The sequence below is a fragment of the Chiroxiphia lanceolata genome, chromosome 18 (genome assembly GCF_009829145.1).
Source record: "Chiroxiphia lanceolata isolate bChiLan1 chromosome 18, bChiLan1.pri, whole genome shotgun sequence".
In the NCBI taxonomy this organism is placed as follows: Eukaryota; Metazoa; Chordata; class Aves; order Passeriformes; family Pipridae; genus Chiroxiphia; species Chiroxiphia lanceolata.
The window spans coordinates 3225517-3295925 of NC_045654.1; the positions used below are offsets into that span (position 1 = coordinate 3225517).

A 70409-nucleotide genomic window follows, 5' to 3' on the forward strand; every position below is an offset into this window, starting at 1 on the left:
CTCTTCAGCCTGCAGAATGCGACAGGGAGGCTGTTTACCCTGCGCTGACCTATTCAACTTTACCCTCCCAATAATACATTAAAAAAAAAAAAAAAAAAAAAAAAAAAAAAAAAGAAAAAAAAAAAAAAGGGAGCGAAGGAAGATGCAGATAAACCCACAGCCCCGCTCCTCGCTGACGGGTTGATTATTTGAGCTCCGGGGGGCTGCGGCCCTCGGCCGTGGCAGAGCGGTGAGGGGTGAGGAAGAGGATGGGAAAGGGCAGGGGAAGGAGCCTGGATGCGACCAGAAGCGGGGACAAGGGCCACAGCCCCACGCACACCCCCCGGGGCCGCCTCCGCTGGGTTTCGGTCCCGCTCGCCCCCGCGTTTCATCCCTTTTTTTGGGGGGGGTTATACCCCTTAGGAGAATATATTTAGGGGGGATCCCCCCCCCCCAGCCCCCCGATAAAAGGCCTCTGTGAGCACTAGCGAACATAGAGCTGGGCTTAAAACCCCACCTCTGGGCTGCCTTTGAGGGCGGGAGGGGGGAACTGGGGGTGGTGCGAGCTTAGCGGAGCCAGGGATTTATTTTAAGGGGTGGGGGGGGGAGCGGGATATTCCCAGGCGCTGAATTTTCTCTTTGGTTGGGAGAGATGGATGGAGGAGGGAGGGAGGGAGGGAGCGGAGAAGGAGGTAAAGGAGAAGGGGGAGGGTTGCTGGGGAGTTTGATGATTGTCTTTGTGCCTTGTTCTTGTTTGCCGGCCAGAAAAATAGGCTGGAAAAGGAGGTTTGGGGGGGGGGGTGGGGAGGGGGCGGGAGGGAGGGCTGTGTGAGAGGGAGTCTCTCCGGAGCAGGATCCCAGCTGGTTGGGCAGTGGGTCCCGGCACTTGGCGAACGGAGCTGGACGAGCCCACGTCACCTCCGCGCTCCTCTCCTCTCCTCCGCGCCCGGCTCCGCGCAGCCACCGCGGCAGCGCCGCGAACCTGCCCGGAGGAGCCACCCGAAACTTTTATTTTTTCTTGTCTCTTCTTTTTTCTTTTCCCGAGAAGGTGCTGTTTTCTTTTTTTTTTTTTTTCCCGCTCTTTCACCCTCTCCCTAATTTTTTTCTTTCTTCTTTTTTTTTAATTACCATTTTTAATTTTTTAATTATTTTTAGGTGGGGAGTAGAAAGAGTAGGGCTGGGGAGAACCGCGTCTTCCAGATCAGGCTGAGAAAGGGGTGGGGGTGGGGGTTTTATCTTGCTCTCAGGATCCTTTCTAGTGCGTCTGACAACCTGGAAGTGTTTGGAAAGAGCAGGAGAGAGAGAGAGAGAGAGAGAGAGGGAGAGAAGCAGGCTTGCATTGGATAGATTTTTTTCTTCCAGGCTGGGTTTTCACATGCTGATCCGCAAATAAATAAATAAAAGGAAATATGCACACGAGAAGCCTGATCCCATTGTAATTTCCATTGCAAACGGGGAAAATAGACACACACATTATTTATATGGAGATGCATTGATTGCATGGAATTCAACAAGCAAGGTAACAGCTCTTCCATTGCCATGTATGTCCGTCGGGGTCTGTAATCTGGGTGTGCGGGTGCCTGACCGAGGCAGAGCGAAAGTGGCTCGTTGGGGGCATTGTTGGCCACAAATCGCTCCTTCGCCGAGGAGCTGCGAGGCCTCGGGAGACGGGGGGGGGGTGTGCAGGGGAAGGAGGGGGGGGCCGCTCTCCCCAGAGCTCCCGCCGCGGTGTGTGGGGCTTGGGGAGGGGGGGGGGGGTGAGACGGGGCAAAGCTGGAACAAAAGCAGAGCGGGTGGTTATTTTATTTTATTTTATTTTTTATTCGCCCCCTTTTATTTTTTTTTTCCTCCCGCGAACCCACTTGGCGTTATTTTAGCAAAGCAAGATGCATTTTTTCAGCCGGCCGCCGCGGCCTGGTTCTGTCAAGCTCCATTTCTTCTCACGAGCTCTTTTAAGGGGAAAAAAAATTAGAAGCCACGGATCGCCAATTGCTCGTAGTTGTCGGGTTATTTTTTGTCGTCACGCTCGCGTATTTAAAATTATTATTATCTTTATATCTGCTTAATTATGTCTGGGAGCGGAGAGCACCGGGGAGGGCTGCGCTGCCATGGCCGAGTCCCTCTTTGTTTTAATAAACATGCTTTATTTTTTTTTATTTTTTTTTTTAGTTGTATTATTTTCCCTCACCCTCCCCGCTAGCTTCGCCAGCTCGGGGGGAATAATAGCTCCAAGCTGGAGGGAAATCGATTGAAAAATGGATAACCGGCACTTCCCAAGGAAGCAAAAAAAAAAACAAAAACAAAACAAAACAAAAAACCCAAAAGCAAACAACACACCACAACAGTCCAGGGGGAAAAAAAAAAAAAAAAAAAAAAAAAAGGAGGAGGAGGAGGGGAAGAGAAAAGCCTTAAATGGTCCCTAGAGCTGCGGCTCTGCCGCCGCGGGCTGGGCCCGGGCCCGGGGTAGCGGCTCCCGCAGCGCCCCGCGCACTTTTCCGCGCTCTCGCAGCGGTTTCGCTTCGCCCCTCGGTCGGTCGCCGGCGGGTGTGCGGTGGGAAAAGAGCCTCTGGGAAGGGAGGGAGGGAGCGCGGGCCGCGTCTGGGTATGATCTGGAGCTCCAGAGGTGCGGACCTGCGGTCCCTTCGCTTTTTGTCCTTTTAAATTATATATACGTGCATGTATATATTACCCACCACTAGCAGGGAAGATCATTTCTCCCCCCCCCCCCTTTCCACTCCCAGTTTTCTTTTGCATTTAAAGGAGAATTGAGGTTTTGTTCCTCCCCCCCTCGCTCTCTCTTATTTTTAACAGCTTTCAAATATTGTTGCAGGGCGAAAAACTCCTTTAAAAACATCCTCGTGTATTTAAACCCAATATTGCCTCCATATGCTTGGCCTTTCAAAAGTGAATCCCCTTCTTCGAAACATGCAAGAAAGATTTTTTTTTTAAAGCTACTAAAACTCTGTACTTCTTAAGAACAAAAAAAACCCCCTAACTAACAGATAATTCATTTGCTTTTATTTATTTATTTTTTTCCTGGCGCTGCTGTGAAACTTTTACCATTCCTGATAGAGCCTTTAAAGCTAAGGCAAAATAGTGCTTTTAAAATTCGCTATGGTTACTCGCATTAGATAGGAACCGTCTATTTTTAAAGCTCTTTTACTCCGCTGGTGTAGTTTTACCCTAAATGTCATGGTTTAGTTCACTGCAGCCCCAATTTCTCCACCACCAACCCCCGTTCACCAGCCGAGTGCACATTATTACCTTGCACAGTGTCTCGTCCGATTGATTTATTTTTATATGTATTTTAATTATCTCGTCCATCCTTTGCTTTTCTTGCGACTGCCCGGGGTAAGGGGAGAAAAGTCTTTTTATTTATTTATTTATTTATTTATTAATTTATTTCCATGTTTATAAGAGAGGAAAGAAGTTGCATTTTCTTTGAAAACGGGGTGATAGAAGCGGCCTCGCGTGCCGGTGGTGTTCTCCCGGTCGAAACTGGAGCGGGGTGGAAGCTCCTACTTCCCTGGGAGGAAAGTGGGGACTTTAAACCCCCCGGGGGGATTGGAGTTGGTGAAGACACGGGGGAGGCTCTGTCGCCCCCCCCCGGACCCCTCGACCTCCCGAGTCATTTGTGCGATGAGCTGGCCGGTCCCCAGCCCCTCGGGTGCCTCGTTCCCCGCGTCCTGCCGGCCGGCCCTAAAATACGCTGTTTACCTTTTCCAAAAGATGCATTCAATAATACCGCCTCCCCCTTCCCCTCCCTCTCCACCCCCCCCCCCTCCACCCCCCAACACCCCCCCAAATCCTATCATCCCTTGCGGGCTGCGATAATAAATAAAAGTCTTTATTTCTCCCTCTCCCAAAGTTAAAGGGCCTCGTTCCCTCCCCGGGCAGCTGGAAGTGAGTCGCGGGATTGCCGGGCAGCCCGGCGCGGAGCTATAGCAATATATATATATATATTTTATTAAACGTCAGCGTTGACTTATGCGTCTCTTATCTCTGCTCTCTCCCCGATGTGTGCCTGCAGTGGGGGATTCGGCGAAGGAAGCTCGTAACATGGCGGATAGCGAGGAAGGCTTCGGGCTCCCCACCACGCCGGCGGACTCGGAGGCCAAGGAGCTCCAGGCTGAAGCCAAGCAGGACACTCAGCTGGGGGCCACCAGCAAGTCCCCCACCTCCCCCCAGGCAGCCTTCACCCAGCAGGTAAGGAAGGACCGGCACTCCTCTTCCTCAACCCCCTGGTTATTTCGGTTTTTTGGTGTTATTTTCCCCTTTTCTCCGCGGTTTTTTTTGTCCCCCCCCAGCCGGGTGGTTGAGCCATTTTGGGCCCCACGGGGGCGAAAAGCTTCACCTGCTCGCGGGCCTCATCCTGCCTGAGTGTTATTTAAGGTCGTGCTCAAGCGCTAAAGCTGCGGGTGCGAATGTTGGGGCGCGTGGAGGGGCACGCGGGGAAAAGCACCCAAAATACCAGAGAGGGGAACCCGCTGAGGCAGCAGCAGACACACCCCCCACAAGCGCCCACGCGTGGGTGTCCAAATGCACGTGTGAACAGACACAGAGTGTGTCTTTGCTGTGCCCGTGCGTATTTGTGTAAGATGTAAATGTATAGTGTGAGATATAAATTGATATGTATTTATTTGTGTGTATATGCACCCCTTGTCCAGCCAGGCAGGCAGACACAGATACAGCCCATACCCACGCAACGGGCACTGAGGGCAGGCAGCTGCTGTCACGCGTGGGCACCCCCGTAGCCACCCGGGGGCCAGGCACACCTTGGGGTGCCCGACACACCTTGGGGTGCCCCTCGTGCCCTCCATCAGCCCTCGCCCCCCTGGTGCTGCGTGTTGCCGGGACACGCGTGGGATCCCACCCGGGCCCCACCCGCTGCAGCTCCCGGAGGACTCCCGAGGAGGGCAGGACGAGGGTGCAGCGGGCCAGGCCATCCCCCGGCTTCTCCTTCCCCGGGAGCTCCCGGTGCTCGGAGCCGTCCCCCGGCGCTCGGCCCCAGCCGGCTCGGGGCAGCCCTGGGAACGCGGGGAGGGAGAAAGGCGGGGAGAGGGGCTTTTCCACCGAGATTCCCTTTCCTTCGGCGGCCGTGGAGCCCTCCCGGAGAGCCCCTCTTCTCCCCTGGCAGGTAACCCCCCGGTGGAACCCCCCAGCCCGCTGTGGGTGCGGGCAGGAGGCTCGGCTGGGCCGGGGTGGGCGCAGGGACTGGTCCCACCGCTTGTTTTTGGAAACCAACCCTCGAAGCGTTTGACGGGGCGATTTGGCTCCGTTTTGAGGTGGGGTGGGGGGAATCGTGTGCTTGGCTTGGTGCAGGGATGTGTTGTCCCCCCGGTGGCATCTGCCCCAGCCGGGGGGCTCGCAGTTTTTTGGGTGGTGTGGGCCGGGGGAAAGAGAGAAAATAAGGCGGCGAGGGGAGCAGAGTAACACCCCGCGCCGCCCTGGCTTGCAGAGCGCAGCCGGCGGGTGGAAATCGCTCGTGGGAGGGTATAAATCTCCTCCGGCTGGCTCCGGGAGCAGCTGGGCCGAAGCGCTGGGGGATTGCTCCGGGAGGATGCGGTCGGAGCCGGCTCTGGGAGCTCCTTCCCATCGCCTCCCCGCCCCAGGAGCACCGAGGCCCGCAGGACCCTGTTCCAGGCCCTCCCTGAGCAGCATCCCCGCGCTCCGGCCTGAAATCCCCCTCTCTCTCCCCGGCTTTGCGGCAGGACCTTCCCGGGAATGCCCCGAGCTCCGGGGCCTTTCCCCTCCGAGCTTCCCGCCGGGGCTGTCCCCGCAGCGCTCGGGGCTGACGCTCTGTGCCTCCCCCTCCGCAGGGCATGGAGGGCATCAAGGTGTTTTTGCACGAACGGGAGCTGTGGCTGAAGTTCCACGAGGTGGGGACGGAGATGATCATAACGAAGGCCGGGAGGTAAGAGGGGAGGGGTGTCCGCGTTCCCCGGCGTGTTTGCTGGGGGGGGTGGGGGAAATCGCAGCCGCGTGGATGGGGGTGCGTGTCCACCTCCCTGACATCGCGACAGTCACGTCCCTCGTGTCCGAGACCCCCCCCTCGGACCGAGAGCACCCTCAGAGCCCTGCCCGGCCATGGAGAGCCCTCCCTGCCCGGATATGTTCAGGAGAAACTGTTTCTTCTGGCTTCTTTCTTAACCAGAACAGTTGGATCGTTAATCCCAATTTCAGGCCTTTGGAAACTTTCCAGCAGAACGCGAGTTGCAACCACTTGGCCAAAAACAAACCTTGTTTAGAGCAGCTCGGTGGGCTATAATTATTATTAATTTTATTATTATTATTATTATTATTATTATTAGCAGATAGGCCCTTCTGCATTTAAAAAAATGTTTTATGCTGTTTGACAGAGTTTCTTATTTATTTTGCTCACACTGAGGTGAATATTCCCAGCACACCCACGCACCCCATTTAAAAGTGTATGCGGTCTTTAGCTACTGTTTATATAGCGATAGCAAAGCTGTTTAGATGCAGAGATAGATCCACATGCTATTTATTTGCGGACGTAACATTTCTATATGTGTGTTTATCCGCGTGGGTGTGTAGGAAAAATATACAGCCTCGCAAATCCAACTTTATTGGGGCTATAATCGATTCCATGACCGGCTTAGTAAAGCTGATCCGCAGATATTTATATTTGTATGAGCGTGTGTTGGAGGGGGTTTAACATTATCCTTAATATTAATCTGTTAAATTGAAGAGTGGCCAGCGAGACCCAGTGAAAGAGTCTCTCTAGTCCCACCGGCAAACTGGGGGCAGCCCGAGGGAGGCTTTTTCGTTGTAATTTTAAATTAGAATACTTGAAGAAAGGGGGGGAAAAAAACCCCACCCCTCCACGCGTAGCAATAGTAGTAGTTTTAGATTGTAAGGGCAGAATAAACAAGGCAGAGTCAAACTTTCATTTTGCTCTGTCATCTGGTATTTGTTGTGGTCTTCCAAAATTTGCCTGAAGAGGGAGGGAAAAAAAAAATATGGAGCTGGTTGGATGAAGTTTTAGCGAATAGATCTGTCTCACGTCTCGCATTCCCCTTGAATCTCGCTGCTGCTGCTGGAAAAATCGGTTTTAAAGAAGGGGTTTGTGGCCAAGGGGACGTGGTATGAAGAAGAGGGGGGGGGGGAATAAGGCCGGTGCAGGGACCTCCCGAAAAAAACCCGGTTCACAGGGGAAAAAAAAAAGACAACTCTAGAAGGGAGACAGAAACCACCTTGCAGAAATTTCAAACAAATATCGCCGGGGACAGAAATCTCGTCCGGAGAGCAATAAAACAGACATTTACAGTGCAGGGGCTCGAGGGGAGAGACGGGATAGGTTTCCTTATTTCTAGAATTCCCCACGTTTATCGTTGGCGAAATCCACGGTCCTGCTGCTCAGGTGTTGGCGGCGGAGTCACAGACCGATCTTCAGGTGGAATTCGCTTTTTTCTCCCTTAAAACTTTAAAGTTCACCCCCCGTTTTCTCCGTTGATCGCTTTCCACCCCCTCTCACCTTTTTACAACCGAATTAAAGCCCGGCCCAGGTGCCTCACGGCAGCGATAAGATCCCGAGCCTCGAGCTCAGTATTTTTAGAGGTGTGGGTTTTTTCTTTTTCTTTTTTTTTTTTTTTTTTTCTGTTTATGCGTGTTTTAAGTCCAGGGCTACATTTTCATCTGCTTTATTTTTAAATATTTGGAAAGCTTCGAACTGAAATAACAGCAGTGTTTTAAGTCCCTGCCTTGCAGTAATGGAAAATATTTCGAAAAGCCCCTGTCTTGTGTGTATCCGAGGGTTTCCAAGGATTTGTCAGGTGTGTTTGCTGGTGGCTCGGGAGGCGCTCACGGCTGCACATAGGTTTGCTCTTTACACCTGAGTGCGTGGAGGGCTTTTTTTCGTCCTTATCTGCCCACAGAACCATTGATAGGCATAGAAGTGATTAATATATACGAATTTAAACGTATACATTTCTCTCTCTATAATATGTGTTTCTATAAATACATGTATTTCAAGAAATATATAAAAATATACATATTTTTCTAGAAATATCTATATTTTAACTTTTTGAAAACCTTTTTTTTTTTTTTTTTTTTTTGTTGGCAAATCTCCCCTCCTGTTCCAGCGGCTTATGGACAGAGGGAAGCAACTTGCTCCCAAAAGTTCTCACGGTCAGATTTGTTCAACGAAGGGGGAGCTGGAGCCTTGGCGAAACAAATAATTAGTCGAAACACGCACAGGCACACGAGTAGGTGGATAAATAAATCCGCCGGCGTCGAAATTGCGATTCCGCCTCGAAAAATCACCGGGCTCGCCTCGGTCGGGAGCTGGAGGGGGAATCAGCGGCACCCAAACATGAGGGGAGGGTGCACCCTCCGCTACCCGAGCCTTTCGGGAAGGTCCAGCCGAGAGGGTGGCGTTGCCCTTTGGTTAAATGACCCCCTCCTCTATGTCTCCTCCTCGCAAACACGCTCTGAAACCACCTTGGTAAACTTGCTTTTCGCTCCTTTTATACTTGTGTTTTTATTTTATTTTATTTTTTTTTTTTAACAGGCGTATGTTCCCCAGTTACAAAGTGAAGGTCACTGGACTTAATCCAAAGACGAAGTACATCCTGTTGATGGATATTGTACCAGCGGATGACCACAGATACAAATTTGCAGATAATAAATGGTATGCACGCGTGGGGGAAAGGGGGAGGGAGGAGACCTCTGTGTCGGGCTCTCGGGGCTGCCTGGTGGGGAGATATCCTTCAGTCAGCGGCTCGTCCTTCTTTTTCCCCGGGCAAAAGAGAGATGCTGGGCTACAGGAGCCTCACCTGAGCGTAACGGGATGTTCCCACAGTCCTTGGGAGAGCAATGCATCCAAAAAAAAAAAAAAAGAAAAAAAGAAGAAAAAAAAGGAGAAAAGTCTGTCGCAATTAGCGAAGGATAACTAATCCTGTTTGACGATGAGATTGTTGGCGATTGTGGAGCCGATAGTTCAGTGATATTAAGGAAGGGAAAATCTTTAAGAGTTGGTACTTTGCTCCTGGCTTGAGTGCCGGGAATTAGGGAAAGGGGGAAGGATGGGGTTAAACGGGGAAGCAGCGAGAGCCATCTCCGACGGGAAAGGTGCCAAGGAGCTCAGTAATTCCCGAGCGCTGTTTGAAATGCCTTTTCTCCCCAAGCACGGCGCGACCGTCCGGGCACCGAGCACCTGAGAGGGAGGGATCCCACCGGAGGGGGTGGATGGGGAGAGCAGGAACCCACGGGAGGGACCCCAGGAGGGAATGGATGGGGAGAACAGGAGCCCACGGGAGGGGATGGATGGGGAAAACAGGAGCTCACGGGAGGGATCCCACTGGAGGGGTTGGATGGGGAGAGCAGGAACCCACGGGAGGGATCCCATCGGAGGGGGTGGATGGGGAAAACAGGAGCTCACGGGAGGGATCCCATCAGAGGGGATGGATCGGGAAGGATCCCACCAGAAGGGCTGGATGGGGAGAGCAGGAGCCCACGGGAGGGATCCCACCGGAGGGGGTGGATGGGGAGAACAGGAGCCCACGAGAGGGATCCCATCAGAGGGAATGGATCGGGAAGGATCCCACCGGAGGGGCTGGATGGGGAGAGCAGGAGCCCACGGGAGGGATCCCACCGGAGGGAGTGGATGGGGAGAGCAGGAGCCCACGGGAGGGACCCTACGAAGGGATGGACGGGGAGAGAAGGAGCCCACGGAAGGGATCCCACCGGAGGGGCTGGATGGGGAAAACAGGAGCCCACGAGAGGGATCCCACCGGAGGGGATGGATTGGGAGGGATCCCACCGGAGAGGGTGGATGGGGAGAGCAGGACCCCCGGGAGGGATCCCAGCGGAGGGGCTGGACGGGGAGAGCAGGAGCCCACGGGAGGGGATGGATGGGGAAATCAGGAGCCCACGGGAGGGATCCCACCGGAGGGGATGAATGGAGAGAACAGGACCCCCGGGAGGGATTCCACCGGAGGGAATGGATGGAGAGAACAGGAGCCCACGGGAGGGACCCCAGGAGGGGATGGGTGGGGAACAGGAGCCCAAGGGCAGCCCCCCCGTGCCCGGAGCTCAGTCCTGTGTCCCCACGCAGGTCGGTGACGGGCAAGGCAGAGCCGGCCATGCCCGGGAGGCTGTACGTGCATCCCGACTCCCCGGCTACCGGTGCCCACTGGATGAGGCAGCTGGTTTCCTTCCAGAAGCTCAAACTCACCAACAACCACCTCGATCCCTTCGGACACGTAAGTACCAGGAGCGGGAGAAGGGCTACCGGGGCCCCGCGGTGTGTCCAGCACCCACGAGTGTCCCCCCACCCCTGCCAGTGTCACCCACCCCCAAATCCGCGGTGTTGGTGGGGTGTTATTTCCTTCCCTGGTTGGGATGAACCCCGATGAGGATCCCCGAAAACAGAAGCATAAATCTTAAAAATGGGTTATTTCACCACGCTGTGTGGGAATTGAGTACAGACCCCGTGGGCTGGAGCTCGCGAGTGGGTCAAGCTCGCCCGGTTTAATCGAATATTTGCCTACCTGGTTTTAATCTCACGGGGAGTCTCGGATCGTTAAAAATCTGCTCGCTGCCTGGGGGAATTTGCCTAACAGGTATAATCAATCGGGCATAATTATTGGAGGGAATAGGACCTAAAATCATGAGGATACCTCGATTAAAAAAAAAAAAAAAGAGAGAGAGAGAAAAAGGCAACAATAATTAAAGACAATAAAAAAAAATTGAAGTCCCGCTAGAACTTCTTGGACATAAAAAGAACTTTGCAAGACTCGTGAGGCCGTGAAAGTTTGTGTGAATTCTGCAGCCAGGAACAGCCCTCCTTCGAAGGTCTCCAAAGATGCGAGTTCCTCTGAGCAAATATACGTGTGCGTGTATGAATAATATGTATATATATCTATAAAAAGAAATATATATATAATTGAGCGGGTATGCGAATCCAGATCCCACCATCCCTTTCCAAGAGTGTATTTTTCTCCAGTCTCGTTTCAACACTTCAGTTTCGTTTTTTTTTCCAAGGTTTTTTTTTTCTTTTTTGTTCCCCTTTGCTTTTTAACGATAAATTTGGTGCTATTAAATCCTTGCCCACGTGGTCGCTAAGAAGTGAGCAGGGGGGCTGGGGAGAGCAGCCAGCCGAGCCCCCAGCCCACCCCAATGCTGAGCATCCTTTTCCTTTGCACCTCCAGCTGGGGAGTTGTTTTCCCTTTCCTTTTCATAATTTTGATTTTTAATTTTGTTTTAATTTTACCTTGGACTAGCGGCGAAGCGGTTCGCAAGAGGTGCTTTCCAGGGATCTTCCCCAACTCCACCCGCTCCGGGAAGAGGGAGGGGAGCAGCTCAGCCAGGGGGGACCCATCCCACCCCCCGGGGTGCTTTTGGGGAGCAGTCCTAGAGAAGGGGGGGGATCCGGCCCCGGCGGGACGAGGCCAGGCATCCCCGCTGGGAACAGGCGGCTGTGGGGAAAAAGTCCCTCTAAACAAACCGAAGACGCTGAGGGGACAATAAGGGACTTCAGAGGAGGAGCTGCGCCAGGAGCCTCTCAATTAGAGTCGCTGTAATGAAATTAAAAACCATTAGATCGTTCACCGTTGATGTCCACGACTTTCCTGGATGTCAAAGCAATTTGCTTAAACCCCCGGGACGGGGGAGGCGGCGGCGGGACGCGCTGCGTCTCGCTGTCGCCAGGGTCCGGCAGTCATTATCGGGACCGAGCGGCCCCCCGTCGCCGCTCCCCCCCCTCCTCGGTCCCCCCATTTTCCCCCGAGATTAACCCGGTACCGAGCAGGGACCGCTTTTTATCCCTCCCCACCTCCGCCACCCTCCTCCTCTTCCTCGCATCCTCTGCGGGTCGCTGATGGGGCGGGAGGGGGATATGTCCCTAAATCTCTCCAGTCCTCCCCTTCCCTCGCTCTTTCTGGACTCTTTGCCCCGCTGGGCTGTGGGGGGGGGGGGTTGTGATGTCCCGCGGTGGTGAGCTGGGAGGTTTTGGGGGGCTGTGAAGGGACTGGAAAGGCGAAAAGTCTCCCCCGGCCCTCCAGCAACAGGTTGAGGATGTCGAAACGTGTTGGGGGAGCAGCTCCGGACCCCTCGGGGGCGTGGGGGGAAAGAGCAGCGCAGCCTAAGGCTGGGGTTGGGGGTGCTGGGTGAGGAGCTACCTTTCACAGCATCACCCGGCCCTGACGGGCTCCTTGAGCGAGGGGGTTTGTGCACAGGTATGTCCCCCTACCCCAGCAACTAAATCAGCCCTCCTCAATGAAGGGGGTGAGGATTTTTGGGAAGGAGATCCCTCTTCTCCACTTCTTCCCCTGCCCCGGTCAGCGGGGGTTGCGCCGCTCTGTCCCAGCTCCATTCCCACGGGATGTTCTCTCCTTCTCCCTTTGCCCAGATCATCCTGAACTCCATGCACAAATACCAGCCCCGGCTTCACATCGTGAAAGCGGACGAGAACAACGGCTTCGGCTCCAAGAACACCGCCTTCTGCACCCACGTCTTCCCGGAGACCGCCTTCATCGCCGTCACCTCCTACCAAAACCACAAGGTGAGGGGCTGGGCCGGACCCCGCCCGGCAAACCGCGTCCTGCTCCTTCCCTCTTCCCGCTGCTCTTCCTGAGGGCCTCGGCTCCCCTTCCCGCCCCCCTTCTCCTTGCATCCCTTCTTCTTTCCCCTTTTCCTTGTCCCTTTCTCCCTCTCCTTTTTCTTTCCTCCTCTCTCTTCCTTCTTTCCCCTCTTCTCATTTTTCTTACCTCCTTTCCCTCACCCCTTCTCCTTTTCTCTTTCCCCTTCTTTTCTTAGTCCTCTACTCCTTTCTTTCTCCCCCCTTGTCCTTTCTTTCCCCGCCCTTGTCCCTTCTTTCCCCCCCCTTGTCCTTTCTTTCTCCCCCTTGTCCTTTCTTCCCCCTACTTATCCTTTCTTTTCCCCCCCCTTGTCCTTTCTTTCTCCCCCCTTGTCCTTTCTTTCTCCCCCCTTGTCCTTTCTTTCTCCCCCCTTGTCCTTTCTTTCTCCCCCCTTGTCCTTTCTTCCCCCTACTTGTCCTTTCTTTTCCCCCCCTTGTCCTTTCTTTCTCCCCCCTTGTCCTTTCTTTCTCCCCCCTTGTCCTTTCTTTCTCCCCCCTTGTCCTTTCTTTCTCCCCCCTTGTCCTTTCTTTCTCCCCCCTTGTCCTTTCTTTCCCCCCCTTGTCCTTTCTTTCTCCCCCCTTGTCCTTTCTTTCTTCCCCCTTGTCCTTTCTTTCTTCCCCCTTGTCCTTTCTTTCTCCCCCCTTGTCCTTTCTTTCTCCCCCCTTGTCCTTTCTTTCTCCCCCCTTGTCCTTTCTTTCTCCCCCCCTTGTCCTTTCTTTCTTCCCCCTTGTCCTTTCTTTGCTCCCCTTCTTTTTCCCCCTTCTCCTTTCTTTTGCCCCCTTCTCCTTTCTTTTGCCCCTTCTCCTTTCTTTTGCCCCCTTCTCCTTTCTTTTGCCCCCTTCTCCTTTCTTTTGCCCCCTTCTCCTTTCTTTTGCCCCCTTCTCCTTTCTTTTGCCCCCTTCTCCTTTCTTTTGCCCCCTTCTCCTTTCTTTTGCCCCCTTCTCCTTTCTTTTGCCCCCTTCTCCTTTCTTTTGCCCCCTTCTCCTTTCTTTTGCCCCCTTCTCCTTTCTTTTGCCCCCTTCTCCTTTCTTTTGCCCCCTTCTCCTTTCTTTTTTCCCCTTTCTTTCCCCCCCCTCTCCATTCTCTTTCCCCTCTTCCCTCTCTTCACACTCCCCTCCCCTTCCCTCTGTTATTCCTGGCCACACAAAGCATCCAAAATCGGGGCTCGGGGCAGAGCCGGGGGGCTCGCTGAGCTCAACAGGATGGTTTGCTCAGACGGAGACGACCAACCGAGGAAGTTGCCTTTATCTTCCCCCCCCTCCCCGTGGGTCAAAGGCTCCTAATCTGGAGGAGGGAGCCCGGCGCTCCCCTCCGCGGCCGGGGGCTGATAACCCCGCGGGGAGGGCGCGGGGGGCTGCGGGCTTGGCTGCCGGGAGGCCCGGGAAGGAAAGGGAGGCTCTGCCTGACATCAGCTCCCCGCCTGCCCAGGCAAACAAAGCCCGAAAATAATGGCAGAGCTTTGTCTTCCGGTGGAATAGAAAAGGGTTGGACGGAATAAGGGTTTTCTCGGGGTGCTGCCGCTGGGGGGGATGAACCCACTCCCCCTTTCTCCTTCCCTGCTTGGCTTTGGGCTTCCTCACCCAGCGAGGAAGGAGAAGGCTGGAGCAGTTCTCCACCACTATGGTAGTTATCCACAGGGGTATCTTTCCCCAGCTGCCTCTCACCACTGCCCACAGACACTCTCTTGGGCAGAGCCCCATGAAAAGTCAATTTTCCTTCAGCAAAAAAACCCCAATTCCTCGCTTAATCACTCAGAAAGCGCTTACTCCAAGCTTTTAGTTGTGCTCAGGGGCAGGTAGGATGGCTCCTTTGTACTAGATAGAGAGAAATAACTGTTTTGCAAATGGAGACAAGTCATTTAGCACCCCAGATAAATCCCGGATGCTTTCCTGGAGATGTAAAGTAGGAAACTCCTAAACCTGCATGAAACAATTGGGTTTCCTCCATCCATCAGTTGGCGGGAGAGATGCAGGGAGTGGAGCTGGGCTGGAGAAGAAAGAGTGTTTCACTGTAACTAGGGAGAAAAGAAAATACTTCCCTGCCCTTTAAAATAGGAGCTGTTGGCACAGCCAGGACAAGCAAACTGAATCCAAGTTGAGTCCTCGCCAAATTATGCCTTAAATTATAACTCCGCTGTGGATGCTATAAAATCAAGTTTAACTTCTACTTGATGGATTTGGAGAAAGAATATAATATTAATAGAACTGGGAGTCAATAAAACAGGACACACTGCCTGCTTTAAAGGCTTTTCCCAACGAGAAAACAGACCTGAATTTGACTGCTTTGCTTTGAAGAAAAATAGGACTGTTTTATAGGAAGAGAAATTGTCATGCAAATAAAACAAAAGCGAAGCAGAAACATGTAAGTACAGTAGTTTGGGAAAACTGCCATATTAGGAGGAGCAGGAATATTTGATTGTAAATCAGCAACATCTGTTTGATAAGAAATGACATCTGTGTATCTGTCTCTGTCAAAACATAGGCACTGACAAAGGCAGGAATCCCTACAGACACACACCCCCCCATCCCAGCAGACACATCACCCACACGCAGACACCACGACAGATTTTACACACCCCCTACACATTTGACATACTCTTACATCCCTCTTCCCTCCCCGACACGCACATTCCTCCTCTGGCTGCGCTGGATCGTTGGGGGAACAAAGAAAGAGCCGTGGCCGTAGCCCCAAGATAAAGACCCAAGTGAGAAAGACAGAGCCATAAAAATAAACCAGGGAATGAGCTACCCCAAATGGCATCTCCCTCCAGGGAAGGGAATGAGATTTGGAACCTGCCCCAGCGCAGATGGAGAGTGATACTGGGGCTGCTGCAGATGCTGCTTTGCTCAAGGAGTAACATCCTCCAGCTGAGCTGGGTGGCAAAAAACCCTGGCAGATGCCCGAGTTCAGCTCTCCCAGCTGAGATGTTGCTTGGCAAACCGTATTTTCGTGTCGCATTTTCATGACCGCGTTTCTCGCTGCCGTAAATTACCGCGGTGCCACCAGTCCGGGGAGGGTCCCCAGGGAGGCCCTGCCTGTCCCTTTTCCTGCCTGGTTTTTTCCTATTTACAGCCATTTCTCTCTCGCTCCCACCCATCACCTGCGGAGCATCCTTTGTTGCAAACTTTCCCATCCACCCAAACGTTCAGTTTGTAGATCCCGACGCGTTTTACGCGTAATTTTTATACACCCGTGCATTTCACACACACACACACACACACACATATACACCCAATGTGTTCTAGGTTTCAAGAGCTGTGCTAAGGTTGAATTATATTACAGTATTAATTGTGTGACTCGCCCACAAATGCATTTGAGCCTGTGCTAACACAGCTCACAGAAATACTCGCCTGATTCCAGATCGGTCAATTTATTTCAATAGCACAGCTGCAGTCCCAGGGTAGGGCTTGTGCTTATTTCCCCTGATATTTTAGACAGCCTGAAAAGATATTTAAGCACCCTGGGATCTCCCTCTCCCCAGCCTTACTCCCCAAAAAGAGGCTTAAGCTACGAAGAGGGTTTTGGTAAAGTTTTCAGTGCTGTTGTCAGCAGCTCTGTTGACCACCTCCCCCATCTCTGCAACCCTGAAAAACACCCCAGAAATACCGAGGTGTTAAAATAGGTCACATGCACATTTCATTTCCTTGCCATTCACACAATGGGTGCTTGCAATCAGGTTGATTCCCAAATATTAACTTCCCCTGCAGTTAAGTACCATTTTGCTGTAGCTTAAATCATTGTGTTACTAGCTCGTATTTATTAGGTACTAGCTCTCTGCTTAGGACCAGGAAATGAACCCTAATAGACAGAAATAATTAAGGTTCTGCCCTCGTGAGGGTTCTTTCAAAAGTAAGAATTCACAACAATTATTCTCATTAATTTTTACAACCTACTTTCCCCCGTTAGCTGGACTTGGGCTTTATATTGGTGTCCCCCCCTCTGGATATCCGGTTTTATGCTGATTTTTTTTCCCTCCTCCTAAGCTATTTAACATTCTTGGTAGCCAGAATTGTTTTTAGGAATTGTTAGCCCCTGCTGGGGTGCTGCAGGCACCCAGAAATGCAGCAGAGGAGCAAAGCGGAGGACCAGGGAAGGGAATGGCTGAAGACTAATGGGATGCACTCCCAGGCAGCTCAGAGGTGGGCTCTCTGAACATATAGGTTCAACCTGCCCCTAGAAAGACCCTGTGCTAAATTGGTGCTGGTAAGTTGGCCAAATCAACCTCTGCTCTATCCTGCTCAACTCTAGAGCTGTGTGTGCTGCTCATCCTCTGAGCACTGTGGCCTGCTGTTGATCTGTTGAGGTATCTTGTAGGGCTGGGTGGGTGTAGCTGCTGCAGGAGGTGGGCAGGTCCTTGGGCTTGGGGTGTTTTCTCCTGAGAGCTCAGTTCTCCTTGTCTTTGGTTGCAGGTGGCCACCTCCATCACCTCAGCAGAGGCCACCACTGTGGTGGCCTGGCTGACATCCCATCCCAATCCCCCAAGCTCTCTCTGCCCAGCCTGAGGTCATTGGCCCCATGTCTTCCCACCTCCATGGGTAGAAGGGGCAGCCCCTGTCCTTACTCAGGGCTCTTCTCAGAAGGGGGATCTCCCAGGAGAGAGATGGGGCTCCCTGGGGTTAAGAGAGGTGAGACCACATGTCTCCTCCTCGTTGCCAGAGCCAGTGGCTTCTGTGCAGCCCTTGGTCACTCCAGGATGGCAGTGAGCTGCTTATGTCTCACTGACCCTCACCAGGGCTCCTCACATCTCTGCTCCCAAATGCTTAATCCCATTCCAGGCCTTGGCAGCAGAGTGCTTCCTTTGAGAGGTCTTGTGTCCTTCCCCCCTTCCCAACCTGTGCCTGAACCAGTCTTCTCTCCCTCTGCCCCTCTGTCCTCAGCCTTGTTCCTGCCTCCCTGTCAGCCCCAGGACCCTTTTGTTTCTCAATCCAGCCCTCCTCAAGCTCAGAAAAGACACTTTCTCTCTCTCCAGCATCACTCCTGCCTGCTGACCCACCTCCTTCCCCCAAAACACTGTGCAAGGTCTGTCTCTTCTCATCCTTCGTTCTCGTCTCTCAGTTCAGCCAACAGCCTCCTCAAAGAGCCCCTCTGTCTCACACCACTACCTCTGACCAGCCACTGCCTCTCCCATTTCCTTCACTGGCTTTGGGTTCAGCATCTTCTCCCCCCTGCCAGCAACCCCCCTTCCCCTGGCCTTTACCTCGGGCTCCAAGTCCCAGCTGCCCATCCAGCTCCTGTTTGGCCCAGCCAGGTGTCCGGAGTCTCAGCAGGCACCTTGTCTTCATCTCTTTCTTTCCTTCCCACTTCCCTGGCTTGGCTTCCTGCTCCACACTGACTCGGTTTCCACCTGGGCTACGTGGAAGTGCAAAAGAAAAAGGCTCTGTGCTTTCCAGCCCCAAGCCCAGCCTCCCGTGGCTCTCAGCACAGAGAGATGCAGGGCTGGCAGGGGTGGTCCTGGCCCCTCTAGGTCACGTTGGGCAGGACCATGGTCACCTGCAGGGCAGGGACGACACATTTCCCCACAGTGTGGGGAGGTCCATGTGTGTTCTTCCCAAAGGTAACCACCTCGACCTCTTCAGCACTCAATGGGGTGACCTGAATGGTGATTTTTTTTATTTTTTTTCACCATTCAGACTTTTAAGTTCTCCAAGTGGGGCAGTTGTTGACAAAAAGAGGTCAGAAACTAAGGATTCCTATCCCTTGCAGAACATGAAGTCCCTGTTCCAGAAACGCAGCTCAGAAACTAAAGATCCCCATCCCTTGCAGAGCACGAAGTCCCTTTTCCAGAATGCCCAACAGTTTAGGACAGTTTTGGAAGAGCCCAAAGAGGTCAGGGTAGTGTGTTTTCCCTTAGCTGAAGTGCTAAAAAAACCCACATTGATAGTAAAATAATTAAATAAAATAGAACCCAGGGCATTTACCTGGTGTGGAACACATCACCCCTAACAAAGTTTTAACTTTGCCCTAACTTCTAAAACTAACAGCAATTGAGAAAGATCTTACTATGGCAAGTTCTTGACAAGAAAACCCCAATGCTCAGTGGTAGTTTTGATCCTGCCCATAATGATATTCATGAGCCCTTAGGCACAAATACCCATATAAATACGTGTCCATAAAAAACAATTAAAAAAAGTGTTTTTCCTTGATCTGAGAAGATTCAAAGCTAAATTTGATCATGCTGAGGATGCCTTTGGAGGTGTCTCAGCAGAAGTGTGTTGAGGTCAGTCAGCCCAGAGAGGGGAGCAGGGGGAGCAGCGCTGAGATTTCATTGGGAACTGTCACCTCCTGTTCAAGTGAAGGTGAACCCAAAGGGTCAGACAACCCCTAAAAAGTGTAACTCTGGGAGGCTTCACCCTGGAAAGCTCTTGTCTCAAAGGGTCTGTGGCAGCTTCAGAAATCAGTGGTCAGAGCAGACTTTGCCATCGGTTTCTCTCAGCGACAAATACATAAACAAAGCCCTACAGTTTTATTGGATCTGTGCTGTATAACTTAGCCCTGGGCACTCTGTCGTAATGACCTTGCAAGAAGTTGTTTTGGGGTTTTTTAATTTTTTATTAATTTTTCATGATGTAATTGTCATTTGACTTTCTGACAGCTTTTCTTCCCCCTCTCCGTGAGTTACAGTCAATTAAACTGAGTTTTGCTATGGCAAAGTTGATCCAGAAGGAGGTTATTTCCACCCGTGGGTTTGCTTTTCCACCTCTGAAATAGTTTGTAAGTCAGGCAAGAACTGGCCAAACAAAATATCTTCCACAGGTTGTTTTCTAAAGCAGGGATTCACTGACTTTTTCTCTGTTTTCTAATTTGTTGTGTATGGTTCTGTTAAATCTGGCTTTGCCCTAGGGCTGATGCCATGAGCTACCATCTCTGTTCTGAGAGCTCTAATCTGAGTACTCCAAAGATCTGAGAATTAATTCAAAACCTTCTGTAATCCCTGGTTGCTAGATGCCCTCAATCCAGCACATCCCCAATTTGAAGGAGGTTGAAGGCCATGATTTCACTTGGGGCTTTCTGCCACCGACACGTGTGTTAATACTTTTGCTTGTGTGTTAATACTTTTGCTTGTGTGTTAATGCTTTTGCTTGTGTGCTCCTGATGCAGGTTAGGAGACCTCTCTAGTCATAAACCAACGTATCTGCAAGTTCCAGAGTCCATTTAATATTTTGTCTGATGTTTCATGGGTGATTAAAAGCTCGATTAATCAAACAGGGCATTCATCTGAGGCCCTCAAATTAGGGGCCGGGGCACTGGTGGCTCCTTCTCCGGTGAACAGAGAGCGCTGGGGACCTGTGAAGGCAGGGCTACCCACCTCAGAGCCCCGGTGCCCTCTGGCAGTCCCCATCTCCCTCCACTGATTCCAGCTGGGAGACGAGGTTCCTGGTGCAGGCGCCTTGGTTAAAATGCCTTCGGTCAGGTTGGGATGAATCCGGCCCTTTGTACGCTCGTGTGCCGGTGCCAACCCTGTAAACCCTCGCTCAGTGAAGGGCTTCACTTATGCAGGCAAATATTGCCCGTTGGGGTCAGCAAGGGAGGACAACTTGTACATTTACTGTGCTTCAGGAACATTCAAAACGTTGAATAATGCCCATTATTCCTTATAGAAGAGTCACCACCTCGCCAGTGGAAACCGATAGGCTGGCTGCTTGCAAAGTATACAGCTGGTTGTGTAATTAGTCAGGGCTTTTAATTACAAAATGTGCCTTTGTTTTATTGCTGGAGAATGCCTCAAAGGGCCAAAGAGATTGTTTGTTTACCCTTCTCTTTGAAATCTTGAATGGAAAAAAAACCCCAAAGGCCCTGTTTATGTGCTAAATATGGTCCCAAATTAATGGGAATGTCCTGGGGACAAGCATGGGGCAGATAGGGTCCTTGTGAGAGATTTGGGGCTGAATTAGGCAAAAATGGCAAATAAACAACCGGCCTTTGGAAAAAAAATATGCCCAAAGACAAGAAAATAGCAAAATAATCTGGTGGCGCAGACACCTGGCGGGGTTTGCTATTGACAGCGGCTGAGCCAGATTTTCCTCTTTGAATTTTGGCAAAGAGGTGGGTCCGGTTGTTTGTGCTTGAGTTGGTGAACATGAGCCTCTCTCTGTTCCCCCGCCATCAATCTCCAGCTCTTTCCTTCCCGTTGGCCAACTTTCAACAGGAAGGAAGGGACGGTGTTTCCATAAAACGCGGAGAGGGAGGGATGTTCCTCCAGTGGCAAGCACAGGGTTGTGTCTCCTCCTGGGCAAGTGGCTCTCCTGACTCCTGGCTGAGGGCTCAGACTGCCAGGCAGTGATGGAGAAAGAGAAGAAGGGGAACTGTTGCCTCTTCTGTCTCTGTGTTAGGGCGTTGCAGCAACATCACCCCTGATCCAGACTCGGTCCCGCTCAGCAACGCCACCAAAGCATGAGTGTCAAATTTGAGATGGCAGGGTGGGTTTGTACATGATCCACAGGGAATTTTAGGGTGTTGCTGGTCCACAATTAATCTTTGCTTAAATGACAACCCCTGGCTTGAAAAATCCTGCTCACCTAAGCCATCGGAAGTGTGTGAAGGAGGGGATTGCACCTCTTTGAGTGTCACAGTTCCCTTGGGTAAGGGTACATGCTGTGCAGCAGCTGCTTTAAATGTTTAACTTTGATGTTGTAAAGTTGAGTCTGAGGGGGATTGATCCCAGCAAATTTTAGAAGCCGAAGACAGCCAGCCAAGTGAGCAAGCTCATCCCTCTTAATTCCTTCTGGAATTAATGGGGATACAAATAATCCTCCAGGGCTTGATTTTCACAGGTGAAGTTGCCCTCCAAGTGCTTTAGGTAGTTAGTGCATGCAGTGCTTATAGGTGTGGGGCTGACTGGGGCAGGAGGTTGGATGCAGAGCACCTGGAGCACATTTAGCTGGTCTGAAATACAGAAAGAGGGAGCTTCGGTGGTCTGAGAGGATGCAGGGTCTGAGAGGTGAGGTTTTGGTCATGGCTGCACATTGATGAAAAAATGCTTGTTGGTGTCAGTGGGATTTGTTCAGACAATATGACTCCCACCCCTGGTCCTCTAGTCGGTGCAGCTCTTCGTGTCTTGACACCAAAAAGGAAGCAAGAACTCTAAGAAAGCAGATTTCCTCCAGAAAGAAATGTGTGTGTGTGTGTGTTTGTGTGTGTGTGTTTGCAGTCCCACGTGCTAGTTATGGGACACGCCTGGGAGGAGTGAGAGGTTGTTGACAGGAGATATTTCTCCAGTGGAGTGATCTAGAGGAGGGTCCATCTGCAGTGGTCGGTGCCTGAGCTGAAGGATGACTCGAGTCCCTGAAAGCTGTGTTTTCCCTCCCGTCCCTACTGGGATTGAGTTTAATAAGCAATATCCCCTCTCTCCCAGGCCATGCCTTGGACTTGCGATGAACCCGTTGCGTTTCCTCCCTTTCAGATCACCCAGCTCAAGATCGAGAACAACCCCTTTGCCAAAGGCTTCCGCGGCAGCGACGACATGGAGCTCCACAGGATGTCCAGGATGCAGAGGTAACACCCGTCTCCATCTTGGGGACCCTCTCAGGACTGTGAGAACCACCTGGGCTTGGCTTTGCGTGTCACTTTGTGGCTCGGGATAGGCCAGGATAGAGCGGCAGTCCCTTCCCTGGGGTGTGCATTTTACATCGGGTTGTTGAAATACCACCAGGATGTGGGGCCAAAACTCAGGACCTCCCTCCCTCTCCAAGGTGAATGCCTTCGCTGCTGGGTTGCAGGGACCTGGTATTTCTTTGTGAGATGTCCCCCTCCAGAACAACCTCTAGCTTTGTGCTCAACAGGTGCCTCTGTGGCTGCAGGTGGGCTTAGACCTGTTTAAAGCAACCAGAGGCTTGGAGCAGCTCAGAGAAGCTGTGGCCATCAGGCTGCCGTGGAAGAGTTGGTTTTTTTCCCCGGGTGACAGTGCTTTAAAGACAAAGCTCACAGCCTTGTTTCGGGAGTATGTTTGGTGAGGATGCTCCACATGCTTCTGGGGATCTTGCTGCAGAGCCCTGTGTTGTGCTGTTGCTGCCTTTTGAGGCTCTTTGGCAGGAGGGGAGTGTTTGCCCCGTCGGTTCTGGATGTGCAGAGCGGGAGTGCAGATGTGGTGGTTTCGGGCTGAAGGAAGAAAGTGTTGGAAAACGTCAGGATCTCCAGGGCCAGGTGGCTGAGGAGACCTTTGCGAATCTCAGTTTTGGATGTAAGCACTTCAGCCTGAAAATCAAGCCTAAATCTTGTTTAAAAATCCTGTTTTAAGTCCTTTTCTAAATGTCAGGTCCTGCCGGTAATTAACTCCGTGCCTTTCACTTCACTTTGAACTTTGTCCATGTGTCAAGCTGCTTCCTGGCGCAAATGTTTTGCAGGAACAGTGCCATAGCCACGATTACACCTAGGACAGATGGAGATGCTCAACATAGCATTTTCCAACCAGGAGGGGAGGAGTGATTCCAATCCCTTATTCCCTGGCAGCGCTGGCTCTTGGTGCAGGGCTGTAGGGACCTGCCCTGTGACCTTCTGATGGGAGGGTTCTTCCCAGTGCCCTGCCAGGACCAGCTGTAGGTGGTCACCACAGGCTGGAATGCAGATGTCAGAGTCTCTCCTGGTTGCTGCAGCTGATGACCTGAGCATGGCTCTGCCCAGCCAGGAAAATCGTGCTGTCAGGCAGCAAATAATTCCTGCAATCCCACAAACACGCCCAGAACCCTCCTCAAATGGACTCCCGTGCACAAACATTTTCAGGCTCAGCCCCAGAGAAGCCAATACATAACGCATAAAAAAAGGCATCTATAACTCTTAATCCTCTCAATCCAAATCATCTCTGAGGTCTCCTGAATGTACCCTGTGTTCCCTGCCTGCCCTTTCCGAGGACAAGCCCAGATCCTGGCACCATGTGTCAATATTTATTTATTTATGGGCGCTCTACCACTTGAAATAGCTCCCCCCCCCCACCCCGTGCCAGCCTCCCAGCCCCTGCTGGAACTCGAGTAACGACGTTCCCCCCTCCCCTCCCCTCAGGTTTTTTTTTTGCTGCTAAACCACCCTTTCATTACGGCCGACGGAGAGATCTGAAGGTTCACATTCACGGCGGGGGTTTTTTCGGAGGAGGTAGAACAGGGAGGACTCTTAGGAAGGGCCCTGTGCCATGTGAGGAGCGTGGCATCAAGCCACGCTGAGCCCCGGGCTAAAAATTGCTTGGCATTTTCACGCAGGCCTGCGGTCGGCGGCGGCGATCCCGGCGAGCAGAAACGCTCGGAATACATAAATATTCCCCCTCAGGCCCGGCAGGGTTGAAAGGGTTAAAATCCACACAGCTTTACAGGATAATTTCTGATGTTCACTTCCTTCATAACTTATCCTCTGTCCCCGATAGCATAGAAATGGCTGTGTGCCTTTACAAAGATGTCATTTTTTTTTTTTTTTTTCTTAAGGGAGGGCAGGATAAGATTATTATGGTGAAAGAAAGACCCATTCAAGGTTGGAAATATGCGCCCACCTTTGTGGTTTTTTGTGTGTGTATATGAATATATGCAAAATGATATATAAAATATAGGAAAACATACATAAAATAAGTTATACATAAAAACAAGTCGTACGTATAAAAAATAGATTGTGTCTGTAAGATAAAGAACCATTCAGGATCGAGTATGCTAGAGAACTACGGCCTGCCTTTTGTGGATTTATGTAGGTTTAACATATAAATTCGTATTAAAATGTAATTAAAGGTATATAAAATATATTTTAATATATCAATGTATGTGCATGAAGTCGTTTCCCAGTGATGGACCCACTCCCCAGCTGGCAGGTATAAGTAAGTCTGTCTTGATTTGAGGGGAGTGATGTCTATTTATGCCCCTGGAGAATATGATGGGATGTATTTTTAGTGCTATTCCTTCATTATGAAAAAAGTACCTGGAAAAACCACACATTTGTGAGAGTGCACAGCTTTTTGCCTCAGAAACTGGTGACCTGACATTCATCAGATCACTGATCGTCTCATTAAGGGGTACAGCCATGGAGGGAAGGAGTTTTCCGTGCCGAGGAAAACTTCAGCACCTCTATGTTTTCTCTATTTAAATCTCAAATGCTTCTTAATTCCCTGCAGATTTTCCTTTGAGAGCTCACTCTATGGGTGGCAGGGTGGATGAGGAGTTCTCTGTCTGCCCATCTCACCTGCAGAGCCCAAACGATTTGCTTAGAGCGCTTCCCTGCCTTTGAATAGCTAAAATTACCCGAGATGAAGTCCTTCCTAACAGAAGGAACCACCATCCAACCAGCCCTGGTGGTCTCCTTGCCCCTTTGGCTGTCAGGGGATGGGAGGGAGACCAGTTTCTTGGGTTCAGGATGATTTCAGTCACCTCAGAGCAGACCTTGCAGTGGGAAGAAGTGAAGTAGGTTTAGGTGCTGGCGGAGACTTGGCAGGATGATTCATCCACTGAACACCTGCCCTTAGGAAATGGCAGGGACTGAGAGGAAGGAAGACAAAGCAGGGAAGAAAGACAACTTCCAGTGCCAAGGGTGAGCTCAGGGCGAGGTCTTGGGGCTCTCCCTCCATCTCTGTTTGCCTCCACGTGCTCCAGCCAAGCAAAAGCAACGTGTTTGTCCCAGGGATGTCTGGGGACAGGAGCTTTGCAGGCTGGATGGGGTTGTCTTTGAGTTTACCCCCTCTCCATGGTTTTCTCCTTTCCAAGGCCTCCCCATGTTGGTTTTTCTCCTCCTATTTCCCGGGGAAAAAAAAGTTAGTAAGTCTGTCCAGGTAGTAACCTTCCTTCAGCAGTGATGCTGAGCCTTTCAGCAGCAGATGGTTTCATTCAAAAAGAATGGCCATGAATCCAGAGAGATCCAAATTCCAGTGAACAAAGACTTCTGGTGCATGTTCATTCTGCCCCCACTGCCTTTCTTTCCTGAGGAATGCAGGGCTCCTTTATCAGCTTCTTTGGTGGGATGGGTGCTCTGGGAGAACAGGCTTTGCCCAGTTTTCCACTTTCTGAGTGTGAGATCGAGCTTGTTATTTCTTTGATTAGTGAAAAACACCCAAAAGCATTAAAAAGAAAGGAAATCACACTAGAGGAAAATGCACAGAGGGATGTGAGTTGTACTACATCTGTACCCCGTGGTCACGCTGGAGTCGAAAAACCATAAATCAAGTAAAAATGATGCAGTTGTGATGCTGGGAATTCCAGGTAAAGTATTCCTTTTGGATCTCTTGCCCCTGTGTGCCGTAAAAATCTCTTTTGCCTCCACTTAGAGCTTCTCCCTGTGCCAAGGGGGATTTGGTGTGGAGTGCAAGAGCAAAGCACGTGGCAGAAACCCACAGAGGGTGAAGTTTATGCAGAGAGATGAGATCTGCATTGCAGATGCCAGTGTAGGACTTTGCCCTGAAAATTCTCTATACATTGAGAATCAGTGGAGCTGTACTAACAAACCACAGATTTGGGTGATTTGGTGATTTGGGGGGTTGCATGCAAGTCACAGCTTTTGTTATTATTATTTTTTTCAGCCTGTGACTGCCAAAGGACAGCAGGGGGGCAGAGCTTGTGGGTCTGGGGTTGGAGCACTGTGAGGGCAATTCTGTTAAACCCTGTAACCAATTTTTGCTGGTCATCTGCAACTCCCATTGTCTTTGGTGGTTGTTATGGGTGCTGAAGAGCTTCTGGAAGTCTGAGGCCCTGGTTACTGTTCACTCAAATTAATGCAATTTAGTCCTTCAAGCTTCTTATTGGGAAAGCTTCTGACAGGAACGATGATTCCATGAAGGGTGACTCTTGGATCCCTTGTTGGGTCCTTTCAAAGTGAGACAAAGATCCAAAATGATCCACAGGACAGAGCAAAGTGATGGGTATGTTATGGGTATGTTTTCTCTGTCAAAGATCACGAGCCACAGTTTGCTGCCTTTGGCATTAATCCCCAGTGATCCTGTTGGCTCCAAAGGAATTGTTTCTGAGATTCCCGCGTGCAATCGAGAACAGAAACTGAGCCAGACACAAAAGACATAAAATCAGTTCCATGATTCAGAGCTGGTGTGACAGAGACGACAGTGCATTTTGGGGTGGCAGTAGAATAAATGGATGAGCCTCTAGGGATTGTCTACCTTGGAATGTTATCACGTTGGGCTGGGAGGCACCAGGCTGACTAATGCAAGTGGGTCTCAGCCCACTGCAAACCACCTTGTTCTTCTCGTGTCTTCTCGTGACATCTTTACATCCACATCCATTTCCCATCTTCTGCCATTGAAACCTCCCAAGAGCCACGTGCTGTCTGAAACGTTTTCAGTGTGAGGCTTAGAGTTATAACATTGGTTGGAGAGATGACGCTTTCCTCCAGCAAACATCCCCGAGGAAGTTTTCCTGGTCAAAATAGGCTTGAAATGTATCCTGTAGAATTTGATGGAATTCAGATGAAATCCAAAATAAAGCTCTGCAGATCTTGCTAGAGGGTATCCACAGTGCTTTTAAAGTGAGAAAGTCAGCTCAAGAAACACAGAGTAGCTGCAGTTTCTTCTGTTGAACCCTCTTTGGGGGATCTGCTCAGCAGGACCCGACCTGCAGAAGCTCAGCCCAGCACAAAGGGATGCTGGTGGTGTCTCTGTTGGCCAACATCCATTCTCCATCTCCTCTTGTGTTCTTCTTACTCCAGCATGAACAGTGGCATTTTTCTGCAGGAATCTACCTTTTTAGTTGCCTGATAATGATGCTCTAGATCCCTCTCTGGTTCTTGGGTTTCCTGCAGTGATCTCTCTGGGCTGCACCGCTCAGAGGAGTGGTGGAAGCACTGGTTGAAAACATACCATGGAATCATCATAGAAGATTTGAGTTGGAAAGGACCTTAAATATCATCTTATTCCAACCCCCTGCCATGGGCAGGGACACCTTCCACCAGACCAGTTTGCTCCAAGCCCCATCCAACCTGGCCTTGGACACTCCAGGGATGGGGCATCCACAACTTCTCTGGACAACTTGTTCCAGTGCCTCACCACCCTCACAGTGAAGAACTTTTTTTCTAATATCTAATCTACAGCTGCTCTCTGTTGGTGTGAAGCCATTCCCCCTGTTCTGTCACTCCAGGCCCTTGAAAACAGCCTCTCTCCATCTTTCTTGTAGGTCACCTCAAAGCTTCTCTTTTCCAGGCTGAACAATCCCAACTCTCCCAACCTTTCCTCCCAGCAGAGCTGCTCCATCCCTCTGATCATCTTGATACCTCCTCTGGACTCTCTCCAGCAGCTCCATGTCCTTCCTGTGCTGTTCCCCCAGGGCTGGAGGCAGCTCTGCAGGGGGGTCTCACCTGAGGGGGCAGAGGGGCAGAACCCCCTTTGTGGGATCAGCCCAGGGCACGGGGGGGTTCTGGATGCTGGGTCAGGTCCAGCCTCTCCCCCACCAGCACCCCCAAGTCCTTCTCTCCAGGGCTCTCCACCTGCTCATCCCAGCCTGGATTGATACCAGGGTTGGGTGCAGCACCAGCACTTGGTCTTGTTAAACCACAGGAGATTCCCACGCCTGCACCCAATCCAGGGCTGTTGGACCCCTTCCCGTTCCTGCAGGAAGGTCAGGACATTTGATGTGTTGATGGAAAAGCTGCAGTGAACAACCCCACATATTTCTCAGAGGACATTTAGACTTGTTTTACTGGACATCCAGCCTGGGTGTTATTTTCTGTGGGGCTGCTCTGCAGTCCCCACACAGACAGAGGTTGTATTTAATCAGAGGGCAAGGCTGGAGGAAGCACTCAGTAATTCCTCTCCTACCACGTCCTTTCCTGCTGTAGTTTATCCACTTCAGACTCCCCAGACAGCCTCTTGAGAGAGTGGTCCAATTTGATTTCAAGATGCTGGAAATAAGCTGAAGTGAATGTGCACTGACAATAGTTTTCTGGTTTAGTTTTTTTTCCTGGGAGATGGTATATTTATTCCAGTTACTTTTTTTCTTTTTCTTTTTTTTTTTTTTTTTAAATTTTAATTCCTTTTTCTATGTCTGTTATGGCTGACTTCCATTTCTTTCCTACTCTCGAGTCTCAGCAGGAAGGACAACAATTGGTGGCCTGGGAAATACAAGCCCCAAAGCCACTGAGTTACGTTTGCACATCTGGAATTGGGGGTTGATTCTGCACCTCTGGGCTGGGTGGGTGGAGGTGGTGGGACTGACAGGACAGCAAACATTTGTCCTTTTGTAGTGACTGACCAAGGAGGAGTTAAAATAGACCTTAGATCAGATTTTAGACTCAGATTTGATGTTGTGAGCTAGATCTGGCCAGCTCAAGGGCTTCAAAGGATGCTGTTAGAACATGGAAGCAACTAAGCACTGGGGAAATCCTTTTCCATGTCATGGCTCATCTTGACCTTGAACAGATACCAGTATGATCCTTGGGATCTGATATTTAATAAGTCTTTTGAAGCCTTGTTACCATCACCTACAGCAGCTTTGGAAAGCCTTGGTATATAATGTCACAGAAATATCAGAAACCTCTTCTAAAATAACTTGCCCAGGGCCAGTAGGGGTTGGATGCTTCAATATAGAAGCTTCCTGGTTATAAACTGTGCATTTGTAAAAGACTTTTAATAAGTTTTTTTGCCTGGCAGTTGCATTTACTACACATTGGCTGGTACATTAGGAAACTTCTAGTCTGCACATGAAAACCCTTTGAAAATCATTGCTCCCTCACAGTGTGGTAATAAGCAAGAAAGTGGACACTCTGTGAAGGTCTATGTATAATTTTTCTTCAGTTTTGATTAGTTTGCAGAGGCAAACAAGGTTTCTGGTTCTGAGACTACAGAGTCATCTTGAATTTGCTCCCTGGAATTTTTTGCTAGGTGTGAATTTGTGGCTTAGGGAGCTCTGTCACGGCGAGGGCATCATTTCACCAGGGGAAGGGGAAGAATGCCATGTGAGAAAACAAGGGTGAGCCTCCTAATTCCACCTGGCAGAGGCCTGATTTGGATGGAAGTGCTTGGGAAATGCAGGAGGGGTTCACTTGTCAGGCCCAATCTGTCGGGTTGGGGTTGTATGACGGGCTTTAGGTGGAATTCATGTGCTATTAGGAAAGTTATGCAGAGCTGGTGTCCAATCCTGTGGGTCTGGGAAACCTTTGGCCAGGTGGGAGTTAAGAACCGAGCCCAGACCTCAGGACTGAGTGCCTCCACTATGGTCTTGGACCTCATCCTTGGTTTCTTTTCCCTAAGTGTAACGAAAATTGAAGTAATATTCTCTCCTGGTGGCCTCTCACCTGGGAACTTGGTGATGCAGAGACTCTTGTGTGGCTCCCCCTTCCATCCTGTCCCCTCTGCAATTGTAATACCAACTACTGTAACCAAATATTCTTAATTAGCCTCCAACAGGCTTTAAATAGACCAGGGACAGCTTCCTTCCTTGTAAACTTTTTTTTTCCAGCCAACTTTCTTTTTTTTCCTTCTAATTTTTGCACAAATTTAATGCAAAAAAAATGTAGCCTATTAACACCCCCCTGTAAAATTAACTCACATTCTGGTCCATAAGCAGCAGCCTCTTCCTTGCTGTGTAGATCATTTTCTATATTGCCTATATTTTCCCTTCCTTCTTTGCTACAATTTTTTTTTTTTTGGACAGCAAAATTTCTGGACAAAACAGTCATTTTGTGCCAGCAATGAACAAAACCTTTCATTCCATTAGACTGTAGCCCAGGATTACAGCCACTTATTTTGGGAATAACATTTTTTAGGGGGGGAAAAAAAAGATTCTGATCCATTTTATTTTGTCCTTCAGTATTTAAAAGTGGTAGGTGTGCACACTGCATGTCAAGTGGGCTCAGGAAACATCATAAATGTTTTGAGATGACTGTTGCTTTGCCAGGTACCAAAGATACCTCTTTATTAGAGCTCAGTTTTTATAAGGAACAATATGTAGAAATACAGAGATAACTGCCCTTGTGGGTAGAAAAAAGGGCAAAGTGAAGGAAAGACTATTTTAGCTGTTTAGTTAGAAAATACTTTCCTTCGTCTCCCTCCTCAAATAGTTGATTTTTTGGCAAAAATAGCACCCAGCATGTTTTGACTGAAATGGAAATATTTCAGTCTGGAGGGAAGTTATTGCGATACCTCCTGGGAACTGCTGTTTGGAAACGTGGTGTCTCCAACCTGTTGCCTCTCCAGGGTGACTCCCAGCTCCTGCCATGTCCCACAGAACACCACTGATGGCCACGGAGGCTGTTGTGTTCCCTGGAAAAGGAATGAAAGGAATTTGGTTCCCAGTGCACAAGAGAGAGTGGGATCCTGACTCCACCTGTGCACTTGGGATAAAGATATTCCTCTTCCAGGCAGCTTCTTTATGGGAAGAAAGCAGTTGAGGTTCAGCTTGGACATGAGGAAGAATGTCTTCACTGAAAGGGTGGTCAGGCATTGGAAGGGGCTGGAAGTGGTGGAGTCTCCATCCCTGGAGGTGTTTAAGGAATGACTGGACGTGGCACTCGGTACCCTGGGCTGGTTGGGGTGGAGATCACTCACAGGTTGGACTTGATGACCTTGAAGGTCTCTTCTGACCTCAGTGATTCTGTGAAAATGTATTTTCATCAAGAAGGAAGCAGCTGGGTTGTTATTTTTTCTCCCCTCTCAACTCTCCGTTGAAAAAGTGTTGATTTAGGTGAGAAGCATCTGGTTTCTCACTGTTTGTGTGGTGCTTTGCACGGTGAGGGTCTGATGCTGACGGGGTCCCTCTGAGCTGCTGTGAGAATTTATGGTTTACCATGCAGATCTAATCCCACGTGGCAAAGAGACATCCAATTCTTCCCCCCATGAAGCAGGGAGGGACTGTGAAAGCAGTCATCTCTACATCCTCCAAAAAACCCACAGAGAACCTGATGTGGCATCATGCCATGGCATGTCCTTTCTTGTCCTCCACTGTAGCTCACTGGTGGAAAAAATGGGGCTCTGTCGTTTCTTTGAGAATTGGATGTTGGAGTGTTGGAGCTGAGGAAGAAGGAACCAGCCAATCCATGCAGCACCTTCTCATTAGGGGGTAGAGTTAAGGCCACGCTCCATGTGTCACCTCCTTGTGGGCTGTCTCCTTAGATGGGAAAGGTGGTGGGGATGCAGCTTTGGGGTGTCGTGTTGGTGCTGTTTCCTTGAGGATCACTGTGTGGAGTGTGACAGGGACAGGCAGCTCAAAGCCATAACCTGGGAGACCCCCTGGAACCCAGAAGGTTTGAGGGTCACCTGTGAGGTTTGATGGCCATGGCTGTTGACCTTCCTGAGAAGCCACCAAAGCTGCCCTCCAGCAAGAGCTCCTGGGGTGGAGATTTAAGTGCTGGGTGTCCACAGGCCCTCTGAAGCCCACCCATACCCTGGCATCCATTGTTGTCTTGTGTATCCAAGGGATAAGTCTCTGTTTCCTCCCAGTCCATCTCTCTTTTGTTCCTCATTCGCAGCCTGGACTTCAGTTTGGGGAAAAAACTGCCTGACCAGCCAGGCCAAGTGGGTGGGAAGCCACGCTCCTGCTGGGAGGAGCTGCTGGGCTTCCAGGGGATGATACCCCACCTTTGGAATAGGCTTTCCTTGGCAAACCACCAGTGCCCGGGGTTTGGAAAGCTTCCATGGCACAATGAGAGACACATTTCTTTGGTTTTGAGCTCCTGGGTGAGTTTCCCCTCCATTACAGCTCGGTTGCTGATGTTTCTGGCAGCCACCAGAGCAGTGGTTTGGATGAAAGCTCCCCGCTGTGAGTAGGTTTATATAATTGCTATTGTTAAATTTTGTAAATAAGTTCTGAACTCTACAGCCATAGGTCCTCTCTGAGGGGTGTCATCAGAAATTTGGGGCCCTTCCTCCTCGTGTAACTGGCCAGGTGAGCCAGGCGATGGGATTTAGGGATATGTCCTTGCTCCAGCATAATGGTTTTGGGCAGGTGGGTAGGGTGCCTCACAGCCAGCTTGGCCCAATGGTTACAGCCTCAAAGGAGAAACCTTGTGCTGGAATGTGGGCTCTGGTTTGTGGCTGCTCTGAGCCAGGTGACACTTTGGGATCTGCTGCTGTGCTACCTGATTTTTATGCTTTTTTGTGAGTCTTTGTGTTCAGGGAACACCCAGCTGTTTTAGAGACAGCCCAGGAGGAGGCTTGTACCTCTTCTGAAGGCTCTGAAACCCCCTACTCAGCTTCAGTTCTTCCCCCTGCAGAGCAAGAATAACCTTGTCCAGCCACATTGTTTATGTGCTTCGAGAAATGTCTCCAAAACACACTGTAGGGTCTTGTAGAAGAGAGGATTTCCAGGCAGTGTTGACAAAGCATCCCTGCTTCAAACCAGAGCTCAGAGCAAAGGAACAATCCAGACTTGCCATTAGGGCTCACCCTGCCAGCCTGGCTCTGCTGAGGCTGTGGCTCTGCTGTGCATCAAGTCTTGGTGATTTATTTATTCCTCTTTTCCAAGCACTCTGGAGTGGAGCTTGTTCTGTGGTCCAGGGATCCGCCATCCGGGACAATGAAGCTGAGAGACCCTGGGGGAAAGGAATGGGGACAACTACCATAAGGGGAAAAAAAAATAGGCCTAAATATTTAATCCATCTCCAGGTCGACTTGGCAGAAATGAGATTTTTATTTACATGCATGTGCACATCCGCATATACATTAAAAACAGTGTGGAGTTTATAAATCCTGTAATATGCAAATATAAATCTCGTGTGTTTTTGCTATAACTGCATGTATCTATTTCAAGCATGGATGTAAAATAGCAGTTGTGGTGGAAGAGGCACAAATCTAAAGGGAAAGGTACTAAAAGGGAAGGGAATAATGAGTGCTGTGTGGATAAAGTGTGATGGGGCTGCAGTCCCCTGAGAGGGATGTTTCTGTTTCCCTGAAAGCCTGAACAATCACCGTGACACTAATGTGCTGCCTTCATTTATTAATCCACTGATCTATTTATTAATTGATTGCTTTTCCTGACTTGTTTTTATTTTCCGTTTCTTTGCTTTTAGTAAAGAGTACCCGGTTGTCCCCAGGAGCACAGTGAGACAAAAAGTGTCCTCGAATCACAGCCCGTTCAGTGGCGAGACCAGGGTCCTTTCTGCCTCCTCCAACCTGGGCTCCCAGTACCAGTGTGAGAACGGGGTGTCCAGCACCTCCCAGGACCTGCTACCGCCTGCCAACCCCTACCCGATCTCCCAGGAGCACAGCCAGATCTACCACTGCACCAAGAGAAAAGGTCAGGCCTTGGCTGCTCCCTGCTCTGTGCTTTCCCCCTCCTGACGTGGCTGCCAGCCTCGTTTCCTGATCCTTGTCCCAGCCTGCGTTACAGGGACACTTGGGGATGAGTGAGGGATGAGGGTTGTGTGCTGGAGGTGGGCTGGGAGGCTCCCCTCACCCTCATTAGCCTAAAATCCACTGCTGGGCTGCCTGGAGGGGTGGCAGTGCCTTTCACCCGCGGTGAATCCACATTTTGGAAAGATAGCTGGTGCCAGAGATAAAGATGACTTATCTGCCTCCGTAGCCCCTCAGACAGGGTTAATCTCCAAGTGCAGATGCCTTGACACTTTGCATTTTGCACAGTTTTCAGCTCGGGGTCTCACAGCTGGCAGAGAGTTTTCAGTCTGCAGAAAGCAATTCCGCTCAAACGCTCGTTCTAATGAACGGTGCCTGGGATTGAAAATCATGATATCCGTGTTCCTTCCCCTCTGGTGCGACTGACCTGCTTTGACAGAGCTGGAGGGATCAAACTGTGAGGGCTTTACACTCACTGCTCAGCTCGTCCTGGCGTGAAGAGCCCCGTGATAGCGACGGGGTAATTGTCTTGGGCAGGAGCGAGTGGTTTGTGGTCTCTCCCTCCCTCTCCCAAAGCCATGGGAATGCTCAGATGCACAAACACTTGCAGGGCTCAGGTAGCAAAAGCCTCAGATCAGCTCTACTCCAGGTACTCCGAAGAAAACAGGGAATTTCCAGGGCTGAATGCAACAAGGAGTGACAGGACGTGGTTACTGCTGACCCCTATTCCCTTTTCTCAGGATTTAGTCTGCGTTGCACTGGGAAAGCTCACAGAAGGCAGCAAGTACCATGGCATTTGAGTGCACCAAGAACTTCTCCAGCCTGGTAGCCTCTCCCCACAGCAGATCCCCTCCTGCTTCCCTGCACGGTCCTATCAGTCAGACACATGTCAGTATTTTTAGTAACGTAACCCTGGGGCACGGGGATGTGCAGACACACAGTCTAAGGTAGGGGATGCTGGGAAGTGCTGGCAGAGGAGGCAGGAGGGCAGTGGAAATCTCCCTCCTGTCCTTGGTGAATCTCCTGAATGTTGTAGGGGCACGTGTGCTGTGTGCAGGTTTCTATGTAAAAGTATAGAAGTTGAGACATTCTGGGGGTTTCCTGAGTCTGAGCTAAACACTGGAAAACAGAGGTGTCATTTTCTGGCCCCTCCAGCTGACCAGGTGACACTTGTGGTCACATAGAGTGTGTTGGAGCTGGGATTGGAAATGGCGATGCTAGACTTGAGCTAGATGTAAGGTAGGGAATAAGGAGAAGCAGAACGTCCCCTAGGTCAGAGATGGGGTGTGTGACCTGTCTTACCCCTCTAGTGACGGATATGAGGTGCTGGGACACAACCGGGCTGCTGCAAAACCCCACTGCTCACGATGCAAAGTCCCACTCATCCCTGGCATCCCTCAGCCTGTGATCCATCCCCAGCGCTCCTTTGCCCTGGGAGCTGAGCTTTCACCGCCCCTCTTCCCCTCTGCAAACCCTAACCAAAACAAGCTGCCCCGAACGGCAACAAACCCTTTGGACAACCTCGGAGCGCTGCGTGTCCCCGCACCGCAGGGCAATTCATCATTCGCCTCCGCGTTGTGACGCGATAAGGAATCAGCAGAGGTTTCCTTCCAGTTTTGGGATTCCCGCTAAGTGGTGTCTCCATGGGTGGTTTCCCTCAATCCCCCAATTATCTCACTTCCTCTTATTGTCACAGAAGAGACGACTATCTGCCCCGTAATAAGCTCCCCGGCCCCTTTTGGCCCTTGCGAAAGCGCAGGAGACCGGCGAAGGGAGCCCTTGTCTGCGCGGCCGATGGCCCATCAGCCCCCTCATTATCTCCGCGATGCCTTGAGTGGCACAAGCAGTTAAGGGCCTTTTTATCAAAGCCGCCAAACGCTTTAATCAAGGAGAAGCAGCGTCCTGTCCGATACCACCGGCTTCTTCCGCGGAGCTGTTCGTCTCGGCAGCCCGAGTCTCTCCTTTCCTCCCTGCGCCTTTTTCCCCCCCCCCCGCCTCCTTCTCCCTGCCCCGTGCATCCAGTAAATCGAAAACAGCCACCAGGGCTTAAAGAAAAGAAACACAAAGTTAATGGGAAACAGAGAGTCGGAGTAAGCTGCCAAGCAGCTCTTTGCGAAGTGAAATTAATTAAAAAAAAAGAAAAAAAAAAAGTCACTCGAGATGAGCAATTCTGTTTGGATAAATCAGAACGTGATCCAAGGTTTCATCTCCGACTCTGACTGAGCGTGGCACTTCCTTCTAGCACCGAGCAAGGATCTTTGTTGGAGCTGGGGAAATAACCCTACATATAATCTTCCTCTTTTTCTCCTTTTCCAGCCTCTCGTTTCTGAGCTTTCCCACATAGTTTTCCTACAATTCTGCATAACTCCTACCAAGCCTCAACATCCAAGGAAACCTGAAAGCAAAAGAATAGTTGATCCTATTGCCCCTCTCTCCATTTTCTGGACTGGAAATCTTATTGATTTTGTTGGATTATCCATTCCCCAAACACTGACTCCTCCTCAGTCAGTTTAGGATTTAACTCAAGTGGATTATTTCCTTTTTGCAGGGCAGTGGTTATGGATAAATGCTCTCAGGGACAGAAGGCAATTCAGCTGGGTTTGAGACCAGCTGGTGTCTACATCTTCTGTAGTAAATTCCACCACTGTTTTCCAAGAGAATCTCTCCCTGGAGTTCCTTCCATCTTGGACATCTCATGAGGTTTCTCCATATCCTTTTCAGCTGGGGTCAGGCCTCAGTTTAGGCTCAGTTAGGAACAGGTCTGTGTTCAAGCAACTCAAAGGAACCCTATTCAACTTCTGCTTCCTTGGTGACCTCAGACAAGGACTGTGCTCTGTGGTTGACAGTGTTGTTTTTAGCTGTCAGGTCAAGATGGATTCACCGTGGAGATCTGATATGGGGCCACATTAGGGGAGAGCAGCAGGGCTGTGAGGGGATGTTATCTCCGAAGGCTCCTCTGGTTCAGGGAGGTGATGCTCTCCTGGGTGAGGAAGGAAGGAAGGACACATCCCAGAGCTCCAAATCTGGCGATTACTGCTGTGCAGGTGGGAGTGCAGGGTCACAACATTGGGAATGACCCCGGTGTGCTGCAACAGGGTCGCTGCTCCAGGCACAGGGAATGGGGAGAATCATCCTGTGTTGTATCCCAGCTCCACGCTGAGATTGCTTATGGCACTGGATTAACTCCAGTCCTCTATCTTACCAAGGAGTGGCCTCAGTTCTTGATGTGGATTTTCAGGCTGCAACAAAGACCAGTTAGAGCCTTGTCTTTCTCCTAGTTGTTCTCCACCTCTCCCTCTCTCATTGTTGTGCTCGGTGGAGCCCAAAAAGACTTCCCAGCAGGCAGCTTGCTTTGTGTCTTTCATTTAGCCCCACATCCCAGTTAGGGTGTTGGGGCTTGTTTTCCCTTGTATTATCCTCTCCCTCAGATTTCCTGTGGATTAAATAGTCATCCCTCTAAACCTCTGCTCCCTCCCAGCCTTACACAATCTCAACCACTTGGCAGATTTCTGGGATGCTTGTGATGCTGGACAGGAGGCAACTGGAACAGCCTCTCCCCGGGGAGGTTATAAAAGTTGTCATGTTGGCATTCTGAGGGAGAAGAGGGATGTGGCAGAATCCACCGGCTCCAACCAGCAAGGACCGTATCCTTCAGCCACCTAACCTGGACAGGACACCATGGGGAAGAACATATCTTTCCTCTCCTTCCTGCTCTGATGAGGCTGGTGGAGGTCCAGCAATGCCTTTTCTCCTCCTCCTCAAGAACAGGCACCATTAGTGTGGACAGTCCTCTTTGTTGTCTGAACTGATTTCTCCCACACCCCACCCAGCTTTTCTTTCACTCAGAGAATCTGTAGGACAAAATCCAGGTGTGAGGTGTCTTCTTGGAGGATGTGCTGCTCATCCAGGTGATGCTTGGAGATGCAATGAGTCGGCCAAGGCTTGAGCTGCTGCAGCTGGAGGTGTTTGTGGCTTGGATAGATGCAGTGGAGCCCAGAGCAAGGTGCCTGCTGGGGCAAAAGGAGCCTGTCTATGTGATGAGGGGATATTCAGGGGGCTGGTGGGCACCCAGCTTTTGCTGTGTGGCACTGCAGCTCCAGCAGCTTTGTATCCCTCTCGTGAGGAAAGGCTGAGGGAGCTGGGCCTGTTCAGTCTTGAGAGGAGATGGTTGAGAGGGACCTCATCCATGTCTGTCAGTGTCTGCAGGGAGGGGTCAGGGGATGGACCAGGCTCTGCTTGAGAGGATGGGGGTCAGTAATGGGACAAGAGGAGCAGGCAGGAACTGATACCCAGGAAGTTCCACCTGAACATGAGGAAGAAATTATTCACTGTGCAGTGACCCAGCACTGGAACAGGTTGCTCAGAGAGGACGTGGAGTGTCCCTCACTGGAGATGTTCCAGGACTGTCTGGATGCACTCCTGTGCCATTCTCCCTCACTGGAGAGCTTCCAGAACTGTCTGGATGCAGTCCTGTGCCATGTGCTCTGGGATGACCCTGCTGGAGCAGGGAGGTGGGACTAGATGACCCACTGTGGTGCCTTCCAACCTGACCCATCCTGTGACCCTGTGATCTCACCCTCCATCAGAGGTGCCTCCTGTGTCTCAGCAGGCAGTGCTGGCAACTTGCTACCTCTGGAAGAGGTTCCAGATTTTGATGTTGGATTGTCCTTGCCCTACAACCCTTTGTGTCGTGTTCCCTGCAATGCAACGCATCCGTACCACAAATGGTGTGACAGCTGGAGGGACTGGCATGTCTTAGGTTCCATGCCCTAGGATGTACATCTTGTTTGCCCCTTAGTGATGTTCATTTTGATTGAATCTACCTCTTTTTTTATTTCTTGGACACCCCTTGTCAGCCTTGCACCCTTGTATTGGCTAATCAGGCTCGTGCTAGATCCGTGCTAGAATCCAGACTGTGTGGGTGATAATCACCCATTGTGTCTCCCTCACAAAGTTGGGATGAACCTCCTGTAATGCCCTGGAAGCGTGGATAAGCTTGGAAAATTAAAACAGTCACGTCCCATTCTCCATTGTCTTCTGTCCTGGGAAAGCTGACTGTCACGAATCAGAAAGGAGCTCTCCTGATTTACACCAAGGGAAGAGGTGGGCCCAGCACATCCTGAAGTCCAGAGACTTCACATGTTTGCATTTCATTCTGGACGGCCCTAATCTTGGAATTGGGAAAATTCCATTTGAAGAGCCATTTGTGTGGTATTTACAACCCAGCTGGAAGTAGTAAATACCGGAAATCTTGGAACTGCTTATGCTCTTGCTCGAGCTCCTTCATTAGATAGATCATCAAATTCCTTGTGAGGGAGCCAGTTTCCAGCCCATTCTGCAGGCTCCGTTTTCCTTGGATCCACTTCGGAGCAGCTTCTCCTTGGCTCTGGCAGCTTCCCCTGCTTGGCAGAACCTTCTGCTTTTTGAGGTTTGTGCAGTGTCGAGGGGCTGGTCACAGGAGCTGATTGCCACCCTTGGCTTCCAAGAACACCAACAGAAGTGGAGGATGGTCAGCGTCTCCCAGGATGGTCACAGCATCTCCCAGGATGGTCACAGCACCTCACAGGATGCCCAGCACCTCCAAGGGCTCAGTGGCAACTGGAAAAGGACAATGAATTGCCATCAGGGAACCAACACTGAGAATCAAACCCAGAGCAGGCAGTTAAGCATCTCTCATGTCCTGCTTACACTGATGCAAGGAGGTGAGAGGACCTTCAGGGAGAGGATTATGGCCTTGGGACGGGCTGTCCAGGCTCCAGAACTGGTGGGGATGAATTTGAACTGCAGCCTTCAGCATTGTGTGTGAGAGATCTGTTTGCCTTGTTCTCCTTTTGCCATTCTCTCACCTGAAGATGGCCCCTTTCCACCCAAGGTCTGTTCCACACACCATGAGATGCCCTTTTGCTGCTCTGTGCTGGCTTTGGTCTCCTCTGTGAGGGGTGGGGGGATAATGCCGGGTCCCACTGGAGAGCCTGGACCAGTGTAACTCCGTCAGCTGGCACCTCTCTGGCCTGCATGATCCCACCTGATGATGCAGACAGACTCTTCTCCTCTCTGTCTAGCACTTTGAGGTTACATAGACGGGGAAAATCACCAGGAAGAGGGGCCAAAGGGCAGGCAAAAGCTGTCAGGGTAGGATGTAATCCTTTACTAGTGACTATGTCCCATTTGGAGATGGGTACAGGGTCCTTACACATCTTAAAATGTGGACTAGTGGTGCCTTTTCCACATACAACAGCAGCCAACCTGGCTCTAGAGAGATCAGCTGATAGAGGGCACCTAGAGGGTGTCCACTGAAATTCTGGCTGGTTTTGTTTTCCTCTCTTCACCTGTGGTGAATCCTGGAAGCGGCTCTGCCCGGCTGTGCCCTGGCAGGCAGAGAAATGTCTGGGCTAAATGGAAAAATCAGCAACCTCAGGTTGTAAGTCAGGCAGTTTTACACCACGGAAAAACAGAGTTTGACTGGTTTGTGTTGTATATTTAAAAAAAATACAAATAAAATAAACAGTCAAACCCCAAGCCAATGGTTTCTAGCGCCAGCAGAGGGATGCGGTTTGATGCTGAAAACTTTATTAGCAGAACAATGCTGCATTTTACAAGACATTGTTTTTCCACCCTAGTGCTCTTATTACTCAGTGGTGGGTTAGGGATCCAAAACTTTTACGCTGGAGCTCGGGTTGCTCTTCCAGATGTACCTCCTGTGAGGGAGCAGGGGAGGGGTTAGACCTGTGCTTCCAGCTTTTGTCTTTCAGGGCACTACACCCTCCCCACTGCTGCCACATCAAATGGACCTGACCAGCATTAGAGAGGGTGACACATTTCTGCATCTCCCTGCTTATTGTTTCAGCTGCTTTAAAGATGGGATTGCACTGCTCACTTATTCCATCCTGCTTTCCACCCTGATTTGAAGGGAAGGCAGAGGAGGAAGGTGACTTGGTTATCAGGGCTCTGCATTGTTGGGGTGAACGAGTCAGGTTTTGCTTTTTTTCAGGAAGGAATGAAATAGGATTGTGGTTTTGCACTGAATTTATGGGCAGTGCTGTCACAAAGCCAGAGGACACGTAGGGGAATGTCCCCACAGTGTGTACCTCAGTACCTGCTGTTTTCTGGGATTGTTGGACCGGAATGAACAGCAGCAGTTCTTCCAGCTGGACTTGGAAGACACCTGAGTGGGAATAATGGGTTATTTTACATGTAGAGTGGATGCAGCTTCCAGGAGAACACACATGGCTGTTTACAGCAATAAGGGTGTGTGCATGTGTGTGTTTACAAGACACTAAACCTGCACCTCCCGAAGGTGAGACACCTTGGAGCAGCCTGGCAGCGTCCCCTGTGCATCCTGTGGGGCAGATTCTCTTAGTCCTCCTTTTTGTGAAATCGTTGTTTTTTTGTTTTTTTTTTCCCCTTTGTGTTTTGGGGTTGAAAAAAAAAAATCGAAAAGGAGAATTTTGTGTGGCATTCTTTCAGATTTTACCCCTGTTACATGGGTGCAGCCTGGAGGGCTTTGACAAAGCGGGATGTTTTTCTGCCTGTACCAGAAATCTTGTTTTTGAAGCAGCAGCAAAGTTAATCCGTGTCAGAACAAGCTCCCCTTCCCTTGCCACGCTGTCCTTAAAATCTCTTGGTGAAGTGCTCGTCCCTGGGAACTTTGCCATCCATTCCAGCAGAGCTGGATTTCATTTGATGACCCTGCGGATGAATAAATAAGTGCACATTCATTTATTCATTTTGCTTCGCCCTGGAGATTTCACCTAAATTGTTTATCTCCTTCCTTCTCTTGGCCCTGGGATGCTGCAGGAAACAAAGGGCTCTGCAAGATGTGCCATGTTGTTTCTAGCTGTGAAATTTACTTTTCTTTTTTGTTCCCCTTGGCTCCAGCACATGGCCCTGTGTGGATTTATGTGCCCAGCTGCCTTGGCACAGCTGAAAACCGGGGCTGAAAAACTCCAAATCTGATTGTCTCAACTGTGCCATCGCTGCTGCTCTCCTGGAGGGGGTGGATTTTTATTGTCATCTCCGTTTTCGTGTCTTTTTTTTTTTTTTTTAATCATGAAAATGTGTCGCTGTAAAGGCTTTTGGTTAACAGCATCAGCTCTGAGCCTCTCGGGTGGGAGTGGGGACCTCTGTTAGGTCTGCAGGGAGATGTTACTCCTCAGGTCACAGTGCTGGCAGCAGGGAGGAGATGAGGAGCTTGTGGGGTGTGTAGGGGACATCACCAAGCAAGCTGAGCCTCAGGATCCCTCCAGCATCTTCCCTGATTTTCCTCCCAGAGCTCCTGGCTAACCTCTTCCCCAGTCCAAGCAGGCAGGGCCAAGTGGAAGACTCGGTTTCAGCAGGATTGGTTCAGATCAATCCCAGGGAAATGAGGGGGATTTACCCCGAGAGGAGTGTCTGGAGCAGGCTGTGTGAGGGGGATTTACCCCAAGAGGAGTGTCTGGAGCAGGCTGTGTGAGGGGGATTTACCCCGAGAGGAGTGTCTGGAGCAGGCTGTGTGAGGGGGATTTACCCCAAGAGGAGTGTCTGGAGCAGCCGTGTGCTGGGAAAAACGAGGGTTGTGGAGAGGGAGGTTCAGCCGAGGGCATGGCGTTGTTGGCTACCGGGACTTTTCTGTTCCCAACAGATGAGGAATGTTCCACCACCGAGCACCCCTACAAGAAGCCCTACATGGAAACATCTCCAGCAGACGAGGATCCCTTCTACAGGTCCAGTTACCCCCAGCAGCAGGGACTGAACACGTCGTACAGGACTGAGTCCGCCCAGCGCCAGGCCTGTATGTACGCCAGCTCCGCTCCCCCCACGGACCCCGTGCCCAGCCTGGAGGACATCAGCTGTAACACGTGGCCCAGCGTGCCATCCTACAGCAGTTGCACAGTGTCTGCCATGCAGCCCATGGACAGGTTACCCTACCAGCATTTCTCTGCCCACTTCACCTCGGGGCCGCTCATGCCCCGGCTGGGCAGCGTGGCCAACCACACGTCGCCCCAGATCGGAGACACCCACAGCATGTTCCAGCACCAGACCTCCGTTTCTCACCAGCCCATTGTCCGGCAGTGTGGACCTCAAACGGGCATCCAGTCCCCTCCCAGCAGCCTACAGCCGGCGGAATTCCTGTATTCCCACGGCGTGCCCCGAACCCTGTCGCCCCACCAGTACCACTCCGTGCACGGCGTGGGCATGGTGCCAGAGTGGAGCGAGAACAGCTAACAAGGGAGAAGGGCGAGAGAGCGTCGGCCGCGGGGAAAAACCCGAAGGAAACGAACGAACGAACAAAAAAAAAAAAAAAAAAAACAAAGCGGGAAAAGGAAAAAAAAAAAACCAAAAAACAAACCGACAAACCCGAACCAAAACCCCCGTTGATTAAAAAAAAAAAAAAAAAAAAAAAAAAAGCGAGAATATTTCGCGAGACTCCTTTAACTGAATGTTCGCCGCCGGCACTCGAGAGGGACGGACGCTGACTGAAAGCACGGATGAAAACAGGCATCAGCCTCGGTGTGACTTGCCCCCCCTCCTCCTTCCCTCCCCCCCCCCTTTTTTTTTTTTTTCTCTTTTGTTTCAAAAGAAAAACCAACTGATTGGCACAAAATTCTTCCCCTGCCACGGGCCCACCCAGTTTGTGTTGCTGCCACCGCCAGCCCCGTGCCCTCGTCCTCCCCCCCTGCCCTGCCCTGCTCCCGTCCTCCAGCTCTTTTTGTTCTCCAAGGGACACCAAACTCCTGCTGCCTTTCTCACCACGGTCAGAATGCTTGAAAGAAAACAAACTAGGATGTTACCTTTTTTTTTTTTTTTTTTTTTTTTTTGTGGTGTTGATGTTGACGATGTTATATAATAAATAATAATATATATATATTTTTCTTTCAATTTTCTCAGAAAAAAAAAAGAAAAGAAAAAAAAAAAAAAGAAAAAAGACACCAGCCCTTTTTACCAAGGGTGGATTTTGGAGTGGTGTTTCTTTTTTTTTTCTTTTTTTTTTTTTAATTAGTATTATCCTATCTTATTTCCAACAGAAAGAGGTACTGAGAAGCCACAAATAAAACCCAGTGCCTACCTCACCCAGGCATTGTACCAAGAGTGAAATCCCTCCTTATAAATGTCTCAAAACATGTCTCTGCAGGAACCATCCCCATAAACTCATCTCCTTTCCCACTTGTAATCCTCTCACTCTTCTTTCCTTCCCATCTCCTGGTCTTTCTCCTGGTCCATCAGCTGGTTCTGACGGAAGCACGGGGGTTATTTCCAAGCCTGAAAACATCCACGGTTTGACTCCTGCTAAATTTCTACTGGAATGTGGAAAGCAAAGCTCTGAGCCAGCTGGGGAGGGCGGGGTGGGGGGGAGAGGATGCAGGGAAAGGAAAAAGTTTGCTCATAAAAACGATGATGACGCTCGTTTGCAATCCCTGACACTTTCGTTTTGTCCCGTGTTCCTTTTCTTCCCCTCAAAAAAAAAAAAAAAAAAAAGAAAAAAAAAAAAAAAAGAAACGGGATCCCAGACCGGGCATGTGAAGTGAGATATGAATTAAATGTGTTTCAAAGGGGCAGAAAATGATCATGAGAGGCTGGGAGCGGGGGAGGCGAGAAGAGAAGAGAAGAAAAAGCAAATGTGTGTAAGTAAAAATGTCTACTGCAGAATTTTTCAGGTGTAAAATTCCCTGGTCCTATTTATTTATACGTGGGAGTTCCAATAACTCACACTGTGTCACAAAACCAGCAAAGCAGCTCACTCAAAGAGGTTAAAATTTTTATTGAAATGGAAGTTTGCTTTCTTTTCTTCTTTTTTTTTTTTTTCCCCTCTCTCCAAGCTGTGCACACTCTATCTAATTTACATATATTTTTAATTAAAAGTAATTCTAATTAACAAAAAAAAGAGCTATACCTGTGTGTCAGCCACTGGGAATGTGGGTGTGAATGTGTGGGAGTGCTGGTATGTACATGGGAGGGAATATGGACAGGTATCCCCAGCCATGTAGCTAAGGAGAAAAAAATAATGCCTACCTGGATACCATTTCCCATTTTTGTGTGCCAATTTATGTCTAATAAATACCACACACTCTCAACAGCAAGGGACCTGCCCACCTATTTTTAATAATTTTTTGGGGAGTTTGGGGGTAATTTTTCTTGGTTTTTTTTTTTCCCTACGTGATGTCCATAATTATATTGTTTTTTATAATTAATAATTACGTTTATTTATATTAATTTCTGGTGCAGCACAAGAGGTACAACATCCCAACAGGGAAGGGGGTGATAGCTTTTTTTCCCTACATGATGCCCATAATTATATTTTTTTTTTATAATCAGTAATTACATTTATTTATATTAGTTTCTGGTGCAGCACAGGAGGTACAACATCCCAGCGGGGAAGGGGGTGATGGGCTGAGCTTGAGGTTCCTGTGTTTGGGGCTGTGGGCTTGCCTGCTACAGAAATGCCTGGGTCTCCCAGGTCCTTCCCAGCCATCCTGTCTCCAAGGAATGTGCTCTCCTGGAGTCCCTTTCCCAGCAAGGTGGATTTAAAAGTGGCCTTGGGAATCCAGGTGGGTGTTGGGGTGGCACCTGGTGGAGGTGGAGCTGCCCCTGTTCCCGTGCAGGTGAGCTGGGTGGGGCATGTTTGGCCCAGGGGAGGTGTGGGGTTGTGCCCCAGCCTCAGCAGAGGAGGGGAGGATGCTGTGGGGATTGGAAACAAGGTGAGGAAAAATCAGCTCCAGAGAAATAAAGGGATGAGAAGCCCGTCAGAAAGGTCTCCTCTGTGTGGCTGGTGAGCCGTGGCCAGCTCAGGGAGAGCGTGGCCAGGTCCTGGGAGGGAAGTGAGGAGGTGTCCCCAGCCTGCCCCACTGGCAGCAGCTCTGGGCACTGTTCTTGGTGGCCTCCTGAGCACCAGAGACCCAGGGACACCTTGTGAAGGCACAGGAGGTGAGCAGGATTGGCAGAGCCCGTTCACAAGGGATGGTCCCACCTTGCTGTTCCGTGGCAGGTGGGATCTTCTGGGGCTATCCCAGCACTGGTTACAAGCCAGCTTTCTTCTTTCGGATGTCTCTGCTTTTACTGTCTTCTTCTTGCAGCAACTGGGTTCTAAAAACTTGTAGGCACAACCAGAACGTGGTGCTGTGCTACCCCAGAAGCTCGCTCTGGGTGTTGAGACCACATTTTCGGGCAGAAGGAGATGGTAGGCGCCACAAAACCCTTCTCTGGGCATGGCTGGGACCTCAAGTGCTACACAGGGGATCACCCAAATGTTGCATTGCTCAGTAAATCACATGTGGTGCCTCCAGAACGTGCAGTTGGCCGAGATTGATGGCCCAGTAAATTGCATTTTGAGTTCAGGAATAAAAATCTTACGCTGTATTTAGCTGTCAGCGACATTGTACTTCCCAGGCTTCCCTATTCCACTGCTAATCATGTAATCATCTAATCACCATATGGTAATTGCCATGTAATTAACTGGCCAGTGGTTACTCTGTAAGTAAAGAGGTCTCACCCGAAATGTGTGCCATGCACCTCAGAGAGGATTAAGGGCACTAAACTCACATGGTAAATTACTTCTCAAGCTTTGGAAGGAAAGCCTCAAGCTTTCAACTTGATTGATTTCCCTGAGCTCCTCATGTTTGTTTTTTGGCTCTGCAGGGACGTGCCATGACTCTTCTCAGGAGTCTGTGATGACACAGTGGGGTTTGGCTGCTGAAAAGCCAAGTAGATCCCTGAGGATGCAACCCTGTGGAGCCACAGTAGCATGAGGAGCAAGGAGGCCACCCGTGGCAGAAGGATGGACCTGTCACATCAACAAAGTCTGGGATGAAGGCAAAGGTGGATGGGAGGATGTGATGTGGCCTTTTCTTCCTCTTAAAGGTTTTGTTACTGCTTCCATAGGGCATTTCTGGGTTTTAGCCTTGCTGGAGCCCAGTTGTGCCACGTGAGCCCAGGCTGCTCTTCCACTTGAATGGGAGGGACTGTGAGGAGTCAGAGAGGACATGAAAGGAAAAGGCGACTCTCAGCCTGGATGTGAATGTGCCTGGTCCATGTTGAGCCTTGAGAAACGGCTTGTGCTTCTTCCCAACTGCTCCAAAAGAACCCCACCAGGAGCTGTCAATTAGAAGGGTTTCCTCTCCCTTTGGTTGTGATTTTATGTTCCAAAGCGCCCGACGTGATTTCTTTAATTTATTTTCTTATGGATTTATTTCTTAGCCAAGTATAATAATGATGTTGACAATAATAAACCAACGAACCAGCCACCAAAATCAGGGAAAAATTACACAGGAGTTACTCTCATTGGAGGAACTGGGCAAAAGAGGTTGCAAAATTCACCCTATTCAGAGCTAAACTGGCAATTCATTGCTGTGAGGGTGGTGAGGCCCTGGCACAGGTTGCCCAGAGAAGTTATGGGAAGTGTCCATGGCCAGGCTGGATGAGGCTCTGAGCAACCTGGGATAGTGGAAGGTGTCCCTGCCCATGGTAGGGGGGTTGAAATTAGATGATCTTTAAGGTCCCTTCCAACTCAGACCATTCCATGATTCTGTAATAAGAGACCTTGGAACCTGGAGCAGACCATCCCAGAGTGGGACAAGGGACCCAGCACAGCCACGAGCAGCCTTTCCAGCCTTGCCTACAAGTTCCAGGAGCCATAAAAGCCACTCAGCATTGCCTGGTGATTTCCCATAAGCCCCACTGAGGGTGTTGGGCTGGACCTGAGGTGCTCCTGCCACAGGTGTGAGGACAGGGGTGAAGGAAAAGTCCAGGAGAGCTGGACTTGTTGGGAGATGAAATGTGTCCTCAGGTGAGGGGGGAGCTGGGCTCTAAAGGGGTCTCCAGTGCAGGAGAAGGGCTGGTGAGGTGGATGGAGAAGGCAAGGGAGGCCCATCCTCCACCTCATGGGCAGGGGACTTCCTTGCCTCAGTGGTGAGGAGCCTCAGGGCAAGTCTGCGTGGAAAATGGCCATGAAACATCCCCAGGCAGGAGAAAAATGGGGGTTTATAGCTGAACTATAATAAATAAGTGCAGCCTGTACAATTCCTTCGAGCAGACAAACAGAGAGAGAGAGAGAGAAACCCAACCTCTGCTAAAAACATCTTTTAAAGAGTGAACACGAACTCCCAGGCTGTGGTCACAATGCTGTTTTCTCTGCTGCCTTCCTGGGCTAAAACACTCCCTGCAGTTCCCGTGGTTGGTACCTGGGGAGGCTCTGGATGCCCTGAGAGGCACAGAGAGCCCTTTGTGTGCCCCTATCAGCTCAGCTCCACATTTCAGATGTCGGCAGCTCCGATGCTGAGTGAGTTTGGGAGGTGGCTTCCCCCTGCCATGGCATCAGCAACCCCCAGATTTGAACTGGGAGGTTTTTCTTAGGGACAGGGATGCACGAGAGGGACAAAGTCACCCCTCTGCTGCTCCCAGGGCAGAGCCAACCTCCCAAAATCTGCCTTGAGGGCTGAGGGGAAAAAAATATCCCAAAGCCTCAGGATTCTCGTACATAAATCCAGCCCACAATATCATAGATTTTATGGTGCTGCCAACTCTGACAATTTTATGATGGGTCTCATGCGAGTTGCAAAAGTGTGGTTTATTTTTTTCTCTCAAGATTTCCAATTCCTGGAGACCTGTGATTACATGAGACTCTCAAAGGATTCAGTCTCTTTTCCCCACTGCCCTGTTTTTGATTCTTTGTTGGATTTTAGAATACACCGTGAAGCTGGAAACTTTACTGGAGGGAAAAGTGAGGCAGAGAAAAGAAATCACTTGTCTGGAGGTGGGACTAGAACTCATCATCAGCCAGAAAGTATTTTATTTATTTTATTTATTTTATTTATTTATTTATTTATTTATTTATTTATTTATTTATTTATTTATTATGTTTTCTCTGGGAAAGTGAATACCTTTGCTGCATTGGTTTTTTTTTTTTTTTTTTTGGAGTAAAAAATTAACAAAGTTTGAAGGGAATGGTAAATTTTCAGAAAGCGCCTTGAATAAATTCCCAACCCCCCCCCAAAGAGGAGAAACACCGTGTTCACATTTAGATTTCACTCTTCCAGAATTTCGCAGGAAATTTTTCAACCCGAAGTTGTTTGAGAGCGAAATGCTGACGTGTTTCCCTTGGAACCCACCACGCCCAGTGGGTCCAATATCTTCTACTTCCTTAATTTTGTTGAAACCAGACTCGGTGGACGGTTCTGACTCTGCTCTGCTGCGGGTTTTGAAGGTTTCACCCCGCACCTGGGAGGACTCAGCTACAGAAAAACAGAGTTTAAAGCCAGTGAGTGTTTGCCACAGTTCCCCCACGAGATAAATAAAGGTGATAAATAAAGGCATTTAAGTGCAAGGCTTCTACTGTCAGTCAGAAGGGCTGGTGGGGGGGGTGATGCTGCTTGTTTGAGCCCCCTGGTTCTTAACATCCTCTTTCTCCTGGGAACACCTGGGCAGAGCCCATCACTGCCCAGCAGCAGGAGGAGGGTCCTGAGGGCTCTGCAGGTGCCCTGTGTTAGGCAGCAGCAGCTGGGGACACTCTCCAAGGCTTCCCAGCAGCATCATTTCCACCTGGATGAGCCCTCCCACCACAGGGATTAAAGGCAGAGGCAAGACCAGGGCTGGGCTTTCCCACTGGGCTTTTGCCTTGGCAGTTTGTAGTGATGCTGTTGGGAGCACATGTAAGCAGGTAAGCAAGGAAAAATAACTGGAATGTGCTGAGGAGGTGGAAACTGGTTGCTGTGGAAGGGTTTCTGTGTGATGTGTGCACTGTTACATGTTCACTTGGGGTGTGTAACACCCCCCAAGTCAGGAGGGGTTCGAACTTTATTTAAGGCTGAAGAAGTGACTTGTAATCTGCCTCGAGGCAAAAGATGTTGCTTGAATTATGATCAGAAAGTGCAACCCTAAACTGGAATGGGAAAGGAACAGACACCTGCAGCAGTTCATGGTGAACCCTTTAATAGCAAGGGCTCCATGAGTACTTAAATCCATAAATGCTGGTGTGGAGATGTTTTTGTCGTGCAAGGTCAAAAAAAGTAATTATTATTTGCACCACAATTATTAAAAATAATATTCTGCTGCTCTTGCTCTGTTCTGTGTGAGCTGGCACATGGAGAATGCCTTTGCCAGTGTGTGTCTGTGTCACTGTGGTGCTCTGTGCTGCTGTGATACCCCTGTCATTGGCTCCAGGGATCCCCAGGTCATCAATATTTCACTTCAGCTTTTACTTAAATCTGGATTGCTGTGAATCAGAAATTTGCTTGCTGTCCCCTGGGGTTTCCAGGGAAACATTCTAATGAAAAGGTAATGAGGCCATCACGATGGAGTGCCAGTTCCTCTTTTCCTGATGTTGGTGTATGGATTTCTCCTCCATCCTTTACCAACACATCCCTGGACCTGCTGGCTGGGTTCCTGCTCTGGGTGCAGCAGATCTTTGCTGCATGGTTGGCTCCTGTTTAGATTGGTCACCAGGACCTTCAGGTCCTGTTCTGTGAAGCTGATTCCTGGCCCCAGCCTGTCCTGCTGTCTGTCTGTGCCAGAGGGAGGGCTTTGCCTTTGACCTTCACGAGGCTCCTGCCTTCCCACTTCTCCAGCTTGTTGGAGCAGCAGCTCTTCCCTCCAGTGTGTTGGTGGCTCCCCAGTTTGGTATCATCTGTGACCTTGGTGAGAGTGTGCTCTGTCCTATCGCCCCAGCCTTTAATATTTTAAGATATTAAAAAGCTTTGGTGCCAATACTGATCCTTGAGTACCCAGCCTCAGGTTGGATTTTTGCTGCTGCTGATCACCCTTTGCATCTCATGGTCCAGACCATTTTCTACCCATCCTGTTTGTTTATCCAGCCCATACTGAGTCACTTTGGACTGTGGGAGACTCTTAAAGGCAGTTGCAGGTCCTGATGTTCATCAGAAACTTAGCCTGGGGAGTGCCCCAATGTTTTCCATCTCAGGATGTCTGTGTGCACCTTCTTCACCAGGGCTTTTAATTAGAAGAACCGTGGCCCATTAACACACAGGGTGGTTTCTGGGGGGCACATACCTGGGGGAAGCAAGCCTAGTGGAAGCCTGGTTGGAAAGCTAAGTCAGTGTGATGTATTGGCTGCTGTTCCAGCAGTGTTGGCTGCCCTGCCTGAGCCTGGCTCTTGGCATGACTGGGCAGGGAAGGAGAGGTGATTCCAGACTTGGAGAGCTTTTAATTTAAGGCAGAGGCCCAGGGATGGTCTGTGATGCTGTGAGCAGCCTGGAGCTGGGCAGTGGTGAGCTGTACACAGACACTGGAACAGCCTGAGTGAGTGACAGGCACCAATATTGTCGTTGGGTTGGTGCCTGTCGAGGTGGTGATGACAAACCCAGCCTGGCAGCAGCTGCAGCCCTTGCCTACGTGGGGAGCAAATAATAAAACTCTGTTTTGGTTCCCTTCCAAGTGTCCTACACTGGGGCTGTGCAGCCAGGGAGGGAGGCAGCACCACCTCACAGCCAGGGTCACCAGCTACAGGTGGAGGCAGCCTTGCTCTGCTGGGTGACCCTCAAAGCCTCCAAAAACACTTTGCAAGGGAAGTTAAATACCACTGTTGGACCAATGTGGGCAACTGTGCTTTTTTGGGTGTGTTTAACCAGCACCAAAACACTGCTGAGGCTGGAATGACATCATCTGCTGAGCTTACAAAGAAGTAATTGTGCTTTTCCCTCCACTTTTAAACTAATCACCTGAAACAATAAAGCGTTTCTACGTGCAGCATCTCCTAGAATAGGAAGCATCAAAGCTGCTTTAATTTTTGGCATAAAGCATCCTACTGGGATGGGAGGTGAGGGTAGTCCTAGTTATGGTTATTGATCCTTTGGTAAGGGCAATTTGATGTAATCAGCTTTTTTTTTTTATTGCTGGAAAAAGAGAGAGTTGTCTCAGGCCACCCTGCCATCCCAAAATGTTGCTCAGCATTAATCAATATTCAAAGGAAAACCAAAACATGGACAGTCAGGGCTAGGAAACAAAAAGGTCACCTCACTCCTAGCTGTGTTAATAGCATTAAAAACAAGAAAGTCTAAAATATTTCCCTCATGTCTGTCTTCCAGACACTGGGGCTGAGTCTATGCCAATATTTGAAGATTCTTACCCATAAGAAAGTGAGCTCCTGGTCTGAGCAGGATTATCACCATCCCAGGCCATTGCTGAGCACTCTATGGGATTATTTTCCAGGTCGGTTTGCTTGGATTTTAGCTCTATTGACACAGCTGTCAATAAAGCACAGGAAAGCTGTGTGTGAGGTGTCCTTTCTCATCTGACTGTGGCAGCTTTTAGGAGTATTTTAATAATTTGATCAGATATGGGGGGGGGGGGGGGGGGCAAGAACCCTGTTGGATCATTAGCTGGATCCAGCTGCTGCTCTTTCCAGGGGGACAGAATTCCAAGGGCAGGAGAGGCAGCCCCCTCTGCCTGAGAGGTGCAGCTGGCTGAGATGTTACAGTAGCTATATATAACCTAAATTGGGGCTTAATCTGAAGCCAGATCTGGAGAGTTAGTGAACCAGGAAAAGTTTAACAGGTACTATTTAAAGAATGAACTAGCTTGGGAAACTCTCCAAGCTCAATGTCATCTTACTGAGGACCCTCAGCAATATTCAAGCTGAGATTTTTAATTCTGGATGTTTTTGGGTTTTGTTGTTGTTGTTGTTGAAGTTGGTTGAATTTTGCTCATGAGGGTGAAGAGCTCCCAGGAGACAGCTGCAGTGATTTGATAAGGCTCATTTCTTTAGCAGATGAAGCTACAACAAACTCCCTGGACCAACTAGCCCTTAACCAAAAGGTTTTATCCATCAATCTCATCCTTAGTGAGGCTGCTATTGGGGATTCCAGTAGGAATATTCCTTTAGGCAGGTTACATATGTACCCATGCAGGGCTAGGCTGGAAAAAAAGGCCCTGTGGGTTTTTTTTTTTCCTGGCTTAATCCATCCTGATGAAATTCAGTGTAGTGGAAATGTATTAATTGAGTCCTGTGCTGTTGGGAGCCTGTTCTCCTTCAGGACAGAGAAGTGGGATAACTGGGGAATAAGTTATTTGTCCATTAATGATAACAGAAAGTGCAGCCATTGCCCAGACCTGCCTTGTGCAATTTGCTGCCTGCACCGTCTGGGATTCAATCAAGGACATGATACTCGCCTGGAGGAGAGGGATTAAATGGTAGGATAAAGAGAACAAAGTGGCCAAAGAAGGAATCTCCCAGACTCCAGCAAAAGACAAGCAAACCCTGCTCTACCCTCACACTTGGCAGTGACCCTGGCAGTGCCTGCAGGGAGATGCTCCCTCGAATCCCAACCTTTCCAAAGCACTCAGTGCTGCTGCTCGTGGCAAGGGAGCAGCTCCTTGGTGACACAGGGCTGTTCTCTGCCCCCCATCCCTTGTGCTGGTGCTGAAGGGCCTCTTTATTAGTGTCAGTGATGACCATGACCTTTATGTTCAGCCTGTGCCAGAGTTCACGGCGCTGGGAGACCTGGCACTGCTTCCTCCCCACCCTGGCTTTCACTGGCATGGAACAAATCTTCAGGCCTACCTGCCTCCATTTCTTGAAGCAAAGGAGATGAGGGGGGAAATGGAAGAAAATCCCCTACATTGCTGCAATTTTTTGAGACATAAAAGCTTCTCTTTGAGAGCGAATGCTTTTTTTTTTCTTTTTTCTTTTTCTCCCCCCCTTTTTTTTTTCGTGGCATTAGGGCTCAAGAAATTCCTTGGAAAATAATTTGTCAAAGCCCCTGACTGATCAAAGACATATATAAAAGGACCCTTTTTTTTTTTTTAAAGGGGAAAAAATCCCCCTCCGAGCTCAGAATGAATTGGCAATTCATTTACCAACTGTCAGATAAAGTAGCTCAATCCCTATCACGTCTTTAGCTGGAGCTGTGGCCAGAAGGAAGCAATTCTCGGCCCACTGTGTGTACATGTTTGGGGTATGTTAGTGATTAGGGTATTCCTGCCTGGGGGATGCAGAAAGATATGACTCAGATTCACAAAAGAGCCATAAATCTCCCTCCTTTTATTCAAAATGTGTGTTTTATAGCCATTTCCTGGCCAATTTCTGCCTTGAATAAATATGTAACATATCTCTGTGCATACAGTTCTTTAAGTCTGAGTGCTGGGCTTCCTCTCAAGAGTGAACTATCTGCTCAGAACAGCAGAGAACCACATTCAAACTTTGCCTTGCATTCCCAGGAAAAGCCCTCAGTTGCTTGAGCAGTGTCCTGGTGGCACCTGCTCCTGGTCTCCTTCTTCTGCTTTGGGGTGACCTGGGAAGGGACTGGGTGGGAGATGTGATCTGAAGGACCCCGAAAGGTCACCCAGGCCCCAAGGCAGGATCAACTAGGCTGAAAACTGGAATTTTTGGTCTGGCAATCCTGGCAATTTTGGTCTGAAATCCTGCTCAGGCAGGATTTCATTGATCTCAGCCATGAGCCAGGGCTCACACAGCACTGGGTTTGAATGTCAGCAGCCAGGGAAGCTCTGGAGGGGCTCTGTTGCCATCCCATACCTGGGCTGATGCTCACCCAGGAGCTGGACTTGCACAAGTTGCCTGTTTTCCCAGCTGAAATCACGTCTAGTTCTCAATTTGTAGCTGAAAACGTCCCTCCAGCCCGTGGTACCTCTGGAACTGGCTTTTCTCATCTCAAGAGCAACATCACCCACTCAGCTCTCCTCTCCTTAGCTTCCCATCCCACATCCCTTCCAACCAGCTTGGTGTCTCCCAGTTTACTGCTCCCACTCCCTCTTTTCCACTCTGGTCTCCTGGGGGCCATTTCTGACTGGGAAATACAGAAAGGACAACACAGACCTGAAGAAAAAGGCAGGAGGAGCTGGGCAGGATGGCAGAGGGAAGTCAAGGCAGGGATATTTCTCTGTTCTTAGACCCCCCTCATGGGCTGCACAAGTAGAAATGCCCAAGGTCTTTAAACTCTGTTATCTTTTGGCACTGATGGGCTGCAATTCTTCACTGAAATCAGCTGAAGTAGCTGAGAAATGCTCACCAGGAACACGTTGAACCATCTGCTCTTCATGTTTAGCCAGAGGTGGAGTTCCAGGAAGAAGGAAGAACAACAGGAACAACTGTGCTCTTGGAGAGCAACACCACTAAGCTTTCCATCAGTGCCCTGCTCTTCCAAGTCACGCAGAATGCTGATTCCCCTCAGTAAAACAACAGGAAAGCCCATCCTCTTTGCAAGGAAAGCAGTAAATTTTGGGGTCTGGCATCGCTGGTACTTTATTTTTAGCTCTTCCTTCTAATCCTTTAAGCCTGGAGTTCCTTTCTGTTTCCTTTTCCCCTAAACCAGGAGCTGCAATCGCTCGGAACTGTTTCAAAGTCTCCAAGCCAATGACAAAGCTCCCAGATCCCATGCCAGAGCAGTCTGGTAGGGGCCCTAAGGTTTATCTCGTGGAGGGTTTGATCTGAAAGCTGCTGGAGTTGGTGGGAATCTCACCACTAACCCTCAGGAGTTGGGTTTTTTTTTTATTGTGCCCTCAAACATACCCAGCCTATCTGGGTGTCCATGTTATTTAAAAATAACACGTGTGGTTGTGAGAAACAGGTCTCAAAATGTTCCCTAAACTTTGGTCTGAGGCTGGAATTGATCTCATATACACAGTGTGACACCTCGAATAAAAGATAAAGTGAGAAAGACACAGCAGATTAATGGCCAGAGATTATAGGAATTTCTTCTAAAGGTGACTGGCAGAGGGAAAGATGATTCACTGGAGTGAAATATGTGTTCTACATGTGCTTTGGATGCTCTTCAGGGGAAAGACACTGCCAGGCTGCTCTTTCTCTGCTGCTCTTTGCTACTCCTCAGTGATCCCTCTGGAATGAACACGGGCTTCTCCTTGCAGGTTTAGACCCTTCCATGGGCCATTCCCACCATCCTGTGACTCCCAGTGCCAGGAGACATCTATTCCCTGGAATTCTTTACCTCTCCCATAGCTGCTACCTCTGCATCAGTCACTGCTGAAACTCCTGTCATTTATTAGCAGCAGAAATGGCTTCTGGGGATCTCTCAAGTGGTTGGGTCAGTAATTTTGTACCTGAGGTGACAGTTTGATATCAAATAAGGAAACAGCAGATCTGAAACCCTCCAGACAAGTGTCTTTCAGCTCTGGCTGCAGCTTTTAGCTGTAGTTTTTTTTTCTTTCCCCTCCATGGTATCTCCATTTAAGGCTCCCTCGTGTAAACATTTATAAGCACATGATGGTTTTAACAATGATTCATCCTATTAAAGTCCAAGTGGCTACTCACAGGATGGTTTCCAGAACTAGGCAATAGATATAAAAAGGGCAGGGACCATGACTTTTCTGTGCTATCTCAAGTGCTTAATACTTCAGACACAACAGGCTCAGTTTCAGAGGAGCAGCTCTCCCTTGGCTGTATATTAAAGCTGCTTAGAAACATGATTTATATATATATTTTTTTTTTTTTCTCTAGGAAATCCTTTGTGTTTAAACATCCCAAACAGGCCCAGATTGTTGGGGCAGCCCAAGGTTTTCAGGCAGCTCCAGTGCTGGTTCAGAGCAGGGCTCTCATGTAAATGGTCCTGGGAGAAGGAGAGTGGGATGTGATTTTATGCACAGCGGGATTTTTATCAGCTAGAAAAAAATAGTTAAGTTGGCACATGCCAATTTTCTAATTTTTGACCCAAAATTATTGCTTTAGGGCAGCAACAGAGGGATACAACATGGAAAAGTTGGGGTTTTCGCCGTGATTTGTGACATTACTGTGTTTTACCCAGCCCCAGAGGGATGTGGCTGGTCCCCAGCTCAGCCCAGGGATTTGGGAAGCTCCTGGCTCTGCCTGGGGACCACGTGCTGCCCTGGAGAAGGCACTTGGCTCGTGGGGTTGTGTTCAAGCACTTCAAATGCCACCGTGAAGTGGGCTGTGTACCCAGAGGGCTCCGTGGCCCTGGGCTGGGAGAGCTCAGGTGCTGCCACAGTGATGTGGAATCACAGCACATCCCAACATTGGGAGGGTTCTCCAGGAGTCTGGGAGAGATGGAGAAAAGTCAGGGAGGATGGAGAAGAGGCAGCTCTGGGCTGTATCTTGGCTTCTTTTTGCGAAAATCTGTCAAAACTACATCAGAAATGGTTTTTGGGGGGGCGGTTGGGATTTTTGTGTGTGTGTTTTGTGTTGTTTTTTTTTTTTTTTTTTTTGGTACCACTTTGTGCATTTAGGCACAGAACCTCAGAGGAATTCCAGGGATGTCCATGGGGTCTTTTCCAAGCAGCCATGACCTTCACTGCCCATACCCTCAGCTGGCTGGATGCCAGCCAGCTCTGCACTAGAAAGCCTGTGGCTTTGTCAGAGGGCTGCTAAGCCTGAGCTCTCACCAAAAATAGGCATTAGAAATGCATTCAATGCTTCTCTTAATGACTTTAAAAAAAAAAAAAAAAGAAATGTAGTTGGGTTTTACAAACAGTATGTTTTTCATGTGAAATTTAGATGAAAGCAAAAAAAAAAAAAATAATGTTCAAAACTGGACCTGTGGCAAAAGGAATCTTTTTCATTGCAAGATGATTCAGTGCAGAGAAATGTTCTACTTTTTTGATGATTTATCAACTGTCTTCAAATAAACCAGGTAATTGAAGTTAACAAATTATCATGCTGTTGAAAAATCACTTTTTTGTTTCCTGGGGAAAAAAAAAAAAAGTTTCAAGAGCAAAAGCTTTGTCTGGGTACCAGGGAAGGGCTCCTGGTGACATGTAGCTTCATGCTGTGGTGATAGGGAAAAGAAGTGGAGTGAGCTGATTATATATATATATATATGTGTGTGTGTGTATAAAAGGTATTTTAAGGTGTCTGTAAAATACTTTTAATCTGTTTGATTGATGGGCAACCAAGCCCTGAGGTAGAGATGCCAACATGGCATCTTTGGGGGAGTCACTACCTCATGAGACATTTGAAGAAGGTATCTCTGGGCCACTGAGGCTTCTGTCGAAAGAAAAGTTCAGAGCAGGATGTTACCAGGGAGAAAACACAAAATCCAAAGCCCCTGAGTGTGGCCAGGCAGTTGCTTTAGAAAAAAAAAAAAAAATAATAGAGTTTCCAGGAAAAGCCTCAAGATGATGGTGGTCAGGTTGAGTGAGGGAACACCTGGGGAAGATTGATTAAGAGACGGCCAATGTGTGCTGGTGATTTATGAGGAGTGGTCCTGGCTTTAGTAGGAGTTCTTTGGAGATATTGCTGCTATGGTGCAGGGCAAAAAAAAACTCCTGGATGCAATATAGTTACCAGACTGTCAAACATCACTTGATAAGGTTCCACAAGTGAGATTATTAACTTAGTGAGGGAGAAACGAGATACGAGGTCAAATAAGCTGTGGGGCAGAAACCTGCTCTGGGAGACTGGAATTCTCTCTGTGCATCCAAATCAATACATACATCTGTGTGTGTATATATATATATATATGTCCATCTGTCTGTCCACCTAGCTGTTTACTCACCTAACTCACTCCTGCTCCTCCTTCCTGGCAGCTGGGAGCAATTCAGGAGGAATGGCTGCTTCGGCTGGGAGAGGATTATTCCAGGGACTCACTTCCCCTTTGAACCCTTTGAGTTTTCTTGTGCAAGGAGAGGGATTGCTCCCCTGTGTGCTGGATGGTGGAGCTGGACTCAGATGATGGAGTTTGGAGATGCAGAGGCTGGTGAGTGCCCCGTGGCAGTGGGCATTTGAATGGGAATCATGAGGCAAAGCTGGGCACAACCTGGGGGGTTCCTGTATGCCAGTGACTGAGAGTCCAGTGTCTCCCTCCTCTAGTCCACTGTGGCTTTGTGGATCTTCTCAGGTGCCCATCCAGGCTGGCTCCCCTTGGAGTAAATGCAATGGAAGAAATTCCAGTGGAAATGAAACAAAATGCATCAGGGCTGTGCTCTCATCCCACCTCTTCCATCCTTTTTCTCTCCCGCTGCCATCACTTTGATCCACTGTCTGTCCAGAGTCTCTGAAAACTTTCCCAATGCAGGGGGTGAGGGTCAAGCCCTTCCAGAGCTCCCAGGGAATGATGGCCACAAATGGGAAACCACAGCTCTGATAAAGCCATCCCTTCTCTTTTATGTGCTTATAATCTGTCCAAGGCACCAAAGCCCTCATTTTAAGATGTGATGAATAACTGGACTATACCTGAAGGATGGCTAAATGAATACACAGTGTTTCCCAGCTGGATAAAGACAGGGGAGCAGATAAGAGAAGTTGATAACTTTGGCTTTTGGAGTGATCAATGGCCTCAAGATATGTCTTATTAATGTTGGCAAAATGAAGGATTTTGAACATCCCTGGAGCTTGCAATGCCTGAGAGCCTGGAATGTGCAGCCCTGTATTTACTGTCTTCCAAATGCATCAGTAGAGTTTTCTGTAATGTAATCTCTGGGTTTATTTTTTTTTTTTAATGTCATTTTGAATTCTCAAGGGAATAACAGTGACTGGGCTGTGTTCCCTCTCCTTTGATAAGGTTGTATCTTTTGGAATTTTGTGTTTGGAGGTGAAGCTTTGAAAGATGTGTCCGAAAGGGAGTGAGGCAGAGAGACAGGCAGCTTTATAGACTCTGCTTCTGCTCTTACTCAAGACAAGGTACCAATCTGCTGCTTTCTGTTCTGCTCTCCAGACCCTAAGCAACAAGATCTCTTCCATTCCTGGTCAATAATAACTCTTGGCACAAAAATGTGCACTTCTGAAACCATACAATGAGACATCAGGATGTTTTTTTAGGTCTTATTGAGAAGCCAGGCTATTAAAACAAAAGAGAAAGGAGGAAGGCTTTAAGCCTTCTCATAAATCCCAGAAATCTTTCGATGCCTTCAGCTCTAAAGCTACAATGGGGTAAAAACTACAGCTAGAAAAAGAATATGAGACACTCCTTCCCTGAAGCAAGGAATCAGTTGGAGACTTAGACCAGATACAGTTATGGCATCACCTTGGGATGCCAAAACAATGATGGCCTTCATTTGGGGTTGTGTGCAAGGATATTCCTGTCCTATGGACTGGGGTAATCAGGATAAATCCCCTTCCAGAGCATTCTCATTGAGGGGGTACCTAAACCCCTAAACTGAGAGTTTTCAAATTAGGAAGGGTCAATGGCTCATCCTGGTACTGGGGAGGTTCAGAGTCAGTGGGACCATCAGCCAAAAGGGAATTCCAGACAAAGCCCTTCCCTGACAGGACTGTCAGATGATAGATGCAGCTGCCAAGAGGGCCACAAAGGCCTCATGTGCTTTTAAGACCCAGTTAGATGTTTTTATAGGAAAAGAACTGGGGGGGGAAGTTCAGAGGGAAAGGAGTGGAAGTGGGGAGGGCATTGAGATGCAAGAACTGGGAACAGGGACGTGTTTTGGGGCTCCCAGCCCTTTTTGAGAACTGTCTGTAGGGCTGTCTCCTGTGATTTGTGTCCTGACCTCCCTAATGCTGACCTGAAAGGGGTTTGTCCAGCAAACTCCTGCTCTGGTTTGTTGTGTGTGAGGCTGCCTTGAATCAGCTCCTGGGAAGAACAGGTCCAAATGGAGCAGAGCCCACCAGCTTTTCTGGAGGAATGGGCCTGTGAACTGCATCTGTGCTTGCATCCAGCTGATCCATGTTCCTATAAGCACTGCAATCATCAGCCTGAAAAAGATGATAAACCACAAAAATATCCTTGGGAGCCCTTACCTTGCATAGAATGTACCAGAATTTGCAGCACTCTTCCAAGGCAGAATGGGATGGCTGGCAGTGTGACCCCCTTCCCCACACATGCTTCCCTTGAAAATTAACTCCATCCAAGCCAAAACCAGCCCAGGGAGAAAACTCTACCTCTTGGAGAGATCGTGTGTTCTTGCAGTCAGGGCTGTGGGAGTCCTTGTCATCTAATTTTAGCTATTTTAAATGTAGGCATCGAATTTAAACAACCCATCCAGGCTTTTCTTGAAGCAGCATTCATGTCCTTTGGCTCCTAGAGATGCTGCAGGTCAGCAAAAAGTCCAGATAAAGCGTGTGGTTGTAGGGATGCCCCAACAGTGCAAGACAATGCTCTGGCTTTGGGTGAGGACAGGGAGTTGGCACAGAGTCAGAGTTCTGTTCTGAGCCCCTGGTAAGCCTAGACAGAAAGATAAACAGAAATGGGAAACAGGGGCTGGATCAACAGAAACACAGCTTCTATTCTGATGTTTGCTCTTGGTGGTGCTTACATTCCTTTAAAGCAGAGAGCAAGTCATCGACAAGACAATAATAATCACAGCAACAATAAAAAAAACACCTCCACCAGGCCTGTTTCCTAACTCCTGCTTTGGCATGGGCTGTCTGCTGCCTACTCCTCGTGTTATAGCTCTGCTGGGAAGTGATAAGGAGCTCACAACCTCCTGTACTTTAAAGTGCACTAGAAATAGAAAAGGAGATACAGAGCTCCAAAAGGAACCCGCCTGGCCTCAGGCTTCCCCCTGCTCCAACACCCTGTAGCCTTGCAAGTCAAGAACAAATTCCCTGTTCTCTCTGCTGGACAGTGGGTCAGTCTGCTGCTCAAAACTGAAACATCTCTGCTTTAACTGAATTTGCTGTGATTGAGGTAAACGACACCCCTTGGTATGGAACCTCCTCTCCATTTTAGGCATAAGGTGGTGGTGGAATCACCAGTGTTAGAAAAATGATGGATTATATATGGAATATATGGATTATATACAGGAGAAGTTCTTCCCTGGGAGGGTGAGGAGACCCTGGCACAGGTTGCCCAGAGAAGCTGTGGCTGCCCCATCCCTGGAAGTGTCCAAGGCCAAGTTGGACAGGGCTTGGAGCAACCTGGGCTAGTGGAAGGTGTCCCTGCCCACGGCAGAAGAGTTGGAATGAGATGAGCTTTAAGGTCCCTTCCAACCCAAACCATTCTGTCATTCTATTGATTCTTTAGCAGAATGTTCCCTGGATCATCCAGGTGTAATGATAAAAAAGAAGACAAACTCCTCCTCCTGTTTGGAAGGGAGGAGCTTTGGGTGGTTTGTGGGTCATCAGATGTGGCCCCTTTTGGGCTCTGTTGCTTTTTCCTGCTGTTCATTTCACAAATCCCTTCCAAACCAGCACCTACAGAGACTGACCAACCAGGCAGATGATGGAGCAGGGAACTTTTCCAGCAGATGTGGGCTTGGACTTGCAAGACCAATGGAGGTTATCACACTCTCTGCTTTCCCTGTATTTGTTGAGGTACTTGAAAGAGAGAAATGGCCTCTCTGAAGCCAAAATCTTTGCCCGAAGACCAGAAAAAACCATAACACTTAACATCAAATATTTGTTTTGACCTCAAGGGATCAACCAGACTTTGGCCATGAGATAAGTGAAGGTGAGATCTTGGTGTTTGCTTGTGCAAGTTGGCAACTAATTTCAAGCCATCTCTGCTGCTGAACATATGCTGAGCTCACACTACTGTGTCTTCACCACAACTGCTCTTGTGCTTGCTGTAGCACATCCTGCTCACCCTGCTTTTTCATTTTTTGGCAGTGGATTTAGTTATGCACCTGCTCAGCTGTTTTACAGAGGACTTCAAAAGCTACATGGGAATATCTCTTCCCCACTTTCCACCCTACTCACACGTGTGCTTCTGCCCTCCAAAGCAAACACCAGCATGCAAGGTGGAGGACTGCTTTCCACAAAGAGTTTTGCTCTGTTTTCGAAGAAGAGACCTGGGAAAACCTGTGGAAAGTTTCTCGTTGGCCCAAGTGAATCGAGAGAAAGAAAACATTGCTTCAGAGTCAAAAAGTGGAATGTTTTTGTTTTTTCTTGCGTTCAGAGATGAACATGAAAGGCAATTTATGAGGGAAAGGGGAATAGCTGTCTGTAGAAACCACAAAAAAGCTTTCTAGGACCTGGCTCCAGTCTTGCTGTGCTTGGATTAACTGCTGGTTCACAACCTGGATGTCAACAAGAGTCAGGCACGATCAGCTCCTCTGCAAAGTGGACCATATACTTTGGGACATGGGAAGGGAGTCTACCCATGAAATTCACTGTTGGATGGGCCAACAAAGAGGCAACTGCTGTTTGATCAGAATTAGTTCAGCCTGGATCTGATCTTGCTAAAGCTCTGCTAAAATCCGAGCCTTGCTCTTCCTCTCGTGCCCCTCCCCAGATCAAAGATGGGGGAAAAAAATAAAAGGAAGTGGTCGAAATCATCCCTAAAGAGGAAATTCTTGTCTAATTCTAGGTCATGGCAAGGGCTGTGTGTTCTGCATGGGGAGATGAGAGACTCTACCACGACTGGAAAAGACATTGGCTGTTTTGAATCCAGCACTAAAGACTTCCTCCCATCTGGCCCCAAAAAAAGGAGGAAAAAAAGAGAAGTGTTTTTGTGCATGGAGAGGGTGGCTCGTTCCGCAGGAGGAATCATGTCCTGGCTGCTTGGGGAGGCAGGATGTCAGTCTCGGAAGGCCAAGCGTTTATTTTGGAAAAGCAAGCTCCAAGTTTCTCATGTGCACATGGACGTGCTTCACCTTCCTCTCCTCCTCCAGCCCCCTCCTCTTCCGTGCCTTTCCTGCCAGTGTTCCTGGGAGCAAGAGGAGCCACGCTCCCAGCCCTCCTGGTGGCCCTGTCCCCGACCCTGGGGCACAGTGTCACTGTCACCTGCTGGCAGCAAAGCTCCTGGCAGAGGAGGGTGATGCTGGAGGGCTGGTTTCCTCTTCCCAAACCCACTGTGGTGCTGCCCTGCTGGGAAGCCTTGGCTTCTTTAGTTTCCCACACTCCAGCTCGCTCCTTCCACGAGTTTCCAAAGCGCTTTGTGAGAAGCCAAAACACCTGCTCTGGGAACTCAGATCCTCTGGGGAAGTTGGCAGAGATGCTCCTCCTGGACTGGCACGATCTTTTTGTTGTAATTGCAGGTAGATATGATTCCTTCTTTGTCTCCTGCACCGCCTGGCACACTCCTACTTTAGTTATCTCCTTTTCCCCCCTTGCCAACAGCACCTTTCTCTCCCTCTTCCCTCGCTGCATTTGTCGGATGTGTCAACTTGAGCCCTCTGTCCTTGGCTCCCTGAAGTGCCACCCCGCAGCCAGCACTCGTGTCTTGCTTCCAGGAGGTGCCAGCCAATGTCACCTCCAGAGCTCCGCTCTTCCCGCTGGATGAATAACGGCAGCACTCGGCCGTGCCAGCTCCTGCTCCTGCCTAATGCGCCCGTCTGAAGTCAGGCCAGGAGCCTGATCTTGAATTACACAATGACAGCAAGGACTTAATCTCACGCACAATTAGTGGTCGAGACTCAGCTCTAGAGATAGAAGCAAAGAGACGCGGCTCCCGCTCTTTGCTTTTTCAGCAACGGCCCAGTAATTCCCCAAATCCCAGCTTTGGATCGCTCGGCTATTGCTTTGGAAAGGGGAACAAAAACAACAGAACTAAGCCCCTTGAAGTGGACTCAAATGGAAATAAAAGCCCTTTTTGCGGAGGGAGCTTTGGATTGGTTTTTCGTTGCGTGTCCAAGAATTACTTGGAAAGCCCACGTCGGCCAAAGGCCAGGGTCTGCTCTGCGTACCTGCACTGCTGCCCAGATGGAGGAGAAACGGAACAGATGCATCGAGATGAAGAGAAGGGGTTCAGAACGTGTTTTCAAAGCCTCCCGTTCGCCGAAAGGGCTGGAAAGTGATTTAGAAAACGTATCTAGGGTTTTCTTTGAACATAAGGAAAAAATTGCCTTGGACGGTGCTAATGTAGTGCCTTTCCAGCCTTACCACGGTGGGGAAATGTCATTTGCTTGCTAGGAACTCAACCCCAATCCTCCCTTGGGTCAGCTGCCTCTGTGCTGAGCAGGCTGGTGTGGGAGGAGACAAACACATGGGAATTTGAATGAGGCTCTTAAAATATTTGGCCTTCCTGTAATGGAGGTTAAAGCTGGCTAATGCTTCGGTATTTCTTTTCCTATGGCTTTGCCCAAGTGTCCACGGAGATCTGTGACTGCAGTGCTCTCACAGGTTCATTAGTTAGAGGCAAAGGGAAGGGAAATGGATTCTTCCCCTGCACTCAGCACTGGTGAGGCCACACCTCGAGTGCTGTGTCCAGCTCTGGGCCCTCAGTTCAGGAAGGACATGGAGGGGCTGGAGCAGGTCCAGAGAAGAGCAACAGGGCTGGGAAGGGACTGGAGCACAATTCCCATGAGGAGAGGCTGAGGGAGCTGGGGGGGCTCAGCCTGGAGAAGAGGAGGCTCAGGGGAGACCTCCTCACTCTCTGCAACTCCCTGACAGGAGGCTGTAGCCAGGTGGGGGTCGGGCTCTTCTCCCAGGAACCAGCAGTAGGACAAGAGGGCTCGGTCTCAAGTTGTGCCAGGGGAGGTTTAGGTTGGATACTAGGAAGAAAGTTTTTACAGAGAGAGCAATCAGCCATTGGAATGGGCTGCCCAGGGAAGTGGTGGATTCTCCATCCCTGGAGGTTTTTAAGGTGAGACTGGATGTGGTATCAGTGCCACGGGCTGGGAAGCACGGCAGGGTTGGATCAAGGGTTGGACTTGATGATCTCAGAGGTCTTTTCCAACCCAGTTGATTCTATGATTCTTTGGCTGGCCCAGACCTGGCTGTTTGTAGAGGGCTGGCTGAGGCTCCCACCCTTGGGAAGCTGAGCAGCTACACCCACCTTAGGTGGTGCACAAGCCTTGGCTGGCACAAGTGGGCTCCTGCTTTCTAGTCCTTCAGTGAATCCACACCATACCCACCATGACAGAGCCATCCTCTGTCAGCAACCTCAGTGTTTGGCCAGGGGTAGATCTTCCACCTTCTGCTGCAGATGATGTGGTTCTGACTGGCATCCTGGTCTCTGGATCCATGCAAACATGGATGAATGAAAACCATGCACCCCACTGTCCCACCTCACAAGTCCTTGGACTTGAAGAATTTCCTTCCAAGTGCTTGGCAAGGCAGGAGGTGCAGGAAACCAGCAGCATCAGTGTGGCTTCACCTCCTGAAAACCATCTACTTTGGACCCTGGACATGGAAATTAGATTCCCTCCCTCTTCTCAGCCTTTTAGGCATGGTTGTTTTTCCACTACGTGAAGAGAAATTCTGAAAAACAGGGATTCACGTGTTTTTCTTTTTCTACTACATTAACTGTAGGCCCAGAAAAAGGAAAACCAGACCTCTAGACTAGTATCAGCAGTGATTTCCATGGCAACCACGGGGTTTTTAACAACTCTTGAGACTGATGATGATGTATGTTCACTAAAGGTGAAGTTCTGGCAGCAGGAGCTAATGCTGAAACCACTGGATCTGACATGGAAATCAACGTGGGACTAATGTTGGGCTTGATGGAAAAACATGGTGCTCACAGCAGAACACTCAGGCCAGATGAGCAAATCAGGTAAAGCCAGTGTGGAAGAAAACATCAAACTTGACCAAGAATAACCAGGGGAGGGCCAATGTCCAATCTCAGATATATGGCCACCAGACCCCGCTTTCCGTTTGTAATATTACCTTACAACCTTCTGGCAGCATTCCTCACCCTAAAAGTGGTGTCCAATTCCCTTCACGCTGAAGGCCCGTGTATTCCACCACTGTGGGCTGGTTTGGGATAGCAGAGAACTCGTCTTAAAGTGTCCAGAAACCACATACGATGAGAAAAGCAGAATTGACAAGTGTAAAAGGTCTATTTTTACAGAGTCCAATGATGTATCTGAGCTGCAGCAAATTGTCAAGTGCAATGAGGACTGAATTGATCCAGACTGCAGGCCTTTGTTGTGGGAAGCTATGGAAGTTCCTCACCTCCTTGAAAGAGGCACTGAGGCCTGAGATACAGGTCTTGCAGCATATTTAGTCTCTGAGTTTTGCTGTGGTTCTTCTCCAAATGTGGATTTAGGGACTTTATCCTTCATTTTCAGCTTACCTGAGATGTGTAAATTGGTATATACTTGAACCTGAGAAAAAGAAGTGCACAAATCCATCATCCCTGGTATTATCCAAGGGTTTCTAGGCTTGAATGTGTGATGAGGAAAGATCTGTGCCTTGGATGTAGAGCTGGAAGTAGCAGTCAAAGAGAAAATGGAGCTGGTGCCATGGAGAGAGGGCACAGGGGAAGAGCAGGAGAGATCTTACCCTTGCTTGCTGGGGCTGCTCAGCAGAGCTATGGATGTGTGAATCAGGGCTTGGGGGTGGCTGTTCCTGGTCTCTGCCCCAGGGCTGGTTTTGGCTGCAGGATTTCCTGAAGCCTCTTGGAGCACCACCCTGGCAGCGAAAGAAAGTTCCCTTCTGGTGCTGTTACTGTTGTGTGGGTGTGACCTGACTGAGGAACCTGGGGCTGCAGTTCAAACCTGCCTCACCATTTCCTGGACTTCCCAGGTCAGCAGTGATCCTGGAGGACTGCTCTTCTGTCACCACTAATCTGGAGAGCCTGGCTTTGTTGGGCTCACACCCCACTTACCACGACTCTGCTGACTGGTAGCCCGTGCTAAAGAGAAGGGCTGGAACGAACCCTGAGTATGATGCATGACTTTAGCTCGAGGAATTTTTTCCCTGCTCCATGTAGATGCATAGCAGTGGTAGATTCATGCATGGAAGATCTGTGCCTGAAAAATTGTCTGTCTTCAGCTGTCATCTGTTTTAATGAAGGCAGGATGGAGAGGGAATAGCTTTTCCTACCTTCGCAGACTATCGCTGCTGCAGCAGCACCACAGCAAAACTGGATCAGTGTGCAGAGAGGGAGAGAAAGTTGTCTCTTCAGAGAGACAAGCAGACAGACAAATAGACAGCGAGCCAGATTCTCCTCTGTTATACTCATGTAACTCCAAAACTATTAAAGGAACTATTTGTAACCAGGAACAGAATCAAACTCCTGGCGTGGCTCACCGTAAAAGACTTCCAGTTCAATCTTCGATGGCATTTTAATAGCAACAGCTACTCATCAGCAATGTCAGGGTTAAATACTCCCAGCATGTGTGCAATTGCAGAAATGCCCCAAGAAGAAGCAAGGAAATATTTCCATCTTAAACTCCGATAAGGAGTGAAAACGTGCAACTCGTTCCATATGGCGGCTGAGAGCCCCGAGCCAAGAGGAAAGACTTGGAGTCTGCCAACGAGTAAGAGCTCCCAAGCCTGATAAATGAGTGCATTGCTTTGGGAAAGCCAGAGACAAAGTCACACTAGAAAGAAGAAAACAGAAGAAAAGTGAGGAGTCTTAAAAAAAAAAAAAAAAAGCCAAGTCTTACCCATTTGTCTTGTTGGATGGCAGCAAGAATTTCTGGAAATGTTTTACATGTCAAAGATTTAACCAAGCTGGGATGTTTGTGGACGAGATGTTATGCAATGAATAAATAAATCAGGGGAAAAAAAAGCAGGGGGAAGAGTCTATCTTCTCTCCTGCTTTACAAAAACGATCCTGGACCGAGACAGCTGCGTTCTTCTGGGATACTCTGCACAAGCCAGGATGTGGAGATGGACCATTCTCGGGTTTCTCCAGTGCTGACAGGGGAGATGATGCTGTGCTTGGTCGTGCAGCAAGGAGGGGAAGGGCAGCAGGGAAAAGCTGGAGGACAGCTATGGCCAGAGAAGCGGCTGAGCACTGGGCATCCTCCTCCAGCAGCAGGAGGCAGATTCCCAGCTGCCCCCCAGGACTGTGACCACCCCCGGCACCAGGCATGGGCCAAACAGAGGTGGGGCCATCTGGCACCCGGGGTCAGGGATCAGGGGAGAGCCAGGCTGAGCTGGAAGGGAGCAGAGGGTCAGGGCAGATTGCACACCTCCTGCTCAGTGCCTGAGATTTGACAGGTCTGCATTCTTGGCTGAAGGGATCTGGCTGTACAATGGATTTCTGAAGAGGAATGGGTAAATTCACAGCTTGGCTGCTTGGAGGGAAGGCTGTGCCTTTCGAAAAGTCTTATGACTGTTAAGCAAGTCACCTCCTACAACCTGAACACGCTCCCACATTGAGTCAAATCAGAAAGAGAAGAGGAAATCAACCACACAGACAAAATCCACTCCCCTCTTCCTTCTCCAAACAGGGATTTTTTTTTTATCCAGGAGCTGCTTTGAAGCTGGGACTATAAAAGCACTGAGGCTCCCTGCTGTGGGCAGTGATAGGAAATCTTAGCTGGCTCATTTGCCTAAGCTTGATTGTCCTGCTACATAAGCTCTTCTCCAGGGGCAGACAGCGGTTCCACCTGTGCCAGCTCAGCTGACTTCACCCGGACAAGGCCTGCAAAGCCAAGAGCATTTTGTTGGGCTAAAAAGAGCAACAAAAAGAGCAAACCCCCCAGGTTGTAAATTGCTGGGCAGGGCGATAAATGGTACGTGAACTGGCCAATATAATCTGTCTGGAAAGTTTGAAAAGAATCCCATTTTCTCATGAGCCTAAAATATTTCTCTTTCTAGAGTACCTTATTTTCCAACCGTGTCCCACGTTGCTCACTTGCCAAAATGTTTGTTCTCTGCTCTGTGCTCCTGTTCTGCAGCTGCTGACAAAGCTGGACGCTCAAAATTTCCCTGGAAAAAGGGAAATTAAAGCTTCCTGTATTTGGTGTGCTGTGCTAGGGCAGCTGTGTCCTTATGGTGGTGCCTGGACATCCAGGTTACGAATAAGGAGGATTTATCAGCTGGAGAAGGTTCAGACAGAAGGAGGTAGGTTTGCTGGGATGGACGGACAAGTGGGGACCTTTGTGGTGTGGGAGCTCAGATGATGAGATTGGGACAATGTCCTCAGCAGAGGAAAGGTGTCTCAGTTCCACCTGGACCTGGGAAGGCAAAGGTGGAGCTCCAGTGGTGCAGCAGGGAGGTGTTAGGATTCAGGAAACTTTATTTCCTGATTCAGGGATGGTGCCTTGGACCACATAGAGCTTCTCAGTTCTGTTGGTGTATTAGCCAGTGCCTTGAACCTGCTTGGCTCTCCTGGGGGGGCTGTTTGGGGCTTGATTAAATCAACAGGCTGAGCTCAGACATACTGCTCTGGTTTCTGCTAAATCAGAGCAAGATATTAAACCAGCCTGGTCCTGAGCCTGTCCCAGCACCTCTGCCAGCCCTTCTATTACAGTAAAACTCGTGTGTTTGTGCCTCCCCACCTGAGCACTGGCAAGATGCTTCACTTTGGCTGTGGTTATTGTCCATCCTTCAGCCTCCCCTGTGGCTTTTCCAGGACTGTCACCTCCCCTTTGTGTTGCCCAATGTGCTGTTCATGCTCCCAGGCTTATGGAAGGGAGGTGCTGTGTAATCCCACCACTCTGTGCCCGCAAGCCTGGCATTTATTATCTGCTAAGGCTTTCTTGAGCCAGCCCAAGACATTGTAGGGAAGTCCTCTCTAGGCCTGGGCTGGCCAAAATTTCTGTGGGTGGAAAATTTTCGGGGATTAAATGTTGAGACTTCTCAGATGATGGTCCCTTTGATTTCCATTTAAAAGCGAGTTAAAGAGCTAGTTTTGATTATGACATCTCTCTATCCTTGCAAAACACCCTCCCACTAAAAGGCCTATGCATGAATTATAGGGCCAGATTTTCCTTTGTATTTTATTTTTTGCCGTAATTTACAGCTCAGAAAAATTCCTGTAAACACACTCAGTTTCACACTCTGTTTTCCCACGCCACCTCTGTATGGTTGAGCAGATTCTCTCAAAGATCTCAAAGTTAGATAGATAAACATGAATCATCTATGGGTTTGGACCCAGCTTGCTTTACTTCAACCCTTGTCTTTATTATACAAGGGAGGATTTGTAGCATCTGGAGAAGTCCAGACCTGGAAATTCCCTCACCAACACTGATGTTAATCCAATCAAAGGCGACTGCTGAGA

The 70409-nt window shown here is 49.4% G+C and overlaps 1 protein-coding gene across 1 annotated transcript; it reads left to right on the forward strand.

Annotated features, from left to right (window-relative positions):
- The first annotated feature begins 1464 nt into the window (after nucleotides 1-1464).
- On the forward strand, nucleotides 1465-42966 carry TBX5 (T-box transcription factor 5). The gene is made up of 9 exons (XM_032705792.1): nucleotides 1465-1498; nucleotides 4010-4185; nucleotides 5799-5893; nucleotides 8510-8629; nucleotides 10055-10202; nucleotides 12350-12502; nucleotides 21979-22070; nucleotides 33480-33706; nucleotides 42383-42966. The coding sequence occupies exons 1-9, from the start codon at nucleotides 1480-1482 to the stop codon at nucleotides 42964-42966; spliced, it is 1614 nt and encodes a 537-aa protein (XP_032561683.1). The 5' UTR covers nucleotides 1465-1479.
- The last annotated feature ends 27443 nt before the right edge of the window (nucleotides 42967-70409 follow it).

Coding starts and splice junctions, on each gene's coding strand:
- TBX5 (XM_032705792.1), top strand. Junction 10,203..12,349: donor ACCTCGATCCCTTCGGACAC/GTAAGTACCAGG, acceptor CCCTTTGCCCAG/ATCATCCTGAACTCCATGCA. Junction 22,071..33,479: donor AGGATGTCCAGGATGCAGAG/GTAACACCCGTC, acceptor CTTTGCTTTTAG/TAAAGAGTACCCGGTTGTCC.